The sequence below is a fragment of the Lampetra planeri genome, chromosome 13 (genome assembly GCF_965212315.1).
Source record: "Lampetra planeri chromosome 13, kcLamPlan1.2.h2, whole genome shotgun sequence".
Taxonomy (NCBI): Eukaryota; Metazoa; Chordata; class Hyperoartia; order Petromyzontiformes; family Petromyzontidae; genus Lampetra; species Lampetra planeri.
Window position 1 is genome coordinate 8,098,186 of NC_136119.1, and position 72,089 is coordinate 8,170,274.

General features: G+C 41.2%; 4 protein-coding genes across 10 annotated transcripts in view; 2 read left to right on the plus strand and 2 right to left on the minus strand.

Annotated features, from left to right (window-relative positions):
* The first annotated feature begins 3,416 nt into the window (after window positions 1-3,416).
* Window positions 3,417-16,983, plus strand: LOC144722030 (cartilage intermediate layer protein 1-like). The gene is made up of 10 exons (XM_078600100.1): window positions 3,417-3,931; window positions 4,158-4,244; window positions 4,651-4,920; window positions 6,707-6,880; window positions 7,238-7,411; window positions 8,100-8,171; window positions 9,412-9,729; window positions 11,094-11,202; window positions 12,359-12,513; window positions 12,753-16,983. The coding sequence occupies exons 1-10, from the start codon at window positions 3,667-3,669 to the stop codon at window positions 15,149-15,151; spliced, it is 4,023 nt and encodes a 1,340-aa protein (XP_078456226.1). The 5' UTR covers window positions 3,417-3,666; the 3' UTR covers window positions 15,152-16,983.
* Window positions 16,984-18,255: 1,272 nt separating this feature from the next.
* Window positions 18,256-22,776, minus strand: LOC144722029 (Rieske domain-containing protein-like). 2 transcript variants are annotated; one of them, XM_078600099.1, is made up of 4 exons: window positions 22,628-22,776; window positions 20,684-20,948; window positions 19,831-19,946; window positions 18,256-19,688 (listed from the first exon to the last, which is right to left on the minus strand). In XM_078600099.1, exons 2-4 carry the CDS (start codon window positions 20,904-20,906, stop codon window positions 19,602-19,604), a joined length of 426 nt encoding a protein of 141 aa, XP_078456225.1. In that variant the 5' UTR covers window positions 20,907-20,948; window positions 22,628-22,776; the 3' UTR covers window positions 18,256-19,601. The 2 variants fall into 2 exon arrangements, with proteins under 2 accessions (XP_078456225.1, XP_078456224.1); XM_078600098.1 differs by having other exon boundaries at window positions 20,684-21,178.
* On the plus strand, window positions 22,459-50,931 carry LOC144722028 (uncharacterized protein HI_0077-like). Of its 6 annotated transcripts, none has more exons than XM_078600096.1 (14): window positions 22,685-22,773; window positions 27,246-27,342; window positions 28,039-28,254; window positions 32,774-32,862; window positions 33,576-33,694; window positions 34,376-34,478; window positions 35,602-35,699; window positions 40,434-40,583; window positions 41,843-42,010; window positions 42,350-42,419; window positions 44,118-44,196; window positions 47,403-47,556; window positions 48,281-48,385; window positions 50,175-50,931. In XM_078600096.1, the coding sequence occupies exons 4-14, from the start codon at window positions 32,838-32,840 to the stop codon at window positions 50,205-50,207; spliced, it is 1,104 nt and encodes a 367-aa protein (XP_078456222.1). In that variant the 5' UTR covers window positions 22,685-22,773; window positions 27,246-27,342; window positions 28,039-28,254; window positions 32,774-32,837; the 3' UTR covers window positions 50,208-50,931. The 6 variants fall into 6 exon arrangements, with proteins under 6 accessions (XP_078456219.1, XP_078456222.1, XP_078456223.1 ...); XM_078600095.1 differs by lacking the exon at window positions 22,685-22,773 and adding an exon at window positions 22,811-27,065; XM_078600097.1 differs by lacking the exon at window positions 27,246-27,342.
* Window positions 50,932-67,064: 16,133 nt separating this feature from the next.
* Window positions 67,065-72,089, minus strand: part of LOC144722031 (aminopeptidase Ey-like) — a 13,941-nt gene continuing 8,916 nt past the window's right edge. The window contains exons 14-20 of the mRNA XM_078600101.1: window positions 71,368-71,515; window positions 71,098-71,177; window positions 70,884-70,994; window positions 70,289-70,456; window positions 70,021-70,161; window positions 69,358-69,439; window positions 67,065-68,635 (exon numbers count right to left, since the gene is read on the minus strand). Of these exons, the coding sequence (XP_078456227.1) occupies window positions 68,471-68,635; window positions 69,358-69,439; window positions 70,021-70,161; window positions 70,289-70,456; window positions 70,884-70,994; window positions 71,098-71,177; window positions 71,368-71,515 (895 nt within the window). The 3' untranslated portion in view covers window positions 67,065-68,470. The remainder of the gene's footprint in view (window positions 68,636-69,357; window positions 69,440-70,020; window positions 70,162-70,288; window positions 70,457-70,883; window positions 70,995-71,097; window positions 71,178-71,367; window positions 71,516-72,089) is intronic.

Below are 72,089 nucleotides of genomic sequence, written 5' to 3' on the forward strand. Positions count from 1 at the left end.
AGTCACGTAGAATGGAAATAATTAAATAAGAAACGTCGTGAGAATTATTTTATTATGTTTTAATTTTATTATTTTATTATTTCCATTCTACGTGACTTTACCGAAAGAACCAAGAAGAAGCATAATTTCTCTCTTTCTTTTTAAAACTCCAAACGCGTCCACGTGCCGGGGCGCTTGATCGCATTGCGAGGTATATGCGCGAGTGTCATTATCGTGTTCGCGTCAAATCCGCACCGCGAATTTTTTTTTAAAACCTTTCTTTCCCTTCTAAATTATAGCTCCGATTTAAATGGGACGAAGGGCTTGCATGGATGACAATGCACGAACAATTGTGATTTGACTAAACAAATGCTAAGGGTTGTAATGTAAACATATTCAAGACTACATTGAAGCCATTTAAAAATATATATAAACAACTGTGCATGTATATTATTGGTTCTTTCGGTAAAGTCACGTAGAAGGGAAATACTAAAATAATACCAATATTTTTTGTTTTATATTTGTTTTATTTTAGTATTTCCCTTCTACGTGACTTTACCGAAAGAACAAAGAATATGAATCCTTGCAGTCACGAAAGCTTTAAATGAAAACTGTGCATGTATTTCAGACAATTCAAATGCATGCCTCAGACATGAAAAGATATTCTATAATTAGGAAAAGTGCACCGGATTGCAAGCCGTGTACATGCACGCCATACTTTCAAACGGACCAAGAAACCCTCCCGTTTGGATTCAACAGTGATTAAGAGTAATTTGGGTGGCTCTGAGTGGTCGCATATTATTGTTACACACATGCCCCAGGTCTGGATCTCATTTCCGCATTTGCTATCGCTTTCGTGCGCACAAAAAGAGGGCACATGGCTTGGAATCAAACACGGTCTGTGGGCTGAACCCTCATTTTGTATCCAGTCCAGTATTCAGCAGACAGTGGCTGTGGGCATTATTTCTTCACTGATGGGGTAAAACTTATTATAGCAAAAGCAAATAATGACATAAGCATTTACAGAATGTGTATTTCATTAAATAAACGCATTTTTTTTTTTAATAAATAGTGCAATTGTAAGATTTTCTAGTAATGGAAATAATAGGCAATGCTTTTTTCTGACTTCTCAAGAATGCGAAATACATGACTGACTGCAGCACAAAATAGCAGATTACAATATGACGTTTCAGCCGCAATATTTTCCCTTGTGTGTTCTTTGGTGATGTATTTCCCCCCACTAATATTTTCTCAACGAGAAAACACAAGTGTCATTAATCTCTTTATTAAATCATGAATAATCTACGTCTGTTTTGGCACGGTTGGCTACGTACGGTGCAAAAGAACTTCAACATACCTACATAATCATGCGTGCACATGTATACAGCATCTTCCACTGTTTGGTTTGCCAGGATAATGAACCGCAATTATTAGGATCGTGGTACGAGGTTAAAAGGTCGTTAAATTGCTTTAGATTGTGCCTCAAATTATACACTTCCATGATTCACGGGTGATTCGCTGTAAGTAATCGCGTTTGCTGACCGCGCCTTCCCCCGCTGGTCGACCTGATAAACGCGTGCACTTTTCCATCTGGGTCCGGCCCTGGCCACTTGGTCCATGGGAATTTTTGTTGTTGTTCAAATAAAAAAAAAGCCACCGAATTCCAATCGCGAGCCATCATCGACCAGAGCAAAGCAAAAAAACAAGAAGACGGGTATCAATCTGCGTTCTCTTCGGCGAGCTGTACATCACAGCGGTTGGGGACACCAGTGGGCGGGCTTGACGCTATAGGATTAGAAGGTGTTTACAGGATCTTATAAAACCCGAGCCAAAGCTCCCAGTGAAAGAAATGTAACTGGCCTGACCAAGCTGCAGTTCTGAAATGCAATTGAAGAGCCCCGGGGGACACCGTGGCGTGCGTATAAAAGTGTGGGATTTGCAGTGGGAAGACCAAAGTGGTGAGCACGATCCGACAGAGGGCTACTTGAATTCCGCTGCGGAGCCTGCATGAGACTTCTTCCATTCAGACAGCTGGTCAACCACAACGATAAGCGCGCAACTGTGACAGCTCGCTCTTGTTGGGTGAGTTAACGGAAAGATGTATTTTTGTTTTATTTTGTCTATTCTGCTTTGTTAATATTTAAAGTTGATCCATAACACGGATGTTTATATGATCTACATTAAGATTTTTTGAAAACAAAAACAATCTATTGAAGTCTACTTTAACTTCGGAAGATCTTGAATGACGTGTAATTTTAGATAATAATATAGTTAAATTTCGATTTAAAGCTTTCGTGACTGCAGCGATTCATCTTCTTGGTTATTTCGGTAAAGTCACGTAGAAGGAAAATAATAAAACAATAATAAAGTGAGAATTGTATTTTATTATGTTTTATTTTTATTATTTTATTATTTCCCTTCTACGTGACTTTACCGAAAGAACCAATAAGAATAATATAGTAATATATAATAAATTTCGATTTAAAGCTTTCGTGACTGCAGGGATTCATCTTCTTGGTTCTTTCGGTAAAGTCACGTAGAAGGGAAGTAATAACATAATAAAAATAAAACATAATAAAACAATTCTCACGACAATTCTCACGACGTTTCGGCGAAGAATGAGAACATTATCAAGCTAGGAGCTTATATAGGCTCCTAGCTTGATAATGTTCTCATTCTTCGCCTGAGGACGGCTGCTTGCGTTGTGGCCGAAACGTCGTGAGAATTGTTTTATTATGTTTTATTTTTATTATTTTATTACTTCCCTTCTACGTGACTTTACCGAAAGAACCAAGAAGATAATATATAATACTTAATTAACCCTATTTCTTAATGATAGATTGTTTAAGGAGTACTATCAGTTATTTTGTACGTAAAATAACATTACATGAAAGTTTAATGTTTTATTCCATATTATTTGTTAAAAAATTAATGTAATTTGTATTATAATTAAATTAGGTGAAACCAAAAGTACGTGAATGATCCATGTTAAAAAGTCACCTTGTATAAAGTAAAACATTTTAAAGCAATTTAGAACAAATATTTTAACGTTTTAGAATGTTGCTTACTTACATTATACAAATTTCGATACATATAGTAGTTGCATCCTACAAGTGGTTACTGTATGTGTTTTTCGCTTATAAATGTGCAACTTCAGAGATCTTTTGCGGTCCGAAATGTGCTTCTTGTACTTGAACAGAGCTGTAAAATTTGATGCAAGCTTTGAGCAGCATCTGGCTTCGTGGGCGCACACATGTCATTGATATCGTACGAAAAAAACGAACTCTCTTTCAATGCTTTCAGTGTGCTTACAAATCTGTGCATGCGATACAAATGAAGCGAGGGATACTTTGGGTTAATATTAAATCGAGGTATTCCGCGGGGTGAAGCGGCGGCACGAATGGTTAGCGTAGTGCTCCGTGAACCTGGCAACCTGAGTTCGATTCCCGGCTACAAATGACGTCAGTGTCAGGTGGCATCTGAACCACTCCTGGGTCCTCACTTCACCAAACTGGCACTGACTAGCATGGTTAAGTATGGTCAAATAACATCTGTGAATGACATGGAGTGTCTTCAGCCATCAGTAGATTGACATTACGCATAATATTAACAAAATATACCTTGTTGTAAAAAACAGTGTAATGGCATATAGCCAAATCACCCAATAATGTCTTTACAGATTATACCATGGGAGTGTGTCTTAGTGTTTCACGAATGGATCAACAAATTTCAGACTACAGTCGAACGGGTCCAGCCAAATGCAGCTCTCTCAATGCTGCAACATACCCCTTACTTTTGTGTATGTGCAGGTGGCCAATACAGCTGGGGTGTTACATTCTGCATGAGAGATTGGAAGACATCGGGGTCCACAACGTTGCAACAGGACCTACAAGCATGGGGGTGGTCGGGGCGCTGCTGCTGTCCTGCGCATGCCTCTTGGCCACCGTACTAGGTGGGGAAAGGACGCCACATGGTCAATTATTCCAACGCGGATTTTATTGCGTCATTAACTAAACGCGATTCGCATATTTTCATGATTTTTATTAACGTGTTTACTACGTTTCACTCCGGTTTTCTAACAGGTGTTGTATCTGCTTGTGTATACAATATGTTTGGATGCAATTGCATGCACGTTGTGTAACGGTGCGTGTTGATAAATATGGTCATTGTGCTTTCAGGATCTCGGATGAGTGGTCCCAAGGCTTCTCAGAACCAGGCCATGTTAGTGCAGAGCAAGAACTATCCGAACATGCTGGGGAACCATGGTATGTCCCGGGACCTGATCCCAAGCACTCACGTACAGGCACGATTGTCTCGGGTTGCCACCTTCGAGGTAGAAAACAACCGAACATATCATGAAAAGAAGAATATCTAAAAACAACCGAACATATCATGAAAAGAAGAATATCTAACTATACCTTAAGAGGAGATAAATATATGCCTACATGTAAATGCATGGTCCCGAGTGGTTTATCATTACGCAATTGATAAAAAAAAAAACGTGACTTATAATGTCCCGGGAAGACTTACAGATTTCCCAGTAGAGCTGCCTCAAAAAAATGTAGGATGATCCTGAGACGACCTGGACAGGGTGGCAAGCATACTCGTGCCCCATCAACGCATCATTTGGCAATGGCGAAATTGCTGCGGTGCGCTTGTGTCCCTGTGCAGGCTACAGCGAGTGGACCTCGTGGTTTAACATTGACCACCCGGGTGGGAGCGGCGATCACGAGCGGCTGGAGGCAATCCGGTTCTACTACCGTGCGCGCGTCTGCTCATCTCCACTGGCTATCGAGGCGCGCACCACGGCGTGGGTGCCGGCTGCCAGCACGGGCGAGAGGGTGCACATGAGTCCCCATGAGGGCTTCTGGTGTCTCAACCACGAGCAGCCCGGCCAAGCGAATTGCTCCAATTACCACGTGCGCTTCCGCTGCCCAATCGGTATGGCGCTTCATCACCACCACCACCGCCACCATTATCAACATCATGAACATTAGCGCCACTGTTACATCGGTACCATCATGTTCATTAACAGAGTCGATAGTCACGGTTGGGGCCCAGGGCTGTTGTAGTTTTGGGGGCCCCTCTTTTAATCTTAAACTCCTTCCTTTTACTGTTGGTCCACCAACCATGCCTGATAATGCTCAACGCTCAATTCTGGTTTTTAAATGTGATATGTACAAATTGTAAAGCTAATTAAAAGTAAAAACGAAACTGTGTTAATTTTGGCACATAATTGGCTGTAATCCACCTAGTGCTGCTATGGCTTTCATCACCAAATTACCTCCATAATACAGTTTTTTTGGGTTAGATCACGTAAATATATAAATGTACCGTTAAACCCGCCACCACCCAACACAGCCAATTAGTAAGGTTTCTCACGTAAACAGAACATGCCAATTTGTTACTTGTACCGCACACCGGTGTGTTGGAGAGCGAATCCACAACATTTACAATCTGAGTATGACGTTTCACTAGTTATTACAACTAGCTTCATCAGGCGACAGGCAGATTTGTGTCGGGTGGTGGCGGGTTTAAGGACACATTTTTATATATATACGCGATATAACCCAAAAAACTGTATTATGGATGATATTGGTCGCGAAAGCCGACGTGTTAAACCAAATTACCTATTGGATTTATCACGATGCCACAATCACTGTGTTCCAACCATGATGAAGCTCTATAAATATATTATTGTGGAAACCCTCGAAGTTAGGGCTGCAGCCCTTAAAGTCGCTGCAAAAAGCCAGCCAATGATCACGCAGCGGCGTCACCCTTGAGTGTGCAGGCCATGGACCAGGGCCCATGGGCCCTTTAGCCAGAGGGGCCCAAGCACCGGGCCACGATGAGTGGGTTGCAAATTCGAGATGCGGCCCCATTTACTTCCAAGCACCATTGAACAGTTTGAACAGTTTATTTAGAATTGCCCTGTGAGCTAAGAAGCTCTTGAATCGGGTGCCAACCAAGCTAACGTGACGCAGAGCGAAAACGCCACGTTCCATCTGGTTTATGCCCTGCTCATAATGCACCTCCGATTTCTCACACGTCCGATTATCACGCTTGGCTACGTATGGTGCGAAAGAAGTTCAACATGTATGCATACATATGTAATGACATGGTGACACCTGCTGGCCGGGAATAGGAAGCACGGGTACGGGCATGGTTAAAGTAACCAATCAGAGAAAGAGGTGTATCTGGGGCAAAGGTAACAGGTGGGGTTAGCCGAGATACTCCGGGAACCTGCTCAATGGTTCCACGAGAGGGTGTGGTCGGAGGCAGGGCCTAGCCACGCCTGGGGGATATAAGCGGGAGTGGACCCGGGGCTCGGGGTTTGTGTGTGGATTCTTGGGTCCTGGCTGCGTCGCTGCTCGCCGACATCTCTCTCCGTCGTCCGGCCACATGGAAGATCTCCTGCGGGGTTTCTATCGCCATCATCGTCACGTCGCCAGCCAGCGGCATAGCCGAGTGAGTGCGGTGGGACCACGCTGAGTGATCGGCCGTGTGTGTAGCCAGTAGAGACGTTAATATCTAAAGTGTTGTACTCAGAGTGAGAAGAATAAGTGTTGGCCTGTGTTGTGCCCAGTGTGATAAATAAAAGAAGAAGTACCCTCTACGCGACGTGTCGCGGAAGTCGCTCATTACACATACATGCATCTAGGGCAGGCGCACGCTCGTGTCATTGATGCAGACAATGTCCTTCCTTGACCGTACCGCCACACTCCAGTGGACAAGAAGTGGTCCGACTGGGGCTCCTGGAGCTCGTGCAGTACGAGCTGCGGTCGGGCCGGCTACCAGACGCGCAACCGGCTCTGCGTCTCTACGGGAGCCATCGTTCCACAGAGGACGCAGTGCGAGGGCAAAGGGGTGCAGGGTCGCCTGTGCTCCAAGCCGTGCCCAGGTGCGTGCCGCGCGATCGACGGCGGGTGCTCGCGCTAAGTTGGCTCTGACGTTGCGGAACAATCTTGAGGTTCCAATTTGGTCATATGCTTCCCTGTACGACTTTAAGAGTTTGACGGTAAAAAAAAAAACATGTGCGGTTGAAATATTTCTGAGATGTGTCCCTTTTCTGGGCAGGGGGCAGGATAATTGACCGGAATGCGAAGTGTAAATTGTTGTTGTTGTTACTCGACAAATATGATTCGCATGGCTGGGAAGGCTTTCCCTGGCTTGTGAACGCAGTTGATTTGCTATGCACCGGCAATGGCTCCTGGTTCCCTGAGAATAATCTAACATGAGGTGTGCTGTTGATTTGCAGCCGTTCACGGAAATTGGACAACCTGGACCAAGTGGTCGGTGTGCGGCGTGACGTGCGGGAATGGACAACAGCTGCGTCAGCGATGGTGCTCCAACCCCGCACCCAAGTACGGGGGGCTGGACTGCACGGGGGCCGCCCTGCAAAGCCGCTTGTGTGCCAAACCTACCTGTCCAGGTAATGTGCTACGGCTTGCTCACAAAGTGCCAGACTCTATTAGGAGAACAGAAGAAAGTTTTGCTGGCTGGCTGGCTGGTGATGTCACCGCGCATATTTGGACGATGACGCTGCCCGCATCTCAGAGCGTTGAGCCGGGTTCGAGTTTGCAGACCGTCACGCCTACCCCACACCACCCACCCACCCTCTACGCGGCCATGCGTCTCATTCACATGCACGGGCAGTACGTACTCGTTTTGTAAACGAGAGGTAGAGATTGCTCGCTCATGCCACTGCTGGCGGATGGGCCTCCACTGAAGGGTATTTTGGTCGACTGCCACACTGGCCAGGACGTCTTGGAAGAGGTGGGAGTGTCCACACTTTACCCCACCACACGCCACCTGCTGATCTACTCACTGTGGTTGTGATCATTTATGCTGTCTGGTGGACAGAGGTGGGGGGGAGGGGCGGGTGAAAAAAACAACATACAAAGTTGTTTCAAGTGCCTTGCCAGGAACTTGAACTGGAAACCTCTGAATTGTCCGGTGCGATGACCATTACACAGCATCTCTCCAACCTGTTGTCTTGACTTATATTCAGTGCTTTGTATTGTCCTATATTGATGCGATGATGAATGAAGCTGTGCAAATGAAATTGATGTTTAAGGCGGTTGTTTGTTTTTGCTGTACTTATTCAAAACCTGCCTCAGAAACGGTCACAAGGAGAATGGTGTCTGCTTACAAGCCACCAGCACCCCTGCCAACTCCAGCGAATAAGCCGGGTAAATAAAGTAAATACCTAAATAAACTATCTAAATGAAACACGTATTTATAAGTTAAATATCAAAACAAATTCAAAACATTCATTCGTGAATGTTTGAGCAATACATTGTCTCATTTAAAATGTTGCTGACGCTTTTATTTTCAATACTTTTTTTAACATTTTCAAATTTAGATTGAAAGTGTGAATGTATTAGTACTGTCTGCCTGTCTGTATCTCTTGCCTATCTGTCTCTTAGGGCGGGTACAATAACATTTTAAAAGGTGATGCAATATGAACACAAATTTAGTGTAAAGTTTTGTTATATTTGCAAACTCTTTCCAAAAATGGCAAGATTGATCGAAGGGTTCCCCAAAACGTGGAGCGTGTACATCATCACCAGTAGAGCCACAATTCAAGCTATGATTTGTCATCGCAGCCTACGGAAAATAACTCTAATAGAGCAGATCAAATATCAACGAGATTGTATTGTTAAGTTGGTTTGCTTTTAGGGACGGACCGTATACCTCCGATTAGTACGGTTAGCTACATACTACGTGTATTTTTGACATTTGACTCCTGAACCATTTTGCCGTACGCAAGAATAGAATAAACGCAAGAATAGAATGTGCAGTCACCTTTTTAGTATTACTGTATGTTGAATGTCTTTCGCACCGTACGTGGCCAACTGTGCTCATCAGAGGTGTTGGGGAAGGACAACAAACCAAACACAAAAAGCGGTTCTAAAGAAATGAATTTTCAATATAGATGAATTAAAAGTGCATAGCTTCAGTGGATTCCTAATATTGGAAGGAAGAGCGTTCTAGACGGCCGCAGACGCACATCTGAGAGCGCCGTGACCATCTTTGTTTGATGGTTAGCCGAAAGCTACTGCCAGGATGATCAGAGTTTGCGTGATGGTTTACCTTTAAAATTATAAACAATTTTTTTTTATTTTACTGGGTATTGCCCACTGAGCTATATACACAAATGATAGCTCAACAAAGTGGCTTATCATGTGGAAATTTCTAGCAGCCAAATACACTAAACACATTTTACTAAATGTGGAGAGAAAACCCAAAAGACCCGGAGAAAAATCCACGCGACCACGGGGAGCGAGAGAGAGAGAACACGCAAACTCAAAATATACAGCATGCCTTAGGGTAGGGATCGCACCCACGACCTCCTGCATACCAGGCGAGGGAGTTAACATCTCGCCACCACGGCACCCTTTGCACGCTCTTCTCTCCATGCTGTCGCAGCGTGCAGTCTGGCCTGCACCGTGGGGCACGTGAACGCGGCGTGCGACGCGTGCGTGTGCGACGGTCACCTCCTGGACGGCGCCGTGTTCGGCGCAGCCCGCACCCCGCTCGCCGGGGCTCGGGTCACGCTGCTGGAGGGGCCCTCTCAGAAGTGGCTCGCCGTGTCGGATGCCCACGGATCTTTCCGCGTGCCGGATTTGTGCCCGAGCCGAGGGGCACGCCTGGCGATCGAGCACGACAAGCACGTGCCGACGACGGCGCCAATCCTCTGGGCCAAGGGGCCGTTGACCGTCTTCAGCGTGCAGCTGAAGCGCGCGGGTGAGCTTGCGCGAACCTTTGCGAGTTTGTGACGCCAGTCAACAGCGTGACCTAGGCCAAAGTCGGCAAGGGCACAACGTTAAACGAGCTTTGAGCGAACGTTAAACGCGAAACAGAACAAAGAACAACATGGCCTGCTTTTGTTTTTCGTATGTTCTGTTCTCATTCTCACCCCTTTTGTAGATAAGGAAAAGCTGTCGTGGGTATTCTCCAAATTAGCATATTTTTTTATAAACACCACCACTGTTATATGTTACACCAAAAGTTTTTGACTTAACTATAATAATTTAAAATGGGGTCCTGAGCATTCAGTAGGGAGTCCTCAGTCCCCTCCATCCGCCCCTGCCACTACGGGACAAAAAAATGACAATTTCTCCATTCCCAACAATGACGACAATAACCAAGTTGATGTATTTTAGCCATTTCGTAAAGATGTGCATCGGGGTTTGTGTGTTAGCTTCTACTCATACAACATTGGCTAAACACTGACAAACATAGTGTCAAAGGAGTTAGAATGACTGCAGGATTATCATTAACATCCAGGATGAATTCACTGCAAGGTGAAGGCGACCCCCATGTTGTCGCCATCCTTCGTAGTCTTGACACGTCATAATCCAACTGACTTCTACACATGACCTAATCTCATCTTCGTGGTGATCATACTTCTGGGCATGTCACCTCTACCAGATACTATTCTGTTATCAGTCTTGTCCATCAGCCATCACCCTTTGCTATCTTTTTGCCAAAGCCCACTTCACTTGTCTTAACTGTCAATGATGATGTCTCTCATTTAATTTGCAAGTTTCGAAATCGTTTCCTGGTATATCAACCAGCCCGCGTTCACCAGTCTGGCGAAGTATGGCCATAAAACCACACATCATGGACATTGATTCTTAACCACATTTCCCAATCCCCAGAAACAAGGCCCCGTGGTCGGATTCGATAGGTGAAGGAGCAAGGGGTGCTAAGAATAACTGTGTGTGGAAGACAACCAGTAATGCTGGGTTGAATTATCTTAGACCTCTGTAGACTATATGTTGAATGTGAAAGCGTGTAGGTAATCATAAGAACAAAGCTATTTGTTATCCTGGTATAGAACCTTTAAGTCACTCTGGATTTGATCAGGTAAGGGAATGGAATAATATGTACTATATTAGGAATGTTTATCAAGAGAGGGAAAAGACATATCGAAATAAAAACATTATATAAAATGCCATTCTATGAACTGCAATTTCAACTACATATGACACAGAGCCCTACATTGCATTATTCACGGCATAAGTTGTGCATTTGCTCTCCGACAGTGGTATCCTTACACACATTATATCAGTGCGTATTTTAATGAGGTTTGTTTGCTCTGCCAGAAAAACCACACGTCACCAAACACCCAGAGGGCAGAATGCGCTACGAAGGACAAGGCGTGAGTTTGTGCTGTAAAGCGGAGGGAACGCCAACTCCAGAAAAATACTCGTGGTAAGCAACGTTACTTCGTGCACACATAACACATGCAGTGAAATCGTGACCTCATGAAAGTCTACAATGTCGATCGAAGGAGTACAAATAAGAGGAAGAATACAAAAAATGGAGGTCCGGCCCATACTTCCAATTTCTGAAATGCGCCCTAATCCACCAACCTCAATCGCTTTTTCTGCGCACTCGTGATAACGTAGGTTATATGAGTTGCGCGTTTATAAATGTACTTATTTACAGTACTCTTAGTTTTTTCGGTAAAGTCACGTAGGTAAAAAATTAAAATTAATAAAAATAAAATAATAGAATAATAATCTATTAATTGATTTTTATTCATTTTTATTTCAAATTTTTACCTACGTGACTTTACCGAAAAAACTAAGAGTATGAATCCTTGCAGTCACGAAAGCTTCAAATCTAGAATTATTTACAGTAGTTTTACGACCACGGAAGACTACTTAAGAGATTGGTGCCGGAAAGATGTGCACTGCTTGAGAATAATGGCGCAAAACAGAGGAAAGTGGAAACTAATTACGAAATGTGCGGTGGACACCTACGGTCTATCTGCCCATGGATCGTGATGATGATTTAAAGTATATTTAATTGCATATTCTGTTAATAATTTTTGTTTATGTATTTGGTGCCAACGCCATCAACATTTTTCAAAACTTGAGCCACCGGTATTAAATTAAAAGTGGCAATATAATTAAGCCAATGGCCACCGACAATTTGCAAACAACATTCCAATCTCAAAACCCAATTCATGTTTGTACTTAACCCACACTAAACGAAAAACAACTGGCCATGTCTTCGTGTACATACCAGGTGTACATTACTTATTGTAGGGAAAGCCAAGGAGAGAGCGTGGTTCTTGGAACAATTCACAACATGCCAAGCTGTGCTCGTACTTACAATAGGCTGCAGGCGCTGGAACATGGTAATGGAAACATTGTTGCATGATGCGTGATATCACTGCTGGAAAAAAGCCACATCACTATGTAACAATGTGCTACTTTTGCTGGATAGCGGTGCATGTGGCCGCGTGGTGTGTCTATGCCAGGGTGCCTCCCTCTTTACTCACCATCGTGTCCGAGACGTGAAACACTTCTCTGGGCTGTCATCTTGAAAGTGTGCTTCTCATTTGTAATCTTGCCCCAAGGTATCACAATGACACTCTGCTAGACCAGGAGGTGTATAAACATGGCAACCTCGTGCTGAAAAATCTAAAGCCGTCGCAAGCAGGAGAATACTACTGCAAGGCAACAAACATTGCTGGCTCCATGAAATCTTCACCAGCTACCCTATATGTCGTGGGTAAGGACTGCATACTATGTTATCTAGTTTCAATACATTCATTGCAGTGATTTAAAGGTTATTTTGGGCTCAATGTATGGTTTACTTTGTGCAGTACATTTCCAATTTATTTCAGAGAGTACAATCCAATAAAGGTTTTTATTTTATTTTTACACAGTAACTGCACCTTTGTGTCCACATATTCAATTGCTTTAAGATGTCCCTTTATTAATGTGTCCTACTGTATGTTTTCATTACAGAAAAAGGTAATGCCCCATGTGACCCAAAGCCTGAGACAAACTTGATAAGGCTTCCACACGACTGCTTCCAGAACCACACGAACTCGTTTTTCATCGACGTGGGGAATTGTCCCAAGAAGGTGTGCGTCAAGGAACTCGACTTTGACCTGCGCTGCAAGGACAGTGTCAGCCACTGCTGCGGCATCACCAGGATGGAGAAGCGGGACATCCAGTGCAATGGCTACACGCTGCCCACCATGGTGGCGGCCGAGTGCGGCTGTAAGAAGTGCACGCAGACCAAGATGATTGTGCGCGGGAGGGTCGTGGCTGACGACAACGGGGAGCCGATGAGGTTCGGCCAGATGTTCATCGGCAACATTGCCATCGGGTTCACCGGCTACAAAGGCGACTTCAACCTGCAGGTGCCTCCGGGCACGGAGAGGCTCGTGGTGACCTTTGTGGACAGGTTTGGGAAGTTTGTGAACAGCACCAAGATCCTGCTCTTCAACCACAAGGGAGGAACGGTCTTCCACAACATCAAGTTGCAGAGAAAGAAGCCCGCCATTCCCATCGCTTCCACTGTCACCAACACGATTAGCCTGGGTGAGATGGAGGGGGAAGATCCAATTGGGCAAATAGAAATTCCGCCCAACTCATTCTACAAGTTGAATGGGGAGCTGTACAACGGCACTGTGCAGGCCAGCGTCACTTTCCTGGATCCGCGAAACATCACGACAATGTCGTCTGCTTCGAGCGACTTGAACTTTGTAAATGACAATGGCGATATGTTTCCCTTGCGTACGTATGGCATGTTTTCTGTTGACTTTATGGCGGAAAATTTGCAGGAACCTCTGAACGTCGGACAGGTTAAGGTTTTCCTCGACTCGGCACAAGTTAAAATGCCACAGCATCTAAAATCAATGAAACTGTGGTCTTTAAATCCAGAGACCGGAATCTGGGATGAAGAAAGCAACTTCCTGTATGAAAAATCCAAAAGGCGAAAGAGGGAAGAGCGCACATTTCTCATAGGAAACGTGGAAATTAGAGAACGCCGGTTGTTTAACCTTGATGTACCGGAAAATCGCAGGTGTTACGTTAAGGTGCGTGCTTACAGAAGTGACAGATTCTTTCAGAGTGAGCAGCTTGAGGGTGTAGTGGTCAGCCTGATTAATATGGAGCCGCAGGAAGGGTTTTCCGCAAACCCACGCGCGTGGGGAAGATTTGACAGTGTCATCACGGGTAAAAACGGAGCTTGTTTGCCAGCCTTCTGTGATGAGCTGGTCCCAGATGCTTACACTGCCTACGTGACAGCCAACATTGGGGGAGAAGAACTGGAGGCAGCTCCGTCCAGCCCCAAACTTAATCCCAATGTTATTGGCACGGCTCAGCCATACCTAGGAAAGCTTGAGTACCGACGTACTGACCACGATGACGAAAGGTTCAAGAAGACTGCTTTCAAGATTAATTTAGCAAAACCAAATGCGAACTCCCCAGCAGAAACTGATGGGCCAATCTATCCTTTTAAAAACATCAAACAGTGTGAAGATGCCCCTTACAATGCTAATCATTTCAGATTTTATAGGGTGGAAGATGACAAGTATGAGTTTAATACCGTTGCATTCAACGAAAACGACTTGACAACCTGGAACGAAGATTACCTGTCCTGGTGGCCAAAACCAATGGAATTTCGTGCCTGCTTCATCAAACTGAAAATCAAGAGCTCCGCATCCGTGATGATACGTTCCCGAAACCTTGGGGGCACTCACGTGGAGACAATCGACAAACTCTACGGCATTCGCGACATCCGCAGCGTCCACACCAACCTCAAGGAGAACGTGTCTTCGGCATGCATGGAGTTCAAGTGCAGCGGCATGCTCTTTGATGAGAACCTCATTGATCGCACGCTGGTGGAGATTTCGACGCAAGGCGACTGCCGCCGGGAGAACATAAACGGCATGCTCCAGGAGTACCTGATCAACCACCCACCGCACATAGTCAACAACGAGACGCACGGCTTCAAAATGTACGCGCCTCTGGATCCGTTGGGACACAACTACGGCATTTACACGGTCTCGGATCAGGACCCCAAAACCGCCAAAGAAATCGCCCTCGGCCGATGCTACGAGGGCTCGTCGGACAGCACGTCCCGCGTCATGAAGCCCGACGTGGGAGTGGCGGTGACCTTCGCGTGCCGCGAGAGCAACGTGACGCGACAGAGCCTCTTCCAGCGCCTGCAGACGTCGCCGGCCGAAACCCTCGCCGAGATGGGGCGCGAGATGCGCGGCGGCCTCCCCGGGAGAACCCGGTTGGTGTCCAGCCGAGGTCAGGTCCGCAGTGGCCGGAGGCAGCAGCCGCAACAGGCCAGGGCCCGGCTCGTGAGCACGCGGAGATTCCTGCAGAGAAATCGGTCCGCTCAGTGATCGGAAGGGCATGGTGAACTCTACGACTGAAAGATTGACATGTGGAAAGGGAAAAATAAAGCACCGCCCCCCCCCCCCCCCCATCTTTTTAAACTAAGCCGTCTTGCATTGCACGGGTGGGAAATGTATGGATGGTTTACAGAGATTGGAAGTTATTGACATACGAAGGAAAGATTTTTGGGTTGTTGACGGTCTTACAAATGCATTGAATGTAAAGGCATTTTTGTTTGGAAAGCCGCATGTGCATTTGATTAGCATGAAACTATTAGTGACTATATGAATGAGCATTTTTAAAAAAGTGGCTAAAACATTACAATGTGTGAGAAACATAACATTTTTAATCGAAACTAATTGATTTTGCCAGTGTACAAATAACAATGTGCACATATCGACAAAGCACTATATGATTACACTACTTTCTTTACATGGTCATGTTTAAAATAATTAAATAAATACAACATTTCACATTTCTGCTAACGTATGCTTAAATAACATGAAGAAACTGCAATTTGTTTGGCAGCTTATATTTAAAATTTGCCCGCTAATGCAATATCATTCAAAACATTTAAATGTACAATACTTAAACTGAGAAACCAACTACATGTGTAAGTATACATGAATTGATGTGCACATAACAATCACCATGGTAAAGAGTGCGCAGACCATTGGAGTTATCATTCACTCCAAACTGTCTTTCTCTTGCCACGTTTCTCAACCTTATTGCTCCATCTGCGCAACATCTTCGGTGTCTGCCATTTCGACATCTGCCAATTTCTCATACCAGCTAATGCCCGGACGCTGCTGAGAACCCTCATCCATGCCATCAAATCCAAACTCGACTATTGCAACTCTCTCCTCTTTGGCCTCCACATATCCCCCATCACTAAACCCTAGACGATTCAAAATGCCACTGCCAGACTTCTCAACCGCACCCATGAACAAGACCACGGTAATACAAGCTGCCGTGGGCCCCATTTTCCACCTTCAATATCGTCCATGGATTCACTCTTGGCTCCCTCTGCTTTCTCATTGCGCTCTATCCTCCACCATGCACTTTCTATCTCTAAGTTTTCTCTGCTAAATTCCTTCAGTCAAACTTCGCTCATTGTAAAGTTGCGCAATTTCCTCTGCTGGCTTTTTCGTCTGGGGCTTCCTATCCTAAACTATCAACTGCCTGCTTCTGTTCAATTCCAGCCTCAAGACATTTATTTATTTTCCTCTATGACCAACTGCACTCTCTTCATAAAATTAACACGCTCACTGCTTTTGTACAGTGTCTTAATATGCGGTTGCATTTAGACACTATAAAAATCCAAAGTGTATTGCGGTATTATTTTAGTTTGATATTGAATGATACTGAACTTTTTCAATAATGATAAATATAAAAAATGTCAGGTAATTAGCACTAATATGAACTGTTCAGAAATATATGACTATATATTATTGGTACATTAACATTTTAAATGCATTTATAGGAACATCGTATGAAGAAAAAATCAAGATAATGTTTAGCTTTGGTACATAACGTTTATAGACTTCAATGAAAAGTTCAATTTTACAACACAGACTGTACTTTCAAATTGCATGTCTGAATTCAGTTTACTGACATGAACTAAATGGGTGCTTGTTTTCAAAATTAACTTATTTCCACTTAGTATTGTTTTTTAGATACTAGAGATTAATGATGCACCTAAAATGATGTGCATTAATTAATTTAACCTGAATCGGCTGATGGAGTGTGTATTATCATTTGAACAATGTTACGTTTTTAAAAAGTGGAGAAACTTCTACATACTTGGAGTCTGAAGGTTAATAAAAAAAATATTTACTGATGTTGTTTTATTTTTTTAGATTAGCTGTTTTATGTACATTTTTCTTTTGGTGGTTTATGCAAAAAATAAGCACTTTCTATAAAAGCCCATGCTTGAAAATTCAAAAGAACGCAGTTTACAATGGAAACTTCTACAAAAATAAATACTAAATAGACTAACTGCTTGATAAATGAAGACCAGCTATTGTTGTGTATCTGCTGTGGTATCTTAAAATATTACTATTCACAATATACTGGACTATTTCTAGACATTTAAATAGGGTTAAACTGGCCATTATAGGTGGCCATTTAACACCAATGTCCGGCGTGTGTAATATTTTTTCTATTACTGCAATGCCATAAACATTTGGTTGCTGTGATGATAGTGTATTGTAAATTCAATGATTTGCAATCTAAAAAACAAATTGCACGTTTTTTGGTCCCTTTATTAATGTGTGCTTTAGGCAGGACACATCCCCAGAAACGATTCAAAATGAGCACAATAATTAAAGCTGGATTCCTAGTAAGCCTAATTTTTTGTAACCATGACAATATTGAAATCAAATGTATTTCGTAATACATCAGACTGTTAACACGATCCTAATGTTGGTATGAATACACTGCATATATGCTTAAACCGTCAAATTATTTGATTTGTAATCTTGAATGAGATTTTCCGGGCATTTCAGTTCAGGGCCATCGTATCTTTGAAGGTGCCGGCAGTTATAAAACATATTTAGTATTCTCTCATTGCATAGCTCGAAAAGTATTTTGTGTACTGTGTTTAACATCGCAAACAATGTGTGCAGTAATGAATATTGCATTAGTGTAATGAGTTGATTTGGAAAATGTTGATACTCTACAGCACATGCAATGTAAAACAAAATCATAGGCATGCAATGGAGACTCAAAGCTGTGTACATAAATATATGTACATAAAACTGTATTTACTTTAGTGTACATACATTAATGCTGCATGATTTGACAGTCACGTACTAGGTGTGGCCATTTAAATTCAAACATGTGGAATTATTTTTTTTGCAGATGACGTTCACTCCATTTGCCACAAACAAAACATGGTGAAATGTGGATTGATACGATTTTTAACCCATATGAAATACAGCAGTTTCATCACGAACAACTAAGTGATTCACTAGGTCTGAGCTATGTTTGATTAATATGTATAAAGGCTCAGTGTGGCCAAGGCAACTGTCATCTTGTGAATTATTTTTTCATTTATTTTCATCAACTACTTGAAAAATATAGAACATAAAAATTACATAATAGCAATGCAAACGTTTTCAAACAACTTTATTTTAATATTGTAAGCTTTGTATTAGAGAAACGTTATTAAAATAAAGACAATATATTAATATTCCAGAAATGTGTGAATTTATGACATTTGGCTTCAAAATTTGCAAGCAGCATCTGGGCGATTTTATCTTGAGCCAACGTCTTTCCTGTATTCGCAACAATTTAATTTAAGGTGTGGCAGGTGCACCTTACACTTGATGTGAGCACTTTCAAAATGTACATTGGCACACTTACTTTAACAGGGTTCTTAAGTGTGTTAAATGCATGTGCTTTAATATGATGCGGTTGGATGCCTTCAGTAGTATTGCTGGCATGCTAACATGTGAAGCTGAAGAGAAAATCATATTTAGCGAGTGTTGCTACTGGCAGACAGCCTTGCAGTCAATGCAATTTAAACAAATACCCAGTGCAGAGGAAAGTAATTCTCTCAACAAAAAAATATTAATTAGGATTTTGTAAAGGATCTCATTGTGCCTTTGCAATCAAGATTATGGGTATCATTGTCAGTTTGGCAATATCAATTTTTTTTCATGTTTTATAAGAACATTGCAGAATTATCACGAATTGAGATGCTGTTACTTTTTTTTACAAAAAATATGATTGAGCATTCGTCCAGGTGAGAATCTTACTCTAAGTCCGTGCCATCAGTTCGCAACTTGAAATTCCAATACCCCTTGGAGGGTGGGGTGCAGAGGGACGGTACACAGGCAATGACTGGTCTAATACTAAGCCACGTTGCTCTGTGTGGACCAGCAATTATAAAGCTATATACTTATCTGTTTCATGGAATTTGAAGAAACTTGTGCACTTGGATGTCCTCAGTCTTCCACATGTTGCACGAATGCTCTCTTTTCTTTATTACATATATATGGTACAAAATGGACACTAAAATAATTATTCAATCCCAATAGAAAATCTCTCAGGCCTACCTCCTCTTCTTCATGGTGATAAGTGACTTGCCTTAAACACAGCATAGTATGTTCTTAAATTCAATTAAAATGTAAACGTTAAATCAAGGTTCCTTAATTGTTCAGTTATTAAAAGTTAATCAAACGTCTTAGGTTTTAATTATGAGTATAATGTAATAAGCAATTATTCAGTTATTTAATTAATACTATCATATAGCTGGCAGGGTTGAGTGAACAGTTGATATGTCTTGTAGCGGTACACGGCAAACAAAAGGTTGGGAACTACTGGCCAAGGCTATACTTTCAATATACGTTATACCGCGTTGTTATATTTGCACGGCCAGGTACTTTAAATAGCAGCATGATGTCTTAATGTGGACACTTTTGGAAGTGTGGCTGAGTCTCTTGCTGGTTGATTTCATTTCTTGAATGGGGTGAGTGACAGCTTGGTAGGACACTTGACAAACACAAAACCATCTTCAACTTTCACCTCGTAGACTCTTTGCTAGGTAGAAGAAGAAAAAAAGGGATTGACATTTTAACAAAAAAATGCAACTTGGACAGATAATTTTTTTATAAAGCACTATTGTTCGTAAAACATTGCATATGGTGCAGTGTGTCATCTGCTGGGCCGATATTTTGTTTACCTGTAATCCTGTGTCTGACTTTCCAGTTTTTACATCAAACTGATAGTAGTGCCAAGGACACGTAATCTTCAAATTCCCTCCTATGTCTTCAATGTCACCTTCATTTAGTGGTCCACCTTTATCGAACAAAAAATTACATTTCAACATTTACGAGACCGAAAACATCCGTCAAGGGACACTCTATATCCCCCAACATTATATGAAGACAAATTGTATTTAACCCAAGTGATCACCACGATATATTGACAAATATGCTGAGTATGTGTTGATATTTTTTGTTTGTTGTTTAAATCAAACGTAGTTTGACCTCTATAAACATTAGCCAATTTATACCAGAAGTATCATCCATTTTCAACGGAAGTCACCCCCTTTTGTGCTCCTGGTATTCTCCAAATCTTACCGCACCATTAATATGTTTTTGATATCAATGAATACTAGGCTAAACATGAAATTAAAGACAAATACAATCATGACAATGGGTTACCACGCAAAGCAAAACACTCCCCATGAATACACTCACCTGTCAGCCCCTGATCAGTGCCCCTACCTTATTACAGACCAATTTGGACCTTATTGGTCACCCCGTGCCCCTCATAAATCTCAAAGTTCATCCTACAAAGTCCCATCACCAGGGAGAAACGCCAGCAAAGAGACCAAAAAAATAATGTGTATTATTGACAGAACCTCCGCTGGCACTCAGCAGTTAGCAGCCGTAGAGTTTCGATAAATAAGCGGTGGCTTTCTGCCATCACCACCAACCAAACCAACCACACAGACAGCAGCAGCAGCAGTCACAGCTGCCACGGAGAGTACGAGGCGGCGGTGGTGGCCGCGACACTGAAATGTCAACAACCTTGATGCGGGCAGCATGCGTCCATGGCGTAGAAGACATCCCGTGCGGCGTCGTGAATGATCGCCACGTCCCGCTCGGGTCCCGACGAGGAGAAGAGCCGCTTGCACGGTGTCTTCTCGAGCTCGGCTCTCAGTCCCACCCGCTGCCAGGCGTCCACGGCTGCCGGCTCGTCCCTCCGTTCAGCGGCGTGCTGCTCGTCGTCGTCGGCGGCGGTGTCGCTCATGATTTATGGTTGGGGTGGTTTCCTGGAAGTCCGTCCGGACATCTGCGGGCACCCCCCACACACACACACCCCCGTTGACGACGTTGCAGAGATAAAGAGCGGACAAGGGAAGGAGGCGCTTGTTTGATGTCGCTGATGCGGCAATGACTTTAGATGTGGTGCTGTTTTATTGGTGGGGTGGGTTTTTTTTCTTCTGCCACTGTTGTCACATTTGTTGTAGAAGGCTAGAGACGACCTCGTTGTATCTTTGTCGTTCCACGGTTTGACATGAGCTAGGGAAAGAAGGAAGAAGGGTTGTTAGGGTGGTATGGGGTTGGGGAGTAAACCACATTGGGGTTTCGCAGCGTGTTTAGAGAGTTGTTTATACAGCGCAGTTGTGTGCTGCTGCTGCTGCTAAGTCGCATTCCAATGGGGTCAAGGTGAGGCTTGTTTTTTTCTTCCAAATTTAAAAGAGAAGTTGTTTTCCACAATGCACTTTCTCCTCCTTCATAGTCCCTGACAATTGCTGCCAAATATCAAACCAACAATGAACGGTGTATTGTAAACCCCTTGTAAAGATATAAACCATCTTCATTGTTGACATCATGTGCGGTGCGTTTAAATATGTAAGTGATTGTTGTGCTTTTGATGGGACATAGAGGCAAGGTAAATCGGTATTTAGGTGTCTGTCCGCAACCCATCATCCTTTTTGGGGGTCGATAAAAAAACGAGTACCAATTTATTGTTAAGCCAACAGTGGGTGCCCTCGAGATAATATACGGGATCATAGTCCCCGCCATATGAACGTGGAATGTTTCACCGCTGGTTCAAGGACCATGGATTGACACGCCGACACGTGCACCTCTACATTTGAATGACTAGTACGAGTCCTATATGGTACAGTTACTATTTTATGAGCACAGGTCAAACGCAGAGTACTTATTATTATGACTCAACGCAAGTCAGTGGAGTCATTCTGGTGCAGTGGAAATCGAGTGCAGGTCATGCGCCGTGTTATATTAGCAGGGTTATATAAACAAAAACTAAACCTTTTTTTTACTTTAACAGCTAAGACCCACTGCGATATTTTTTCAGAGGAACCTGGCCATACATTATATCTCAACCAAGTGTGTTTTTTTTTTATTATCACGTGGACATATAACGAATTGGCACGTTCTGTTTACCTGACCTCACTAATTGGCTGTGTCGGGTGGTGGCGGGTTCAACGACACATTTAGATTTACGCAATCTAACCACTCGAACCCCCTCCCCCCCTGTGTTATGGATGATATTAGTCGCGAAAGCCTACGATTAAACAGTCTGTTTACATATTCTTATTATTCTTCTGTTTACAGCCTATTTTGCTGTGCCTTTTTACACCTGATGAAGGGAGCTTGTGTTGCCTCCGAAACGTCGTGATTTAGTATTTATTTCTATAATTTTTTATGTTTTATTTATTTATTTTCACCTACGTTACTTTACCGAAAAAACATAAGAGTAGGGGTGAGGGCTCGTTGCCCTTGAACGTGACGGCACAGTGCGGATATTTACAAACGCGTTTCTGTGTGCGCGGCAACGGCCGCGGCTTCTTCGTGCGCCGCTTGCCGTAGTCCGCCATAAGCGGCCCCGCCACGTGGTGGCCGTCATTGCGATTGATCCGTCGCCTTCACGCACGCACCGACTTTGACGTCGCTGTCGCGCTCACGGCGGCGACGAGAGCAATTTCCCCACACACCGCCTACCTCATTCGCCTGTTGTTCACGCGTAAAGCTCGCCAGATGGAGCGCTTCGAGGAGGGGCTGGTGGCGGCCCTCAAGGACGCGGTGCGCGGCGTGGGCTGGCAGCGCGCGGGGCCCGCGGGGCGACTCGCCGCCCAGCGCTGCACCAAGTGGGTCGCCCCCCCCACTCCCCTGTAACCACCCCCCCCATTCTCCCCACCTCCCACATCCATACAGCCCCCCCATCCACTAGAGGTCGCAACCGGGTACCCGATACCCGGCTACCCGTACCAGGCTGGGTACGGGTAGGCCGTGAGTCACTGGTGAGTCACCGTTTGTCACTCATTTCCTAACGTCTTGTCTCTTCTCACAATTCAAATTCCTAGAATCAACCCACCCGCGCCTGCAACATGGCTTCATCCCAGAGGTCGCAATCGGGTACCCGATACCCGTACCCTACCCGGCGGGGTACGGGTACCCATTTGCGACCCTGCTGCGGCCGGGTACGGGTAAGGAATCAAAACCCGTTTGCGACCTCTGCCATCCACCCATCCATCCACTCACCTCCCCACCCATCCATCCACCCCCGGGGCCAGATGTTTCACTCTGCGATAATTGCGTTTTGATTGTTTGGTGGCGAAACGTTAACACACGCTGAGAAGCCACGTCGTTGAGCTATTGTTTATGGCCAGGTCTCTTCTGAAAAAGAAGACGCTAATTTGCCTGGCAAAATAAATAAAAAAACAGATTTTTTTGTGTTATGTGTAGAACTTCTTTCGCACCATACGTAGCCAACCGTGTTAATCGGAGGTGCAGAGGACGGACAACAAACTAGACACAAATATCAGTTGTAAAGAAACAAGTATTACATTTAAAAGTGCCAAGCTCCAGTGGCTTGCCTTTCCTATCTTTGCACTCCCGTCGTGTTTTTGTATTGTAACTTTTTGGCCCGCCCCGACTGGACATCTGTGGAAAATAGCTTAATAGCTCGTCGGATTCCTCCAGTCCAAATAAAGAGTCTGATTCTGTACAGGAGCTACATGCCAATGTCGAGGGTATGCTGGCCACGATGAGAGAGAGGGCTTCAGCAGTTAAGTCATAGAGTTCCTGCAGTTTTGATTTTCTTCCAACGTTGATGAGCGTAGTGGTTGACTATCTGGTCAATAGTTTTGGTTGCATGGCCGCAATCGCATTAACATGGCTTGTCTTTCACATTCCATTTATAAAGGAGCTGCGCGTATCAGCTCGTGGAATTATATTTAACTTCAAACTCGACACGTGTGTTAATAACTGCTTGAAGAGGAATTTTTTTTTATAGATGCAACGTTTCCGGAAATGGTCCTCAATTGCATAAAATAGCCCTTTGCGCAAAGTGGATAATACGAATTGAAGATTGTTCTTTAATCATTGGGCTCAACGAGAATAGCCTTTTTACAATCGTTTTGGCATGACCAGTTTTTCAATTGCCATGTTAATTATCTCAAGTATTTGGTAATATATAAATCCTTCCATTGTTAAAGAGGATTACTAAGCCAACATTAAAATTATAAAATGTTTCCTGGCACATTTCATCGTGGGAAAATTTGTTCTTATGATCACAGGGTGTTATCCACTTGCCAATGCATTCATTCCTAGGCCCAATTGTCGGTACCAGCTGAGGTAGCATGACTTTTCTGGTCACAATGTCTTTATGTGACCAATAACAGGAATTATGCGATAATTTGAAATGAGTAGTTTATCAAATAATTCAGCCTAGCCATATAAATAAATACACCGAGTCTCAATACTTTTTTCAGGAGAGTCCTGCCAAGTATCCGCAGTAGGGGAAATGCTATGCGTATTCCCAATTGAGAAAGTTGCGGTACATTTTCCAGCATCGGGATGTTTGGCCAACTCCAGTTATGTTGCGTGGTTTTTTTCAGCGATGGAAGTGAAACCCAGGGGAGAACCTACAAACTCCACACAGAAAGGCTTAAACTCGCATGCACACTGGGATTCATTTCAGCTGGAGCTGTCGGGGGATAATTTCCAGAAAATATTCCATGAGAAGCTAAGCAATGTATGAGGATACTGGAGTAACTTTCTGTTTTTTTTACAATTAGTTGTTTAATGTTGTGCATCATTCAGATTCCAATTTTGTGCAATATAAGATTACATTACACCGGTGTGTTGGAGAGAAAATCCACAACATTTGCAATCTGAGTACGATGTTTCGCCAGTAATTACAACGTAATCCCCATTTACGTATGGTGGGTGACCTGTATAGGCATGCATTTAAACAATGTATTATTTGATAATTCGCTTCCAAGCAGCACTAAGCCTGGAGCGATCCGAACGGTTAAAATAATTTTTAATTCTCTCAATTTAGATATATTCTCGAATTAGTCTTGGCTAGTAGTAACGAGTTTTGCATAGAACTTCAACATTATCAAAATAAATTGAGTGCCCTTGTTGGCACGCGTGCTCTGCCACTGCCGACAGTTGTATTTGGGAGTATTTAATATTCCTTTGGTGTTATTTTAGTATCATGCTGATGATTCGTCTTGTCTGCCCAACATAGCATTTGCCACAAGAGCAATTAATCCAGTACACACTTTCTGTTGATAGCTTTGGTAATACATCTTTATTACCAGATATTAGTTATCGTATTTAATGTACCGTGCCAAATCTGACTTGGATCTTTTGTTTTTATATACACTGCTCATGCAGTGACCAACAGTACAACATTTTCCCTGTTAAAACCAGCATGGGGCAAGTAGTCATGTACATTGGTGGCCCTCAACCAGTGGTGAAAGTTCCATATTTACAATTGCTCTTTGTAAAAACAAACTTGCGCCAGGAGCTTGAATCGAACCTGGTTCGGAGGCGAGTGCACTTACAGTTTGGCAATGCAGTGGAGAGACAACGGCCACCTGGCCAGAATCACTGGGAGGATGCTGGCAGCACATGCATAATGGACAGTCTCCCATTCCAGAAGATCTGTTTCTCTAGTAACTTAGTGTCAACAGCTCTATTGGAAATACACGTGCTCAGGATCATTGGCCATTAAGTTCACTCGTCCTCAATCCACTTCACATGAAGCATCATATATTACTGTTACAGCAATCGTGCTGTGACGGTTCCACCTGAAGGACGGACGCTTGTGTTGCCTCCGAAACGTCGTGATTTTTTATTTTACTTTTATTAATTCGGCTTTATTTTCCAGAAAAAGCATCAATTGAAGAAATCATTTTGCTCTTTGAGGAATTCCTTGACCTGTATTGTGGAATGTGAGGAATCTGGAGTGCCTTTTGAAAACACATTCAAATAATACAAAATACTGAAAGGTTCACACAGACTGGTTGGCAAACCTATTTGCTCGACTGTCATCTTCTGGCCATAAATATTCCCGTGGTCCACCAACCCTTGCCTCCAAAGTACTGGTTCACAGGATTACATTACTACTCCTGTCTCGTTGTGCATCTTTGTATTTTAACTTGTGAGGACCATTTTAATTTGCATCTCACTTTCGCTTTATTCATACAGTATTTAAAATGTGTTCCAGACTATTTTACAGATGATTGGTGCTTTACATTTATTTTTTATCTTTACGTCTGATTGGCAGGTAAAATCATCAAGTGTTCCCTAGAGAACCGTGAAGAACTATACCAAATTCACATTTTCGTTAAATTACCCAATTGCATCACACCGCATTTGAGGAAACAGCTCTCGGTTCACACATGGATCACCGAGCACGGCTGCTGCGAGCCTTGACAGCGTTCCCCCTGGAGCAGTTTGTCACTTTCGGGGAGCGTCTCTTTCTTTTCCTTGAGCAACTCTTGGATGTGGAGGAGTTCGATGGGTGGTCCCGCTTGAGGAGGAGAGCTGTGATGCACCAGTACAACCTGCTCCGTGCCCGGTTCCCCATGGTTCCAAGCACCGTGGTGCCCGTGCGGCAGCCCCGCCGCATGTGGATGCGCGTCCGCACCTCCACCTGGTGGGAGCAGACATCTTCCGGCAGCGACGAATGGATGAAGTATTTTCGGGTGAGCAGGTCCATGTTCCACCGCATCGTGGAGATGGTGCGCTCAGAGATGGAGCCGCCAGCTTTACAGGTGCGCAGCCCGGTCCCGTTGGAGAAGAGGGTCGGGATTGCCTTGTACAAGTTGGCGAGCTACAATAAGTACAGGGAGGTGGGGAATATGTTTGCTGTTCACCGAAGCACCGTCCACAAGTACTTGTACAAATTCTGCCGGGTTATGGTGGAGCTCCATTTGCAGAACCAAATTGCTCTGCCGAATGAGCATGAAGGTCGCCGCATTGCTCGGGGCTTCAGGGAAAGATTCTCCATCCCCCAAGTCATGGGGATGATTGGCAGCACGCACATTCCCATCACCCCGCTCCGCGACTGCATACAAGATTACATGAACCGGAAAGAATGGCCTTCGTTAGTGCTGCAAGCTTTGGTGGATGATAAGTTGAGGTGAGATGTTTCGTCCCGCACAAATGAGCAAACCAAATGCCCCACAAATGTTCACCGACTTTTTCTGCTTTTAAGTGTAGTTAATATATGGATTCATGCATATGGTTTATTTTAAAAGTTATATTTGGTACAGCCACATACAAAACTAAACAACAACCTTGTGCATTGTCTTTGGGAAAGGTTTCGGGACATTAGCTGTATTGCTCCAGGTACCACACAAGAAGAGGTGGTGCTGAGACAGTCTACTCTCTACGCCAACTCGCATTTATTGCCAGAGGTACATTTATTCTTCTGATCCTGTTTTAGTCATCTCGAATATTTACGGTTAAAGGTTTGTTTTGTCATCATTTGGTGATGTAAAATTTCAAATAATACAGTTTATGTCCACATTTCTGCACAACCCAGAGTGGAAATGTCATTTGCCTTGAAATAAACTTTAGAGCATTTCCAAAAGAAATGTTTCGTCACATTTTCCAGAAGAAATTTTCAGAAAACCCATGCAGCAGATATTAGTGATTATTTACACTATACTAGAGTATGCAATGGAAATCAACAATCCAGAACCATTGATATTAGCATTAAGATTTGCTTCGATATTTAGACTGCTTACATTGTAATGCAATGTATACCTATTCAATAATTATTAGTCCTTAGTCCACTGCTGGATAAATGCCTTCCCATCCCATATCAGTTGTCGAGGCTGTTTAACCATACTTAACCACGCTGGTCAGGTTGGATTAGTGACATAGGGCAGGCCCAGGAACAGTTCAGATATCACTCGCCACTGATATGGCCGGGAATCGAACTGAAGTCGCCAGTTTTATAATGGAGTGTGACATCCACTGTGCTTCCATTTCACCCCAGATGCCTTTATAATTCTACTCATCAGATGGAGAAATTAAATATTGGATGGAAAATGGTCAAGCAGTCTTCCTAATGGTATATTTTGGTGTGTGCTTGTTGTACTCTCCAGTGTCCAATGGAAATCTCGGGGGTTGAGGTCCCGCTGCAGATTTTGGGTGATGCTGCCACACCTTTGCTGCCATGGCTTGTGAAGGGTTTCTCAGTTGAAAACCCCACCCCAGAGGAAGCCTTCTTCAACAAGCAAATTTCGAACGCACGTTCCGTTGTGGACTGTGCATTTGGGCGTCTCAAAGCTCGTTGGAAAATTCTGTTGAAGAGGATGGAGGTGAATCCTACCTTTGTGCCACACGTTGTTGCCACCTGCTGCCTGCTTCACAACCTGTGCGAGGAGCATCACGAAGTTTTTAGGCAGCAGTGGATGGAAGATGTGGAAGAAGCAGAAGGCGAGCTTCCACAACCAGAGTCTCTGCCAAATAGACCTTCTGCAGATGAGATTACTGACGTGCGTGATGCACTTTGCAGATTCTTGGCAACCAGTCCTGAGTTTACATACAGTCTTCACAGACAATAGCTACATTATGAATCTTGCAGTCTCGCGACTGATTTTACTTGTTTCTTATTTGTGTTGTTTTGAAGGGCATTTCTCAATTTAGCACACTGCTGGATGATGCCTATTGGTGATGAAAGTTATTTCCCAAGGTTATGTGTTACAACGTCGATTAGGATTCATTGACATTGCTAAAAATAACTGCAAGACAGCTGAGTTTTGATAACCATGCTGCCTTTCAAAGGTTGATTCTGTTGGTGGTGTGTAGAACACCAGCCACTTTCATTGTGAGTGGTGTGATTGTGCCGAGTGCAAGGGGCATGCTATATATGGTTCAATCACAAGTCAGGAAATGTGCCCCTTGCCTGCGTACTGAAATGATTAAGATGAAACAAGTGCTTGGTTCAGTTGTTGGTCACCCCTGGTTCAGATGAATAGACAAGGGCGGCAGAGTTTGACAGCATTCCATCCTTAATTTGACCACTGGAATTTAAGATAATTCCCTATTTCAATTGTATGAAGTGCAAGGTGACAATCACTTTGTACAATGTAGGTAGGGTAAAAGTGAGAGTGAATAGTATTCTATTATTGTTGTGATTTATAAATACAGGCTTTTTTATGGATAACATACCAATTTGCAGTTTACAGTTAAAACATTAAAAAAATGTCACCATTTAATTTTAAAGCATGAACATGGTTTAAAAATATATATATTTCTACATATCTGTATTTTATGTTATCAGGAATAAATGCACAGTCTCTTTTACATACTTGGAAAAAAAAATTACAATAAAAGCGAGGAAATCTTTAATAAAACTGACTACAGATTTAGTGTTGCATTTGACACTATACTTTTAAATTGGCATGTGAGCCTTACTGGCAAGGTCTGATCACATCTGCTGCACATGCACACATTCCCACGGGCCTATGCCAGATATATTTTCCATGATTTTCAAGACCAGCAGAGATACCTACTCACTTAATTCCGTTGCACAAATCAAAAAAATGTAAATTTGTATGCAAAAGCTTGATTGCCTTAATTTGTTATCGGCTTAGAATATACAATTTTCCAACAAATATGTTGAGTGTATTTTTTATATGTAGCAGAATAACTTATTTGATTAAAATGTAATGCTATTTCAGATACTTATGGTATAGCAAACGGTGATATAATTTTTTCAGAATTCTTGATTGTTGCAAGGATATTGAAGTAAAGTAAAGTAAAACAATTGATATAGGTAGTGCAGTTGTAAATATTGAGTTTACTGTGTTATTTCAAATAGGTCATGTGAATATTAAGGGAGAACTGTCCATGCATTTTAAACTTTGTAAAGTTATGAAATGTGTTTTTGCAAAGGTACTGTGGATTTTGATTTCTTCATGCCTTAAATCATGCAAGTGTTTTGAAAGATAAACCTTTGCAGTATTTCGTTTTTTTGACTAAATTGTTACATGTAGATTCATTTGAAATTTTAAGTCCTGTATACTGACGAGAGGAATAATGCTGCATCGATTCAGATAGATTCTTAATCTCTTACTAAGTATATAGAAATGTGTGTTTAAAGATTCAATGTTTTAATCGATATTTTTTTTGTTAATGTATCACATGACCCGTCCAGCATTAAGGACAGCTAAATGTACCACAATATAAAGCTTCAATTGATTCTGGAATTTAATCGCAACGATGAATTTGTGACATTTAACACCCCTAACAATGACTGGTTTATTTTTTATTCTACATTACGTCTGTGAATATATGTTTTTGCCATTGTGGTATCAGAATACAATGTCAGGCAGAACATTTACTGTAAAAAAAAATAGAACAAGTCTTTATCGCATGAATAAGTGACTTGTGGAGAATTCATCTTCTTGGTTCTTTCGGTAAAGTCACGTAGAAGGGAAGTAATAAAATAATAAAAATAAAACATAATAAAACAATTATGTTTTATTTTTATTATTTTATTACTTCCCTTCTACGTAGAAGGGAAGTAATAAAATAATAAAAATAAAACATAATAAAACAATTATGTTTTATTTTTATTATTTTATTACTTCCCTTCTACATGACTTTACCGAAAGAACCAAGAAGATGAATTCTCCACAAGTCACTTATTCATGCGATAAAGACTTGTTCTATTTTTTTTTACAGTAAATGTTCTGCCTGACATTGTATTCTGATACCACAATGGCAAAAACATATATTCACAGACGTAATGTAGAATAAAAAATAAACCATAAAACATAATTGTTTTATTATGTTTTCTTTTTATTATTTTATTACTTCCCTTCTACGTGACTTTACCGAAAGAACCAAGAAGATGAATCCCTGCAGTCACGAAAGCTTTAAATCGAAATTGTGGAGAATTGTTGACATGGTCTTGCATTGATCCTTACCAGGCCAACGTGTGCACTTAATCATGTAACCCAAGTGAAAAAAAATCATTGCTACTGTAGTTGTAAAGTTTGTCAACTGATTGGTGCTTTTGATCAACCTGATTGGTGCTTTTTTTCGTGATGGCAGCGACTTAGAAACAGGTGAAGCACATTATACTATGAATCAATGTCGTGTGCATCTGGGCATATTAAGTATTTCATAAAGTTTACAGTTACCTATTCTAATAATGTGTATTGAAAAGTTCATTTTAATAAACACCTTTGTGTACATGTTTCATTCTTAACGTCTGAATTCAGCACTTGCAATAATTTAACATGCATTTAAGTGCACTATCGTACAACATTTCAAAATGTCTATTTAACACGTAGGCTTTCGCGACCAATATCCATAATAGAGGTTTGTTTGGCTTATGATTGTGTAAATATATGTCGTTAAAACCCGCCACCACCCGATAGAGCCAACTTGGAAGGGTTGTCACGTAAACAGAACGTGCCAATTCGTCACTAGTACACTAGTATAGCGCACCGGTGTGTTGGAGAGCCAAGCCACAACATTTACAATCTGAATACGACATTTCGCCAGTGATGAAGCTAGTTGTAATTACTAGCGAAACGTAAATGTTGTGGCTTGGCTCTTCAACGCACCGGTGTGCTATACTAGTGTACTAGTGACGAATTGGCATGTTCTGTTTACGTTACAACCCTTACTAGTTGGCTGTGTCGGGTGGTGGCGGGTTTCAACGACCCAAAAAAACCTCTTTTGGATTTTAAAACGTAATTTTCGTGACTTAAAGCTTTCGTGACTGCAGGAATTCATATTCTGTGTGTCTTTCGGTAAAGTCACGTAGATAGGTTCAAAGAAAATTAAACAAAATAACAAAACTACGACGTTTTGATCGCAACACAAGCGTTCGTCATCAGGAAGAGGGGGTTAGCTTCTAATGATAAACTGTTTATAAAGGTTTGAAATGGGCGTAGCCCAAATGTCAGCAGCCAATGTTAATGTAATTGGTGGGCCTCGACCGCCGACGTTGGTGGGTTTTCCACCAATCATAGGGCTGCCCAGTAAAAAATTGCATGATAATGTAAGATCGTTGAAAGGCCTCCACGAGCGAGGTGGCTTGTGTTAGGGTGAGAAATTTAACCTGTTAATGTAAAATCGGAGAGCCAAAAATAAAAACTAACATCGGGAGGTGGTAGGATGGGAAAATCACAGCCAGTTATGACTTAAACTGGTTAATAACGTCATTCCTATTAGTTGCTCAGTTTGTACCCATCTTCTCGATTGAAATTGTGTCTGTGTCTATATATATGGATGGATTCATGAACGAATCTTTGTTGATAGCCAGTGGGTTTGCAAAGTACCTTCGTCTTAGAGAAATCAATTTCGTGTGAGCCCACCGCATTAAAACAATGATCAGCCACGGCCGAGGTATTGGTCCTACCGTGTTTCAGATCTGCCTCATGCTCACGAACACGGTCCGAGACATGTCGCTTAGTTTCCCCACTGTAACTACTGCCGCAGACACAGCTTAGTTTGTAGACGCCGGTGTATTGCATGTCAGGGATCTTATCCTTCACAAATGGGATCAGATCACGAATTGTATGCACTGTGTTAAATCGAACCCGGATCTTGTGTTTGCTCATGATTTTGGAAATATTTTTGGTGACCCCCGCTATGTATGGCAAGGTGATGGTTTTGATTGGATGTGACATTATACTGCACGCTATTCTGGATTATAATACGAATGTCTGCGTGATATGTGTATACGGTGATGTAAACTGTCAATTTAACTTGTATGTCATTTGTGTAATAATATCTTTTTAGCATTTTATTGTTTTGTACCAAAATAAATGGGCAAGTGTTTCGTTTAACATCTGGAACGTTCTAAATGGATTACAGATTATATTCTGAGGATGGAGAACACATTGTACTGGTCTGCACAGAAGATGGCACATTCTATGCCATGGATTCTGCATGCCCACATGAAGGTACAGTACAGCAATAAAACAGCCCTCATTTTGCGTTATGTTTGAGCACAATTGCTTCAGTGTTTACTCACGTACCAGTGGAGCAATGAAAAACAGAACATTGTATGAACTGGTAGTGTGTGTCCGCGCGCGAGTATAATATAAATATTAATGGGTATTTAGATGGGCATAAAACTATTTCATCTGCATTCATTCAGGGCCATGACTTTACGTAACACGTTCGTGTTTGGCCTTCCGTGGTCTGATGCTTAAGCACACACTGGACTTGTGCAATCCCAGAGGTTTCCAGTTCGATTCGATTTCCCAGCGTGCCAGTTGAAACAATGGACATGGGTTTTATTTTGTGAATCCTCTTCACCTTTGTCCACCCAGCAGTATATTGTAAATTAGTAGACCACAGTCAATTGGCAGGCCACGTGCGGTGGGGTAATGTGTGACTAGTGTGGAACAGGAAGCAAAGGACCCTCTAGAGGAGGTTTTTTTTAACACTCCCTCCAGTGGGTGGCCCTTCTGCCAGCAGTGATGTGAGCAAGCAATTGCAGGGATGCACCGATTTACCATCAGGTAGAATTTGCACGGACTTTACTATCATTTGCATGATACCTTTCATACATTGTACCTGATCCTTGCACAATTCCATGCGTGTATTGTGAGCTGAAGTATCAATTGAAATCAATAGTTACATGACTTCACATTGTATTGATATTCTCTAGGTGGTCCTCTTGAGTTGGGGGATATTGAAGATCTGGGGAGTGGCAAGCTGGCACTTATCTGCCCATGGCACCATTTTGATTTTTGTCTCGATACAGGGGAATCATCTACAGGATTGAAGGTACAATTTCTCTGTGATATTTGTCTTAATAATCCTTTAGCCAAGAAAGTATCACTGTGCATCAATGATGCTTTTTTTTATGAGGGTCCTGGAATGTTTGGTGATTTCATGCGCCTCTTAGTTTGCAACGTGAGTCGACTGGGAGTACTGAATAAACCCCATCCATTATGCAGAGAGTGCACTCAAACTTATGTCGAGATAGATGAGCGGCACACTTTTCTGTGTGGCTATCTACTGGCCACCGTGTTGCTCTGCAAGCTGAGAGGCCCATGGATATGCCTATCAACCCTAGGCTCCAAAGTGTGGAACTTACATCCTTTAAAATATAGACAGCAACACTGATTGGTCACTTTTTTCACGATTGGTAAAAACAAGGGTTATATTAAACAAAGTGCCAATATGTAAAGTATTTGTTTTCTTTATACTGAAATGTATCATTTTAATATAGTATAACCATTAACAACATGCACCAAGTTTAAGAGCTGGGGTAATGGACATTTATGCAGATATAAGATCGTTATTTTAAGCATATATTTATTATTCACAACACAGATGTTTAAGAAAGTCAAATGTTCATTGTTTGTATGACACGTGCGTCAAAAAAGTACTTATACTGTATTAGTTGAAATATTACATTTTACACGGCAACATTAATCCGACGTGTACTATTCTGTTTTTCAGAATCAGGTTTACGAAGTGACTGTTGTTGATGGAAATGTTTACATTAAAACCGAAAACATGTTATCGATTTCTGACACTGGTCAAAGGGAAGATGTATGTAAAGGTATGCACATGCTTGGCATACAAAGCCATATTTAGGTTTAAACCCATTTTAAGAATATGCAATTTAATCTTGTGTTGAGTGTCATTAAACAAATAATAAAATCACTTTCACCGGGAATGCCTCGAGTCTCAAAAGGAGCCTCTATTAGGACATTTTACCAACTCCTTGGTCATGAGTGTTTTGTTTACCCACGCTGAAAATGTAATGTTACTTTTAGAATTGTATCACAATGATAAAATGACAAAATAATGCACAGCCTTGTTGTTAAGCTAGAGGTTCCAGTAAGGAAATGTGCACTGCATATCCATTTTATTGTTTTTATATAAATTGCTGAAAATACACTACACGGTCATATGTTACAATTAGATCCCGTGGTAAAGATGCTCGCAATTTCTGTGACTACAGTCAAACTCTCTGAAGTGAAAAATCCTCATCAAACTATCAATTGTACGTTTGTGACCATCTTGTGGTGGCAATCAGCGTCCATTGTGTACAACATTTGGTTTCTTTGAATTCCTGATGCATGAAAACATTTTACGTAAAGTTAGCTGGTATTCCAACATCCGGCATGCACAAATGGAAACTACAGATGTTACTTTATATTATTGTTGTTTATTTTACTCTGAATACCTTTTACTCTGGAAATATGAGTATGAAGGTATTTACGGTGACTTTCATGTCATTCCTGCTTATGTTATTTACGGGGATGGCATTGCATTTCATTATATTGTATTTGCCATTAATTGAAGAAAGGTACACTGGCGCAGGAGCCAGACGATTGTATAACAAGTTGGAATTGGGAAACCTCTGCACTTGATCTGTCAAATGGTAAATTGTGCCAATCCAGGGCATTCTTTAGTAGTCTAGCTAGTCTGATGGCCCAGTAATTATTTCAAGATGGAATTTACATTTTTTAAATGAAGCCACCCAAGAAGAAACAGTGTTTTATTTAATATTTCCATGATTACTTGTAAAAACTGTAGAATTCTTCAAGCCAGTTTTGAGCTGCAAGCATTGTGGAAATAGTATGGCTGCGCCATGCAAGATGAGACCAGTGGCTGTGGAAATATGAAATGTAATAATTTTGTTGGGCCTTGACCCAGTGTTGTGCATGCCTTTGCAGGTGCGGTGGGATGTGGAGAGGACACGAGCGGGCAGGGTGATGACTCCCTCTGCTACTGGGCTGTCAAAATCCTGTCAACTCCAGATCCAGAGGAAAAGGTTCATGGCCTAAAAAACGACTGCTACCGGTTTTGTAAATGTCTGCCTTCCTCTTAGGGGAATTAATACAATTGGTTTAGCATTAAGAGTTACTGACCGGCATATGGCATTTTTAAAATCATGATTATTAATCCCTCTGTAGTTCTCTAGTGGCAGGTAGCTGAAAGTTGAGACCAGACAGGTGAATTTGGTCTATTTTGACTGGAATATTTATTGCCATATCGTTTGCATGGTGAGGCATTCCCATATATCTCCATTACATCTGTTACAACTACTAGAGGGGAAGCTGCATTCCTGCTATTTTCAAAGCTATGTATCACTCCAGCCTCTTCTACTGCTGCATGCAATTTCCTCTGCACAACTGCGAGTGTCCTTTCAGCAGTTTCTTGACATAAGGGAAGGGAAAAACATTCCTTGGGGCCACGTCTGGAGCGTTGGGAGACCGAGGGAAACCTGGAATGCTAAGTTTCACTCAAGATGTTGTTAGCAGCGATACTCTTGTTTAAATCCTACACTGCTAGACCACGTTGCCAAATAAATGTCATTGCCATTAGTATAATTGATTAACACTTGTCGAATAGCGGATGAGAAAAGCAACCAATTAGCATTGTGGTGTCTACTCATTATGCTTACAGACATTTCTTCTTGATTGATTCCTACCCAGTTCATTGGGTCCTCCTTGGGCAATTGCATGCTTATTCTGAAGCACTGGAGCAATTTGTACACAATGGTGCTGAGAAAATAATTGTTAGAACAGGGTATGGGTTTCAGTGAAAGTTGTGCCAAGTTTTTTAAGAAAACAGTGTTGGCAATTGACTAATACACGATCATTGCAGCCCTTTACTGAGACTAATTCGGAACAATTACTTCAACAGAATTCCACATTTATAAGAGGTATGCATCGCATAGAATAACTAGATCATGTATCTGGAGTGAACTTAATGCAAGCAGGTGCACAAGCAGTGTTTCTTTGCAAAAGCTCAAGTTTGGTAATTTAATTAACATAAAATGAAAATAATCATATGTTACACAGTCGTCTCAATTACTTTTAGAGTTAAAATTTTACTTACACGGCACAACTCCTCTTGCTGTTGTGGAGAATAAGTTTGTTGATCCTGTTATTCATGGGGTTATGCGCAAAATTATTATACTTGAAAAAAAACTCGGATACTAGGATACATTTAAAAAACAACTCGTTCATTGAAACATTACGGCTAATAGGAAGCCGATCCACAATTCAAGACGGGGAGAAAAAACACAGACTTTTGCAGAAAATATAAAGAATAGGGCACAGATAAACAATAGGATATTTTGCAGACCCTCTAGGTCCCATGTATAATCAAAGTCGCAGCAAATAGGGCCGTGAAAAGGATCCAGTATCTTGCAAGTGCTCTACGTTTTGTGGAATTGATTAAATATAAGTAGACATTGCTAGGCTATTGTATTACTGGTCCTTGGGATATGTTTTGGTTTTGTTCCTGAGCTCAAACTGGATGGATTACTAAAATCAATGCCGGCTCTTCTGTTGATATATGAAGAACACAGGTGTAAAAATGAATGGAAAAATCATTGCAATGATGCAATTCGCTGGTGACATAATTCTGACCTCAGCCCCGGGGAACTTGCAGTGCAGTCTACCTTCAATTAACATCATGTATGGTGGACATAATATGAAGATAATTATTATTGTTGTTGATGAAACTAACAATGTACCAATTCCCAAAAGTAACATCTATCTCACAGTATGCTAGATAGAATAGGTGTTTAAAATGTGAAAAGTGTTGATGTCTTGGAGATATATTGCATTTTGGCAAAAGATAATATTTTGAACATCACTCTGAGCATAAAAACCACATGGGTTTAAAAACAATTACTGACACTCAGACTCACTTGTGTTTTCAATTATGCTTGTTTAAAGCTGTGATATGTGAACTATGGCAAATTAGGTCTAATTCTCCTCGAAGGCAATTAATGTCATCATAGATTATTGTTTAACGGACAAAAAGACTGCCACACCACAAGATTGTTTGACACACAATAAACCGAGTATATCGCTTTGGTAGCATACAAGTGGTGATTTTTTACCAAAGACAGATGAGAAATTATGAGTATGTAAATGCTGTGAATGAAAAGAACATTGAAAAACTGAATATATATAATAGTTAATGGTGTTGAAACACAAAGAGAGGCCATTAACATATGATGAAATAAGTTCTGAGTCCATACACTTCAAACACTTTTCATTGGTAAGCACTAAAGGCACATTTGACCCAATTTACGTGTATGTTTTTCGTGATCTGTCTTTTTATCTTTAACTGTGCCGTCACTACCCCATTAATTAATATAATCGAGAGTTGACGACAGTATTTATGAAATATGAATTGAAAATGGATTTTCAATCTCAGCCTCACTATATTTTTTGATTGCTTAAAAAACATACAAAACTCACATTTGTCAATAATACTGCCTTAAAAGGAAATATGTATTGGCAAAATGTCACCAAAGCACGTTGACCTGGACATGAATTCAGTTTTGTAAGAATAAACATTTATTCATTCACGTTTATAAGCTTGTTTTAATATATTGTGGCAGCATTTTAAATCAATTTAACTTTCTCAAACTATCACGAAGAACGTTGGCAGGGAATTTGCAAATTTACTTGTATATCGTTTTTAACTTGGAAAATACCAAAAGGTTAAGCCATAGATGAATTGTTAACATTGGCCATATTCTTCCATCAGCTTGGCTTTGGAAGTCAGGGAAAAAATAATTGTAAGGATTTTCAACTTCTCAAAAATGTGAACTGAAAGCTACCGGGCTTTTTCTCTCTTCCAAGAAAAATATCTTCTAAATGCATGGCAGCAAACGATGAATTTTTGTTTTTATTAAGTTTGAAACTTATTTTCTTTTGGCGGAGCTGAGTTTACTTAACCTGTTGCGAGAGATTTGCAAGTCTGGTGGTCCTGGGAAAGCCGTCAGTGATCCACGACTCAACTTCGCTCATCGCTGTTACTGGATGTTGAGCTAGATCTGCAGCTCAGTGTTGTGGAAAGTGTCGCTGAAATGGTATCGAATATGATTTGGTGGATATATTAGATGTGTACTCTTAGATGATAGAAAGCAGAGTATGGTTTACCTTCTAACGCTGAAAATGGTATATATATAACAATTATAATTAGCAAGCTCTAATTTACCAGCATTCATCCCAAGACGTACATTACTACAACAATTCACCTGCCAGTCGTCTCCTGGCTCCAGATACCTTTGTGAGCTCATACATTGCATTGAACGAAAATCATTCTTAGATAGCAACCTATTTAAACTTGCATTTTACTGGTAGGAACCACCTGGTTCCACCAGCCCACAGGGGATTATTGGGTCCGTCCGTCGTGCATCCAAAAATGGGAGGGGTGGGGCTGGGTGGAGAGGGGAGGGTGGGGAGGGGAGGGTGGGGAGGGGCTGGGTGGGGAGGGTGGGGCTGGGTGGGGAGGGGCTGGTCATCCCGTGGTGCCCTTATAAAACTCAACGTTTAACCTACTCACGCCGGCTTGTATCCGCCCTCACAGTCGGCCATATTTGCGGAATACACCACGCCGCCGTTGACCCTGGCCATTGACCGAGCAACCCAACGTTCCTACCAGCTCCCTCCACAGAAATGTGTTTATGACCGATAGTAATGGTGTATGTGACTTAAACTCCTTTATTCTCAACTGCTAATTTAAAAAATGTACGTGTTTAATTGAGCATCGTATGGACACTAAGAAGTTTCCTCATAGTTTTGAACTCAGTTATTCATTACCTAAATCCATTAGCAAACAATGATAATGTTTTGTTTTATTAAGATGGTATGAAATTTGTACTTCTGGGTATAGTCACAATTCAGGAAATTACCTTGGTAATTTGAGACCAAAAGCTGTAATGTACCTAAAGCGTGTAAGAGCTTAATGAATACAGTCATGCCTTGGTTTTGTCTAGGAAGGGGCTGCCTCGGGTTTCATTCACGGAAAAAAAAGATTGCAGGCCACAAAATAATAATAAAGTAATGTTTTCAGTTACCTTTCTATGGCCACACTTGTTGTTGGGGAATTTCTATGCACATTAATTGATCATTTAAATTGCAGTAAATAATATACAGCTTTTCCTTGCATCCATATGTTTGTTTCTAGTATGACACTGATGAGAATAACCCACAGCAGGCCCCAGCACTCGTGTATGCTATAAAAAAATGTTTTGAAACACAATTTTTTTTATTCATGATGTATCTACTAATTGTTAAATATGAAAAGATACCGTGCGTTTAGATGGTAGAAGAAGAGAAGACTCGATTTTGAGAAAAATTTCGTGAAAAAATCCAAAAAAACTACTTTCAATATGTGCAAACGTAACTTTTGGTTCTCGTATTAAGTCGTTCATAAACCTGACTGTCCCAAAATCCTGCATTAATGACTCATTGCAGATGTGGTCCTGGTTTTTGACTCTTAAGGTGAGGAGTGAAAATAAAGACATCATCGAGACAGCTAGAGGTACTTGGCTTCATGCCAAGTCTCCCAAACTCCAGTCCTCATTGCCACCGCTACTTGGCCCGAAATTAATCTTCACACGTTTACCGAGAAGGAGCGCGAGCACCTGTTGTCCGTTGACAGCAGCTAGACTTGTGAGCGCATGTTTAGCAGTCGATTTTTCGGTGATGACTTTGGTTGCCACCGCTGTGTGTCCGTACCGGGTGTACTGCAGGTGCAGTTAACTTTAGAGGTGCAGCGGAGGTGGGAGGCTGGGGAGCTGGAGGCAGTGGGCTGCTGGATGCCCCCAGATCAGCCACCCCGTGCAGCAGATCTGGCGGTCCTGGAACCCGGACGTATCAAGCGTGGCAAGGGAGGCACTCTGGTATATAGAACAAAATAATCACCGATGAGGACATTGGCTGCAGTTCTGATGCTTGCTTATCATGTGCTTGCCACAAATGTACCACAATACCTTGCTGATCTCGTCAAGAAGCATAAACCATCACGCAAACTCCGGTCATCCTCGCAGCGGCTTTTGGCTGGCCATTGAACAAAGATGGTCACCGCATCGCGCGCTTTCAGATGCGCTTCTGCGGCCGTCTGGAACGCCTCTTCCTTCTGATCATAGGAAGCTAATTTCTTTAGAAATGCTTTTTGTTTAGTTTGTTGTCATTCCCCTGCACCTCCGATTGCCATAATTGGCTACGTACGGTGAAAAAAAAAGTTTTGCATACATATATGATGGAATGTCTCTTTCACAGTGTAGTGGACATTTGGATAAAAATAACATTTAATTGACATTACAAACAAATAGTTGAAATTAAGTTAATTGTGGAGGGCTTGGTTCTTTGGTATATTTCTACTGAACTGCTATGAAGCAAAGCTCTTTTTTATACTTTACTATACAAAGTAATACATCCAGTCAGGATGTCTTGTTATTTGTCATGGAACAGAACCAAATATTCATACAAATGTAATTGCAGACATTAACCTCACGGTAATGTATATAATATACATTTGCTCCCCTTCAACTTGGCCACCTTCATATGTTAATAACGTGTTCCGGTGGCAGGTGGCTGGGTGGCTCGCAGTGCTTCGCTGGCACTGCTGAGATTCTAGGTGTGAATCTGGATGCCCGCCCATGATGTGATGGCATTTTCAAGCGTAGCAAGTTGATGTTCTCAGCCCGGTCACCGTTGACTGCACAAAAAACTGCCAGTAAATTTCATATTGCACTTGATTTTTCTAAATCCTAGATGCAAGAATAACAATTTACACTTTTCCACTTGACAACCTATTGGCAGAGCGTGTGGGAAAGTGCACCCCCTGCTGTATAAAGCATAACAAGTCAACTTGAAGGATATGTTCAGAAGCTCTGAAAGATATATTTAGCTGCCTGTTCTCTGACACAGAAGATGCATTGTCATTCGACATTTCAGATTTGATTATTGCTGATTGCACAGTTGAAAGTAATTTAATAAATGGAGTAATATTTATATATATGTTGAATTTCTCTCGCACCGTACGTAGCCAACCATGCTAATGTGTTCTGATGGAAAGTCAAATGGCTGCTGTATACGGCAATAATGATGTTGAGGATGGTGATCGTGATGCTGACGATTAACATAATTTTGGGTGCAGGGCAGCCGCATTGCTCTCCTGCACTCTCTTGCCAACATTGAGCAGTGGGCCATAGACCTGTCCTGGGACATCATTGCAAGATTCTCAGACGTACGCACCGCTGATGAGACACCTTTGCCTCGTCAGTTCTTCAACGATTTTGTCAAGGTGGCTGGGGACGAGGCCAAAGTAAGGTCACCACATTTAACATACTCTGCTCATAAATTGCACCGTTACATTGGTTTGTAAAATGAAGCCAATTAGATTAATGTTTGGTTTAATAATTACAAACTTCCTCGTTTATATATTTTTAAACACATGACGGATTGTTTTTAAGAATTATTTCTTGGAACCATGTATGAGAAAGTATGTGCCAGTTAATTCTCATTCTTGTAAAATCTGAAATATTGCATTGTCCTTTGCTCCAAAAAAAATGGCACGTGTTCTTTAAAATACGATTGTGTACAACTGTTTATGTCTCAGGAGATAATTATTGTTCGAATGCTCGTTTGTGTCTTCTTTGTTGAGCATTTCAAACTTCTGGAAACCCGAATCAGGGCCCTGGGGAGCCATTTTGGAGCTTTGCCAGTCCACAATGGTAAGTGCGGAAATCCAGTAAACCAACTGTAAATCTGTAAATTTGGCAATATAAAGAATCGTGAGTGCTTATTTTCAGAGGAAATCGAGTGGTGTGCAGAAGTCGTTGGTTGGGAAGGAGTTGCACTCGGCTTAATTTGACAATGCTATGCAAGTGTCACCTTTCACAACTTGCATACCCTGATTTTATGACATTTAGCTGGGTGTCATATTCTTAACTCAGAATAAATATCCAATGCTTTTTTGTACTCATGCATTTATTGTAAACATTTTGGGCCTTTTAAACTGAAACAAAATTACAAGTGCTATGAATGTTGTATTGCGTTGTCTGTTTTCAAATATATTACATTTATAATGAACGCGGTTCTAAAAGTACTTTATAACTACTGTAAAAATAATATCGAGCATTCTATTTTGGTTGGGGTTAAGTGGTTGCTTATTGGTTTGTGCACTAAGCTATGAACCCAGCGACCTGAGTTTGACTCCCAGTCACAGCGAACATAAGTGGAGAGTGATATGTGAATCAGTCCTTGGTCCTCCCTACTTCACCAACCCACACTGACCAATCTTAATTTTGGAGCTTTCGTGACTGCAGGAAGTATTCTTTGGTTCTTTCGGTTAAGTCACGTCTAAAGATAAAATAATAAATTAAATAATAGCATATTACGACGTTTCGATTGCAACACAAGCAATCATCATCAGGCATAACAGAAATAGCAACAAAAATCTAACTAGAAAACTATAGACAGACATACAAGCAGACAGACATCACAAGGACACACAGAGAGAGGACACATATCGGCACAAAGAGAGAGGTCGTTTCTGTGACGGTGCCTTAAATATAGAGAGGGGGGCGGGGGCGGAGAGAGGGAGAGGGCAGAGAAAAAATTAGCATATCAATGAGTGGACGGCAACATGATGCTGCTGCAAGTAAGATGACGACGCGGCACGGCACGCAAGCTTGAAAATCAGGAGAAAGACACACTAAAATTAAATAACCTAGTAAAATATCGAAATGTAATGTAATGTAACACAGAGAGTCGGTCAACACACCAGTTTGGTGAAGTATGGTTAATCAACCCCCCATGACCAGAAGGTGTGGGAAGGCCTACATTCAACAGTGGACAAAGGGCTACACTTTTTTGTTAATCTCATACATGTTATTTTGGGTTCTATATTTTAATGTGTTCATATGGTTTTCTTAAGCTACATTTTTAATATGAACGGAAGTGGGTAGTATATGGATATTTAGTTAAAAGTTCACTCAAGTGCACTGATGGCAGCTTGACAGATTGGATTTCAATGAGGTAGATGTGATGGAGCAACCGTTAATCATCCCGCAGACTTGTGGCGGTACTCCTGCTGTGCTGAATATGAAACAACTGTTGGTGCAGAGCGATTGTAACAGAAAACCTGCTGAGAGAAAAAACAAACGACACAAAGATGGCACAGAAGTTTAGTCTGCTAAGCAAAATAAGTAACACTTGGCTTGTTTAAATAACCTCGTGGCCAGCGTCGTACCGTTGAAATGTTTCTGACGGCACGTGCGCGAGAGCTCAAGTCACTTATTCCCTTGTATTTTTTTTGTCCATCAAACCACAGGGGAAAAAAATGAAATAAAACAGCAAAGGAGGTTGGAGGAGGGCCCCCAGAGGTAGGATGTGTGGAGTTAATAGCACGCGTGTCTTACACACTGCAGGTCTGTGGCAGTCAGCTAGGGAGACATCCCGCGATCTGCGCGCCCGCCTCGCTGTCGTCCACATGGTTCACGAGGCCAGGTCGGTTTTGCGCCATGACAAATTGCGCCATTACTGCTGATTTCCTCCAGCAGGAAGCGTGTTGTCACGCCGCGAGGCCCCTTTTAGCGTGCGAGCAGTCACGTATAAAGGAATCCCTTCATCCGTACGCACCCACAAGTGTTTTCTTTACTCGAACAATGCGTTTGAGAATCACTCGAGAAGGAATAGACACCACATACACAATACCTGATAATATATAAATGTGTTTGATGGTTTCCATATGCTGGGGTGTTACTAATGCGGGCGGTTATAGTTGCACATCCACAATGATATATTTAAACATTTGAGGTAATGTTTAAAATCTCAATTGTAGTTATTGCTGAATATGAAGTTAAAGCGTTTGGCATGATTTATAATTGTATTTGGTGAGATTAAATGTAGTAGCAGTGGTGAATAGCAGAGGTAAATTTCTGAATGTGTTTTATTTTTTGGAGATCCCATCCTCTGTCACTTATCAATACACATGTAGGGTCATTGCAAAACGCTCCTCGAATAAAATTTTATAATTCACTCGCTCATCCCAGCACCAAGCACACAAAGGGACAATTCACAGCTAACCGCCTGAATCTCCGGGTCTCTCGTTCACAAAGGTACACGCACCAATAATTATTAATCATCATCGGGACACATGGTCTGGCATTGCCAATGAGTGACCGCTAATGGTTGATTACCTGATTCGCCCAAGTGGTTGTTCGGTACGCATACCGATACAAATTATTGAGGACAGCCTGACAGAACAAGCCCTGGATGTGTGCATAATTCACAGATAGCATTGCCACCCACGTTAGCATGAGGGGTGAAGAGATGAGGTCATTGGGACCACCTACCACTCATTTGAGTGGGGAGAGCGGGAGGAAGGGTGGAAGGTGATTGGCTGGCAGAGTTGAAAGGGAAATGCAGAACGAAGGTTAAATGAAAATAACGACAGAGGATCAGGGCCCTTGCCAGGCGACTGTCTACACGTGTATTGGTTTGTTCAATAAACACCCAAAAGGAACGACCCCACGTCTGGAATGCCTCTACACATATTATACATATTATAGATGCTTTGTAATGCTCATTATTTATGTTGATGGCATTGTGCCTGTCTGGCTGGAAAACTGATATGCCAAAAAATAATGTGAATTGTTTATTGAAGACAAATACTCTTTCACCATAATGTAAAAAACGTGGTTCAAAATAAATCCAATGACATAATCATGTAATTACATCATTTTTCATTCCATTGAACTTACTTGTCTGTGCACCACATGTCCTTAGAGGTGCAAAAAAACTCACTTGGTTCATTTGCTCAGCCAAACTAAGCAATTCAAGTTATATTTTTTAAATAAATAAATAACATTTTATGTGATATATTGTTAACGCCAAAAATGTAATTATTACATCAATACGTACTTGATGGTTACACCACTTTTCACTTACGGGCTTGTGTGTACAATCTCTCAACAGATTGTTATAATTTCACGGATCACAAAGGTTGTTACACTCTGACATGGTGTATAACAGTCTATACTATGTCGTAATCTATCATGCTTACCTTTGTTAAATGTGTTAAAAGGCAGACTGAAGCTAAAAATACCACTTTTTAAGGATGACATTTTTTTATTTACTGCTTTGTTCCAGTCGGCTTGGCCTTGACTTGTTTTGATATGATGCATTTTTTTAGCTTTTTGGTTTTTTAAACCCTCGCTCAGTGCTGTCGACTGAGCGAGGGTTTGGTGCTTTGCACAAATGTTGTGAAACATATCTATGGGACCTTTTTTTTGCCAGTATCAAAAATAAGTTTTGGAAATAATTTTCAAAGACAATACATATATTATCCGAGCATGTTTTTTTTGCATATTTTGCCACAAGTACATGTGGTTATTGCAGACTCGGTGCATTCATCGTCTGCCCCTTTTTAATAGAGCATTTCCCCGCCTCCCACTCGTCGGTTATCTCCGGTGCTCCATATTCGTCTGACATGCATCCACAATACCTTGCTGATCTCGTCAAGGAGCATAAACCACCATGCGAATGCCAGTCACGCTCGCAGCAGTGGCTCTTGGATAACTATCGAACAAAGATGGTGACTGCATCGCGCGCCATTTCAGATGCTGCTTCTACGGCCGTCTGGAACGCTCCTCCTTCTGATATTAGGAAGCCATTGGAGCTATGCACTTTTAAATATAGATTGAAAACTAATTTATTTAGAACTGCGTTTTGTGTTTAGTTTGTTGTCCTATCCCCGGTGCGAAAGAAGTTCAACATTCATACATGTATAAAAACTCATTAATTTGGCCTTAATATATAGAGGGTTGTAGAACTTGGGTAATTGTTGGTGCTGGCTCACCACCTGTCTGCTGCCTTCCAGCTTGTCTGTGGTTCATTAGCAATTGTCAGATTCAATTTGCATGAACGACTCTATATAAAACTAAAACAAAACATTGTGAACTCATAATTTAAGCTCGCAAAATGCTGGTTCAGTCTGTACGTTTCTCATTTACTTTGAGTTTTATAACATTCTACCACATTTTGTCGTAAATAGTTTTATGTACCAGGAAAGCTGTGTAAGATTATATTTAACGCAACAACTACAACTAAAAATAGCGATTTGGTTCCATACAATAAAATTTCATTTTAAAAGTGAAAGGACACTACAGTATCTCAGATGCCTGCCACCGCTATTATTTGAAAGAAAACTGTTTCTCATCAAAGGAATGCTTTTATGGCGGTTTTCGGTGGAGAATAACAGGCACTCACTTTACATGATACGTATCAGTACCGTTCAAGTTTACAAAATAAAACATGGTTGGCTCACTGGACTTGCAATCCACAGGTCGCCAGTTCGATCTCCCGGCACTGGTCAGGCCGTGTGTAGTTGAGTAATGTGTGGCTGTCGCCCCTCCCCCCCACCATCTCTTCCAGTAAGAGTAGTCAGCATCGGAAGAGTAGATCAAATACTCTCGAAAGCCCCCTCTAATGGAAGCTTTTCCTCCAACAGCGGCATTAGCAAGTAATTGCAGGGCTGCACCTTGGCCGTTACCTATACAATAGACTGACCCCCACTGCAGGAGTTTTGGTCTAATGGTTACCAATGAAATGAAGTGCCACCCCATGACTCATGTTACCACAGAGACACCCACTTGCTTAAGCAGTCAATCGTATCCAATGGAGCCATGCCTTCCACTCTGTGCCTCGTGCAGAGGGCTGGACGTTCACCCACAGACGCGGGCGCGGTTTGCAGCGCAGGGAGACTCGGAGTCGGTGCTCGTTCTGGATACCCTGTACGAGGACGAGGTGACGCATGTCGCCGCTGGCTTGCGGTGGTTCACCTACCTCTGCAAGGCAGCAAGCGAGGTGTGCTGGGCACCTGCACGCACCTCCAATTAATTATCACGGTGGTATATGTACGGTACGAAAGAAGTTCTACGTACATATATATGCAACTTCTATCCGGGCCGCATTTCTAAATTACAGCACGTTGCCCAATAAACTCTTAATTCATTTCAACTAGTGGCGAGCAGTGCATTTTCCACATTTTTAGTGGCTTGGTGGTCCAGATATCAGGGTGTTTTTATTTCATAAGTTTGCACATTCGCTTGATTTCGGCTCCGTCAATAATATTTGTTGAATACACATTTGTGTGCCTTTGCTGTATGCCAAACCCCATATTGGAAAATGTCTTGCCAATGCATTCAGTAAATTAATATCACCCGCATGTTAACTTGGATCTTCATTGTAAAACATTTAAAAAGTCTCTGTGGGACATCATCTGTTTAAATAAACAACACCTCTTTATAACCCGACATTCCATTTGGAAAACTGAGAAATGTATATTCAATTGAAGAATACAAGGTATATGCACCGCTTATCATAACACCATAGTGTAAGGTTCTACACAATGACTTTTTAAAGTCTATAATACTATTCAAACAATAATTAAAAAAAGTGTATTCAAAATACTTAATTTTGATGTTATCAGCATGAATTTAAAATCATTAGTTTCCAATTTCTAATCATGTTTTTTTCCTAAAATTTTCTGATGTGGCTGCCGCTTGTGCCACGCGGACTGCAAATGCAGGGCTGCGTGCCTACATTCCATCAGCTGGTGCGATCGCATTTCCACGGGTACCTCAAGCCTCCGTTTGACACTCAGGGACGGAATACTGCAGGCATGGGCACTGAGGCAAGTGTGAGCATACAATCAAACCGTGCCGGTTAAAGATTGTAACATTGACATCTGATGGTTCGACTTCGTCAGAAATGTCACCGTTGCATCTGCGACCAGTCTGCTAGCGATTAAGAGCTTAGTTCGCGGGAGACGGCTGTAATTTTATGGACACATCGCCCCGTCTTGATGTGCAAACTCCAGCACATTGCGCAACTTCAGTTGGCGGTCGACGTTCGAGGTGGACTGTGACCCTCAAAGGAATGCCGCTGAACCCGTGGTTGCCCCCCCCCCTCCCTATGATCCGTGGATCAAACAAATCACTCGAGACGCCGGCGTATGGCAGCAAGAGCAGTTTACTCGAATGCTGTCGCAATAGGTCACGCGTTTGGTGCAACGGTCCTTCGCTGACTATGCATGATGAACGAAGGAATGAATTGGCATGAATACAGTCTGATAAATGTAGGTAAATTGTCTCGGAATGGTTAATGGTTTCCCACGACAGTTGCACTCGTTTACGCAGTTCATTCTCTGGCTCAGTATCGAGGGATTGCATTCAGAGGAATAATTACATCTTAAGATGTCACGTAATTGATCATGATGATATTCATTGATTTAAAGACAATTCGTACAAATATTATTTTCTAAATGTTGTTTACACGCGAAAACATTGATGCTTTTTTTTATTAATACTGTTTTCACAACAAGCAAATCCAGTTTGTTAGCGCGATATGTTATATGCCCAGCGACCCTTTCACGAATTCCCGGCCACTGAGAACATCAGTGGTGATATTTTAACTGCCCTGCCCCTTCCCTTCAACAACCTGCACTGAGCAGCATGGTGAAGTATGGTCAAACAACCCCCATGACCAGTAACACATGGGGAGGCCTTCATCTAGCAGTGAATTGACAAAGGGCTGTAAATGAGTATTCAAATTTTAAGAGGAAATTGGTAAACAAGCTCTTGACCAACAACTATACTCAATGTATTTATTCGTAAACTAATATGAGAAACTAATATAACTGAGATTATTCATTAAAATATACACAAAGTCCCGTACACATCACAATGTTATTACTTCCTTTGTTTTTGTACGCCCAAGCTTCCAAATCGTTACACAGAGGACGATGAACGATGCCCAAGAGCATCACCATAACAAAATGTGCGAAAGGTTTTGTTTATTGAGGCTGTGGATGCCAAAGCAGCCGTATAGGAGCTGAAGTGCTGTGAAAATTAACCATCTGGAGACAAGTGGTGTTGCCCTGGCTTCTCCCCGTGCTGTGCACATGGTCGTTCGTTGACATCAACTTCCACAGCTATAAATCTAACAACAGAGGGCCTCTGGTGTTGTGAAGGACTTTTGCTGAAGAATACTTGCTCTTTTCGATTTAAAGCTTTCGTGACTGCAGGGATTCATCTTCTTGGTTCTATCGGTAAAGTCACGTCGAAGGGAAGTAACAAAATAATAAAAATAAAACATAATAAAACATAATAAACATAATAAAATAATTATTTTATTATGTTTTATTTGTATTATTGTATTTCTTCCCTTCTACGTGACTTTACCGAAAGAACCAAGAAGATGAATACTTGCTCTGTATACGGTATCATTTTTTAAAAATTATAAACTGATTCGGTTTCTAAAAAACACATTGGTTTTGTAACAATTGGTGTTTATGTAAAACTTTGGACAAGAATTATGTTTATTGATGTGTTTTTATTTGGTATTTCACATTTAGTATATGAGAGACATTGCATACATATATTTATATTGAAGGTCATGTTTTTGTCTGTTTCTTCTTGCAGTGGTATCTCCCTCTGGTGAAACCAGCAAGCTGAGGAGAGCCTCTTCCATATCCATTGTAATTCTGATGCCATCCCAAAATAATATCAATTGCCCAGATGCGAGTGCTTCTCTGACAAAATGCAATCTCATCAACATTTGAATACCATCTGAAAGTAATATATTAAATGAACATCTTGATTTCCCCGTTATATATAGAATGCACAATGTAAACATAAAAAACATTTTATATGAAGAGGCATGAAGGCTGGTGTTTGAGAATCTTTATGCTAAAATGTGTCTATATGTAAAAAGTGCTGGTTTTGGTGTACGCTTATATCAGACTTTTAAATATAAAAGGGATTACAGTATTTGTTTCTTTCTTGTATTTGTATTAAAACAAGAGGCATATAGTTGATATTTACGGTCGCCATTTAACATTAAAACAGTTATGCTTTCTCATTTCTTGTTGACTGGTTGAAAAGTTAAAGCTGAAATAAAAATCTTATGTAATAGGCACAACAAAGATAATTCACGGTTAAAAATACGTGAACTTTTCATGTAAAATGTAAAGGGAAAACACTATTTGATGTGATTGGTCCATATGTTGAACGGTCCTCTCTGCACCATCAATTGTGCTTAATAGCTATATAAATACTTGGAAACGTTTATTTTTGAAGGAATAGGAATACATCAATTTAGTATTTCGTATTTATAGGTTGAAGCTCCCATGTTTTTTTTCCCCTTACATAAATAAACTGCTAGCAGTTTGGCATCGAAGTGCTAAAGGCTTCATTTTGGTTTACGATAGAACTTGCAGAAATCGAACCGGAACACAAGAATTGTATAAACAAGGAACACAGCGTCTTTGTGCTCAAACTGCTTCATTTCAAATGAAACTCTGAATTGATAGTGACCAGAGAGTTGTTAAAGAATGATTTAAAAAAGAATGGTCAGACTTGAGACAGATTTATACCAATAGATATTTTTTATATTTCGTTTTATTTTTGAAGCAGCACGTTCAATGAAAAAAAAATCTATAATATTATGTATTGCCTAGTTTTTACAAACATTGTCAAAATACATACTTTATGTATTGTGTGTGTGCAATACATGTTGATGGTCAAAGCTAGAATACTATAATTAAAATATATTGCCCTGTGTTTAAGAAGAGAAAATTCACGTAAATGTTTTATTCACTGACCATTATTAGTGCTTTCCGTGAAAAGTCAAAAGCTATCCGTGCGAGGGACAGAACTGGAAAATACATCAGAGTTTGCAGTAAACTTGGGTCAATTCTAATTGAAGGAAAATTGCGACCAAAATTATAAAATAAATAGTTGTGCAAGAACAGGTTGAAGTGCTTTTGGATGGAGACTAAACTTAATAATGGACAGCAATATACCAGTGTTACCTAAAGAACATGACTTTGTAACACTGTATATTACCTACTATGACACAGACCATAACAGGGACGTGCGGTCAGGGGAGGCAGAGCCTCACCTGTCATACTCAAATGAAAATAGCTGTTACGAAAAGTACAAAAAAAATATTAAGATTTTTCCGCTGATCTGTGTTATAAATGTCATTTCTGTACGATTCCAATCATTTTTTATAGTAAAAATTGCCAAATTTGCGGAGCTCCGCTGCAAATACAGGAAGAGACGAGAGGTGAGGCAGCGACAAGCTCAGCCTCCCCTCTGATTGCGCAACCCCTCAGTAACTGGATGGAGCGCGGGCAATAAGCGCATGCCTGTTACTATCTCAGTATGTCACCAATGTAATGTTTGTAGACCCCTTCATTACATGTCCTCGCCTTCCATACTGCAGGTAGCTTATTTCACGTATGTGTATAAATATATTTAGGCTCGCTGGTCTTGTCATGAAACTGCAATGAAAAAGCACCAGGGGAGACAGCTATCACATCTGCCTCACTCAGGGGGGGACGTGTCTAACACGCCACCTTCAGTGAGGACACGCCCACTCCGTGAGGCCACGCACCCTCCGTGAGGCCACGCCCCCTCCGTGAGGCCACGCCCCACTCGGTGTATGAATCTGACACTAGCCAGTGCCTCCCCAGCCATTGACCTCACCGCACGTCACTGGACCATAGCCATAGATATTCACAACGACAATTAAACAAAAGCCGAAAAGTGTGCAAACGGGCAGGGAGAGGTGCTGAGTATAAGTGCACTGGGAGACAGAGGGGGACACAAGGTGAGAGACATATTACTTAAGAAGAAGTAAGTGGGCTTGTACAGGACAGGTCGCAGCTAAAGAAGTGAACACAACTTAAGGGTTTGGGACACATTGCTGCAGACGTGACAATATCTGAAATCGCTGCAACCCTCAAAAGCGCCAAGATACCAGTCAGCAACATCAGTAAGAATGAGCGTTTTGAGTTATCTCAATTGAAAAAGAGGGATGATATCGTTATCCTCTCAGCTGACAAGGATAATGCCACGGTCATCATGGACAAAACTACATACAACAACAAAATTCAGGACCTACTTAATGATGGCACCTACACAATAATTTAAAGAGATCCCACAAACAGCCTCGTTCCAAAAACGAACAGTATCATCACTGATTCAGCTTCATTAATTGAACAGACCAAACGGGTTTCCTTAAAACCTTCTGCTGCTAGACCACCCAGATTTTATGGCTTACCAAAAATCCATAAAGAAGATAGACCCCCTCGTCCCATCGTCTCCACCATTGGCTCACCCACCTACAAACTGGCCCGAGATCTGTCTGAGACCTTGCAGCCATTCACTGGTAAGACCACCTCTTCTGTACTTAAAGACATCTCACTGTCCCCAGTTGATTTGTTCGTTAGTTTCAATGTAGTTTCTTTGTTCACCAAAGTTCCTGTGCCCGATACCATTGCAATCATTGAAGCTCTGGTCCAACAAGGATTGAATGCCGATGTACCGGCCCTGGTGAGACACTGCCTCACCAATACACACTTCACCTAGAATGGAACATTCTACAAACAAACTGAAGGCACCCCAATGGGGTATCCCTTATCTCCGGTTGTAACCAATATTTTCATGGAAATTTTTTTGAGATGAATGCCATCCAGGCATCCACTCTATGCTTGTCCTTGTGGAAGAGGTATGTGGATGACACGTTTGTCATCTGGCCACATGGCCGACCGGCTCTGAACCAATTCCTCAACCACATCAATTCCATACACCCAGCCATCAAATTCACCATGGAGGTAGAAAAAGATGGCATGCTACCTTTCTTGGATATCCGAATCAAAAAGAAACCTGATGGCTCAATGAGCCATTCTGTCTACAGAAAAGTAACCCATACTGACGCCTACCTAAAACCTGATTCCAACCACCATCCATCCCAGAAGAATGCTCTCATCAAAACACTACACCACATAGCTCAATGTATCTCCGACCATGAACACCTAAAAAGTGAACTCAAACACGTACACCAAGCTCTCAAGGCGAATGGATACTCTGATTTCACAATCTGCAAAGCCATCGCCCAAACTGTGAGGAAGGAGCCATCTGAGGATCCAATCAAAACCATCACCTTGCCATCCATAGCAGGGGTAACCAAAAATATTTCCAAAATAATGATCAAACACAAGATCCAGGTCCGATTTAACACAGTCCATTAAATTCGTGATCTGATCCCATCTGTGAAGGACAACATTCCTGACATGCAATATCCCGGCGTCTACAAACTAAGCTGTATCTGCGGCAGCAGTTAAATTGGGGAAACTAAGCGACATGTCTTGGACCGTGTTCGTGAGCATAAGGCAGATTTGAAACACGGTAGGACCAATACTTCTGCCGTGGCTGATCATTATTTTAATGCAGCTGGCTGACACGAAATGGATTTCTCTAAGACGATGCTACTTTGCAAGCCTACTGGCTATCAACAAAAAATCGTTCATGAAGCCGTCCATATATACAGACACAGACACAATTTCAACAGAGAAGATGATTATAAGCTCAGCAATCATTGGAAAGATGTCATCAACCACTTTGGGTCATGACTTGATTGGTGTTTTCTTGTCAACCTCTACCGTCAGCAGTGTGGGTGTGAGGATCGAGGTGCAATGCTTTGATTGGTGTAGACCTACTGCCGGTGTCGGGGCTTTCTCCTACATTAACATTAGCTGCCCCGCCCATCTCTAAACCTTTATAAACAGTTTGCCTTCAGAGGCTAACCCCCCTGTTCCTGGTGACGACCGCTTTTATTGCGATCGAAACGTCATGGTTTTATGTTTATCCTTATTTTCACTTCATTTATTATTACTGAAATAACCTCAATAAGTCTACATTATAGACTGCCAGTGCACTCACTAAGGTTAAGAACCAGGCTACAGTCTACATTATAGACTGCCAGTACACTCACCCAGCTTAATAACCATTGCTACAGTCTACATCATAAACTGCCAATACACTCACCAGCTTAAAAACCAGGATAATGTCTACATTACAGACTGCCAATACGCTCACCAGCTTAAAACCAGGATACAGTCTACATTATTGACTGCCCGTACACTCACCAAGCGTAATAATCATTGCTACAGTCCGCATTATAGATTGCCGGTACACTCACTCCGATTAAGAACCAGGCTACAGTCTACATTAGTGTTTTTTTATGATTTGTATTTTATTTTTTATTATTTGTCTTCACGTTTTTAAATTATTATTTTTATATCTACGTGACTTTACTGAAAGAACCAAAGAATAAGAGTGAACACATACCGGGAGGTTGAACTGCACGGTTGATACATCGTGAGATCATGAGAGATGATGCCAGCTTGGAGGAGGTCTTCATCCAACAGTGGATGGATCTTGCCTGGTGATTGTCAAGGGATGATATTTTACTAGCTGACCGTAAATGTATCGTTATATTTCGTTGTGTCTGTGACTATAAGTTTCGTAATTATTTAAATAATAAACGGTAAAAAAAACGCAAGACAAAGACATTTTAGTTTGTAGAAAATATTTTTCGTAATTAATTTATCACGAAATGTAGTGTTGTTATTTCTGCCCTATTTATATTTTGTTTCACATTGGGAGAAATATTTTGCTGGCAAGTTTGAAAATGATTTGTGTATGCGCCATGTGTCTTCTACATAAGCAAAGGCATTTATTCCCTTGGACAAAGATGGAAAGGATTTATTGACCCAAAATGAGGCTCACTTATCACACTGGGTATCCCAGCATGCCGTAACATACTCGAGGGAGTTTGGTTAAATTAATTTCGCAGACAAGTTGTATCAATTTAACACGTAGGCCTTCGCGACCAATATCATCCATAATAGAGGCTTTTTGGGTTAGATCGCATAAATCTGGCTGTCAGCTGATGAAGCTCGTAATTACTGGCGAAACGTACTGAAATTGTAAATGTTGTGGCTTGGTTCTCCAACACACCGCCGTGCTGTACTAGTGACGAATTGGCACGTTCTGTTTACGTAACAACCCTTACTAGTTGGCTATGTCGGGTGGTGGCGGGTTTAACGACACATTTATATATTTACGCGATCTAACCCAAAAAACCTCTTATGGAAGTTGTATCAATGTTGTTTAATGCCACTGGCTTTATTGTGTGTCACTGATGGAGCTTGAAATATAAATTATACATTTTACTGCATGACATATAGGGATATAACCTGTTAACTGTTTCGTACATTGATTTTTTTAATGACAACATGCTGCTCATGATTCCCTTTGTCTTTATTTCACGGTCAGCGCATTTGACATGATAGCGTGAAAGCAGAGGTCCCTTTGTATATTATTAGCTGAATCCACAGCTGTTTGTGATCTAGATACGAACATCTTTATTTGGATTTTACATTAGTAAGGCAAACTTGTTTGGCCTTTTGTTCGGTTTAACGCTATAAATTCATATTTACCAAATAACTTTATTTCCCTATATATATGTGGTTTGGTTGTTTGTGTGACAAGTAGACTCTAAAAAAACCCCTAGCGTTTGACATGTTGTGGTAATGAGGCTCACTTATCACACTGGGTATCCCAGCATGCCGTAACATACTCGAGGGAGTTTGGTTAAATTAATTTCGCAGACAAGTTGTATCAATTTAACACGTAGGCCTTCGCGACCAATATCATCCATAATAGAGGCTTTTTGGGTTAGATCGCATAAATCTGGCTGTCAGCTGATGAAGCTCGTAATTACTGGCGAAACGTACTGAAATTGTAAATGTTGTGGCTTGGTTCTCCAACACACCGCCGTGCTGTACTAGTGACGAATTGGCACGTTCTGTTTACGTAACAACCCTTACTAGTTGGCTATGTCGGGTGGTGGCGGGTTTAACGACACATTTATATATTTACGCGATCTAACCCAAAAAACCTCTTATGGAAGTTGTATCAATGTTGTTTAATGCCACTGGCTTTATTGTGTGTCACTGATGGAGCTTGAAATATAAATTATACATTTTACTGCATGACATATAGGGATATAACCTGTTAACTGTTTCGTACATTGATTTTTTTAATGACAACATGCTGCTCATGATTCCCTTTGTCTTTATTTCACGGTCAGCGCATTTGACATGATAGCGTGAAAGCAGAGGTCCCTTTGTATATTATTAGCTGAATCCACAGCTGTTTGTGATCTAGATACGAACATCTTTATTTGGATTTTACATTAGTAAGGCAAACTTGTTTGGCCTTTTGTTCGGTTTAACGCTATAAATTCATATTTACCAAATAACTTTATTTCCCTATATATATGTGGTTTGGTTGTTTGTGTGACAAGTAGACTCTAAAAAAACCCCTAGCGTTTGACATGTTGTGGTAATAAACCATCTTAAAGGAAATGGAAAAATATATTGCAACTTTAGTTGGTGAATTACTCAAAGAACCATTGTATCATCATACGGAGAATACATTATGGCATTCCGTTAATCCATCTGAACTATAAAACTAAAAAATACTGCAGGTAATGTCATTATAAAGAGGACATTACAAGAATGCTTAGTTCCTGCTGTTTACTTAATTAATTGTATACTTTGCCAAGTATTTGTCTAGTGCTCCTGTTATTAATTATGTCGTGGTTTTTGCCGAAGCAGTGCATTTAGCGTATGCTGGCGGAGCCACTATTCTGGATCATAATTTGCTGGCAATGTTTCTGCTGGCCTTGCAAGAACATGATAGGCAGAGGAAGTAAAGGAGACAGTATGATCAAGTATAAGCTTGGGAAATCATTTTACACCATTGGTATTTTACTTCGGCAAAACGTTAAAATACTTTGAACGAGATTGGGGCATAATTGTCATGAAGGTTATATTTTTTAGCAAAAAGGTATAAGGACAGTATAATTCACATGAAGTAACAATAAGTGAATAAACAACGCTCTCTCCTATGGGTCCTTTGGCATTTCCTCACTCAGTTGCTTAAGTAGCAAGAATTATCTGGGTTCGATTCAAGATTTTGGTACCATGCTGTGTGGAGTTTGTATGTTCTACCCAGTGGTCTGCATGGGTTTCATTCGTGCTATCTCAATTACAGGACCAGCTTGAAAAACAGTCCATGGACTTGGTGTGGTTTTCCTGGGTCAATACGTAAAATTATAAAATATGTACGGAACTTAAATAATAATTATCAATTACCAATTTACTCCAGACCCCTTTTATCTGTGGAGTGATCTACGGATAATAGGATCCCCGATGCTCTTTCCCCGACATTTCTGCGGAATAGAGGAGTCCTGTTAATGCCTTTACGACATTTTTACGAGTTTACAGCGCTGTTAGGGGTACCTTTTGTCATACAGATCTTCATTCAGCTTTCCACCAGTTAGTCTAGATCAGTGTTGATTGTCACCATCACTGACCTTTGCTTTAAGGTAGAAGCAAATCAGTGGTTTTAAAATATTTCACTGAATTACAAAAGTACGTATGATTATTTGTATTATTTAATTATTGTTTTAATAAAATATATATTATTATATATTTAATGTTATCGGTAAAGACATTTATTTTGACTTAAAGCTTTCGTGACTGCAGGAATTCATATTTTTTGGGTATTCTTTCGTAGATAGAAAAAAATATAACAATATCACGACGTTTCGATCGCAACACAACCAATATATAAAAATATTTTTTTCCCTGCCTCAGCAGCTCTCCCGCTATATGTTTCACCTGATGACGATCGCTTGTGTTGCGATCTAAACGTCGTGATATTGTTATTTTTTTCTATCTACGTGGCTTTACCGAAAGACCCAATGAATACACACATTTCTGTTTTATTGCATCACCCATTTCACTTTCCTTTCACATTTGTTTCATTTCTGTGTTCACTGGGAGGCAATTCAGGGCCTCGGTTTACATTTTCCAAAAGCACTTTGAGCCAATCTTAACTGGACTCTGGATCCCAATGATGACCTGGTCCCAAACAATCGCCATATTGAGACATGTCTCTGCGATTCTCGTGTATTTTCGTTGACCATAAAGGGGTAGCTGCCTAGAATGTGCCACATCTCCCTGTGTTACCCCCTCATTACAGCAATAAAGTCAATCTCTCTGCTTTCCTCGTTAACGGGTACACACTCCATCATCGGCAGTGCTCTTGGCACGTGGATGCTGCCGATTCATAAGGTTTTCTCTCCAAATGATGTGGCTATGTGCAAGAGATTGTTAACGAGTTTTGCAAATAAGACATTAAGCACTATCGTGGATTACAAACTGTGTTTTTTTTTATCCAGTTACCTCTAAAAACCAATGGCATTTTATTCACTCACGAGTCCATAGTGTATCTTAAATCCTTTTGACTGCCTGCAGCACTTTTTTAAAGCCTGGTAAACTTTACCTAAGCATGCTTTGTGCGATGGTGTGATTTATGTAAGGTTGTCAAGAGCAATGTCTTGGGTTCACGATGGCATAATTTTCCATTTATTCCTTGCCTGTGTGATTTTACCATTTGCAAATCATAATAGGCACAGCCTGTGTTAGTCACCTGGTTATAGGTAACAAATACAGACAAATTTTGTTCACCATTATTTATCTATCACATTAATGACTATCACTTGTGTTTTTGAACAAATTCTTCAATGTTCTGGAGGAGATTAAAAGTTGATAGTATTCCAAAATCTGAAATGTGTAGGGGTTTTATAATGCCCATATGTTAAACATAAATATTGGTGAACCGGGCACTAGCTATGGGACAATGTGAACGACTGTATCTGCATTATTACAGTCTTGTGAACTATACAGCATATGTTAATTGTGTTAACAATTGCACTGTTATACATATTTTTTATAATAATATATTTTATTTTAATCAAATTGGCAAACACACAACGCAATTTAATTACAGCATGATCTCGCCAGTTTTCATAACTAATTGACTGAACTAAAGACGAGTTATGCATTTCCAAAAAAAACTAAAATAATGGAAATGAAATAACTACTCTGTACATAAACTGGTATTTAAAGTTCTAATACCGCACTTTTCATATATACAGTGTTATAAAACGGAATGCTGTCCTAATATATTGTGTCTTACTTTTTGAATAGTAAAAATGTGGAAGCAATGCTCTCTCCTCACAAATAGTATTTTGTTTTTTTATGTTTATGGATTCCACTAAACTTTAGCCCCAATATTTTTCTTATATTTTGTTGCGACCAATGGATTTCCAGACTGGGATTAATTTGAGCTGGTGATTTGTTTTCACTTTGATCTTTAGAAACACCCATAACATTAGCATACATTTAATGCTTACAAAATTCAAATTTATGTCTGTATTTTTAAGCCATGTATATGGTACGTTGCAATTGGCAGCAATTTTTTTGTATATATATAATTTACTTAGCTGGGAAAGCTTTCTCAACTTTTTTAGGAGTGACCTACTTAGAATATTTGTCACATTTCTCATTCAGAATATGAACTCCTTATTCAATGTAGGCATGCATTGAAAAGAAAAAAGAGACTAGCAGGCACATACTTGAGCAATTGACAATACTGTACGTATGCCGTCAAGGTCAAACTGGGACAGGAAATAGTCCTCGAGAAATAATTTCGAACCCTTCAAACATTGGCTTAACAGTGACAACACCGCATTGCCTCGTGAACGGGAAGGTTACACTGATTGAAATCTATCTTTGCTTATGAGAAACCAACTTCATGAATTTTTCGGTAAAGTCACGTATTAGGGAAATAATAAAAGAATAAAAAAAGAACTTAATAAAATTCTCACGACGTTTCGGCCACAAGAGCTGTCGGAAAGAGAGCGTCCATTAAGACGATGTCTTTCCATTAGGACGCTGTCTTTCCATTAGGACACTGTCTTTCCATTAAGACGCTGTCTTTCCGACAGCTCTGTTCTTCACCTGAAGACGGCTGCTTGTGTTGTGGCAGAAACGTCGTGATAATTTTATTATGTTTTATGTTTATTATTTTATTATTTCCCTTCTACGTGACTTTACCGGAAGATCCAAGAATATGAATCCCTGCAGTCACGAAAGCTTGAAATTCAACTTCATGAAATCAAAGCTTTTGCTTTCTTATAAACTCGTGCTTTAATTTCACCACGCTGAGCTTTAGCTCAGGGAGTTCTTTTTGTGTTGCCCCTGTAGAAGGAGAAATGCCACCTGACCTCCAGTGACAATCGGGTTTTGGGGGTATGCAGGATTAGACCAGTGTTTAAAACCCAGTAGCAGTAGACATCAGGGTGCTAAACTTCCGAAGGGGTTTCAAGTCCCTCTGCTTTGTTTTCACCGTGTGATGTGCGTGTGTAATTACTGTACATGATTTTGGTGCATTTTCTAACAGTCTATTTTAGCTTCAGCCGTGGCTTTGCAGAAAGGCTTAACCGACTGCTTTCTTTCCATTGCAGCTGAACCAATGTGAGGTAATTTTGTGTGCAAACGGAGTGCCTGTGTTACAAATCAGACAGAATAACAGGTGACCTCATACACTTTGATGAAAGGTGGCAGTAGCAGGTTTTACTTTGACACGAATCTGGCTAACACCTTGGCTACTGTGGAGTGAAAGATTACTTAACTTCGCTTGGGAATTAAATGTGAAAATATTGGCATTGCCCTTGATTTGCACAGCTCATCGGGGTTGGAAGGTGCATTTCCGTCAATCAAAAAGGTAAACATTCATCACCGTGGTTTGTTTGCGAAAAATACCGATAGGCCACATTGACACTTCATTTATCTAGCAACTCTACTACTTTGCTTATTTGAGACTATTTTCGATTTTTTTATGACCTTATTTTAGTCTTCAATGTATACATTGTAAACCTACAAATTTTTTCATTGTACAGATTTAAGTTCTATACAAAATTATTACAGTACCGAGTAATTGTCATTGAGTGTAATGTGGCTTCTTAAAATTAGTGTCTGCACATACGCCGTACAAGAACATTATTTCATTCGTGAATAGCAAGAGAGAATGTTTGACTTCGTGCTATACTTTCTAGTCCACATTTCATATGTCTGAAATGTACATTTTATTTGGCGTTGTTTGGGTAGAAGCCACGAGATGCCCCTCAGTAGATCAATGAGCCACCAGCAACACGCGCATCCTTTTGAACTTATCTGCTAGATCTCTATCTCCACCAGGAGAAATTATTGCGTTACTGCAGCTTTAACCGGTGATGGCTATCCAACAGAAAACCTCCCCCTCCCAAAAATCTACAATAATTTCTAAAGATAATCATCAGACGTTGTATTGCCCGCTTTAACAATTCAAGGTCAGCAGCTCCTTAATTTGTTAAATAATGTTTCCTTTGTTGTACCCTTTGCAGAAAGCTTTGACCTTATTCGAGACAGCGATATTTTAACATATACGTACAAGAACTTCAAAACGCAGCTGTTGCTATGGGAACACCGAGGGAGAATATTCGATATACATGACAATTGGGTCTGCCATGGGAACACAACACGTTGCAGGAGTCGCCAGACAGATTGTAAATACTGTATTTCAATGGTTCTTAACCTGGGGTGCACGCACCCGTTGGGGTGCAAGATGCCCTTTCTGGGGGATGCGAGATATGACAGATTTTGTTACAAGGTAAATCATCGAAACACAAATTAAGCACGGGCACATAAGTACAACTACTTTGTTTCATCAAACCCTTTGCATTTATTAACATGATTTTTTTACGATTGACAACCAAAGGGGTGCAAGGCTGCAGTAAAGGTTAAGAACCACTGCTGTATACCAACAATTCACATGGGCCCTCGGCAAACGGTTATACTTGTAGCAGCGGGCAATACGTGGTGGTTCTCAGGGAAAACAATCCGATCAAAACGCTAACGTAAGCATTCGACAATTTTCATTTACGGCTGATGGCAAATAAAATTTCCCCAACTGATGAATACATTCAGAGATAATAGCTTCTACCAATAGATGGCGGTGATAATTTGTCTTTCTAGTGGAGAGAGGAGCCGTTGACATTCACCCAGATGGATCGCAGTGTTTGGTGTATTGGCCACCGCTGCAAATCACACGTATAGGAAATGTTCATGCCATTAAGCACCACGTTTTTCAACTTAGCTGATGGATTGCACCCCCGTCTGGCTTCTTTTTAGAGTACACGGTGTTATGGCCAAGTTTTGTCAAAAGTAAAATACTGTAGTTGTTTTCTTGAATGAGTGCCACTAACCTCGGTCAAGATTTTGAAAGTTTTCCAGGTAAACAACACAGCATGTTCTGCTTATTGAAAGGGATGCGAAAGTGAAAGAAAATCCACGTAGTTGTGTCAGGAAGATATTTAATTTTAGTAGCAGTTGTCACATTATCTTCAGAAAAAATAAGGATAAAATAAGTTTAGTATACATATAATAATGTATCCATAATGGAGGTTTTTGGGTTAGATCGCGTAAATATATGTGTCGTTAAAACCCGCCACCACCCGACGCAGCCAACTAGTAATTTAAATAACAGTGAACAATAATACAAATTATAGTTATAGTTAACCCTAATCTGATGACGCTCTATGAGGATACAGTACTTCAAATAGTATTGTAAGCAATGCTATTTTTAAAAAAATGCACTTGTAATTGTTTGCAGTGGTAAACCATGATTTTTACTTCCAATTGAGTGTCCTCTTTATTCTGGTCCAAAGGAGCAAACCATTATAACACACTCCTGGCTTAAACATTTACTGATTAACATTTGTTTTTCTTACATTTGTTTAGTATATTGAAAACTTTTGGTGAGACAGCCCAACATGTATGCATTATTAAAAGCTGTTTTTATGTATACCTCAATGGCATTGATGTCACGTATATCATTGTGAAACCGACAGCTTTTTTGCATAACACAGCTGAATTCCCGTTCTACAACATAGGCTGGTTTGAAATGCAATTTTAATTCAGGTTAAAGGAGGTAAAATGTTACAAAAAACAACACAAGTATATTGACTGTATTTTGGTTAGAGTTGTGGTTAGCGTATTGCACCGTGAAGCGGGTGACCTGCGTTGCACTGTCGGTCACCGAAAACATCGATCAGTGGCAATGATATCTCTCACTGACAGTATCGTGAAGTATGTGGAGTGATGTTCAATGGATCACTTCGGCGCGTCGCGAACGTTCCGCGCAGTACCACTCAGTGGGCCACTAGGGGCACGGTGCTGGGTGCGAGCAGGAGGAAGTCTGATGAGTCCTACCGACAGTCGGGGATTGCAGCCTCCACCACAGAGGTCGCAACCGGGTACCCGATACCCGTACTCTACCCGATACCCGGCTACCCGTACCCGGCCAGGTACGGGTACGGGTATCCGTTTGCGACCCTGGTGCGGTCGGGTACGGGCACGGGTAGGCCGTGAGTCACTGGTGAGTCACCGTTTGTCACTCATTTCAGGTAGGGTACGGGTACGGGTAGGGAACGGGTAACCGTACCCGGCCGGGTACGGGTACCCGTTTGCGACCCTGGTGCGGCCGGGTACGAGCACGGGTAAGGAATCAAAACCCGTTTGCGACCTCTGCTCCACCAGCGCCGCAGGGAATCACCACAGAGGGGGGCGCTGGATGAGTGCGGTGGGGGGCGGCTGGCGGTAGGGGCCATGTGGGAACGAATCACCCTGGCACCGGGTTAAGCACGTGATGTGGGCCAAAGGTGAACGAGGGGGCACGGGGGGAGTAGCTGAGAATGTCTAGAGACATCATGAGACCTCCTTTGCCAGTATTAAATTATGATAATGGGGGTTTCCCCTTTCTAGCAATAGAACAGGTAGGCCTTGGCAAGGTAAAGTAATTTACCCTTTTTACCAGCCTCAACACCCGATTCGAGAGTATTCTATACGAATAAAGTGCTCTACCTAGCATTTACATGTTATAAACCGTTTTCATGTGTAGTACCCCAGTAAATACCCTGTAATCGGGTAATTTGTATGGGGTAAGGGTAAAAGGTAGGGTAAAGGTAGGTTCGTTGTTTTTACCTTATCTTGCCGCGGTCTAAAAACAGGTATTAAGATGTTAAAACACCAAACTGAAACCTTTTCAAGGAATCATGTCTGCATTAACCACATATACTTGTGGTGAACATGCAAACAAAAAAAACATGCTCTGACAGTATATGCATTGCCTTTAAAACTGATTGGCCCACACCAGAGACACCTTTGTTTATAGCCTAGTCTCAAACAGTGTTAGACCAGAGGACGCCAAAAGGCGAACAGCACAAAGACAATGCACTATCAGGACATTTAGAGCTCGGGGTGAGCAGCTACATCATGATGCACACACTGTCAGAGCATGTTTTTTTTTGTTTGCATGTTCACCACAAGTATATGTGGTTAATGCAGACATGATTCATTGCAAAGGTTTCAGTTTGGTGTTTTAACATATTTTTTATTGCCAGAAAGGGGAAACCCCTATTATCAACGTCTAGAGAGTTCCAGAAAGAGGTGTGGTTAAGTGCGGATCCAGAGAGGGAACAGGTGCGGTGTCGCCTGGAACCGTCGGGAATATTCTGCACGTCTGGCGCGGCCGAGGGTGGAGCCAGGCCGCGCCGAGAGAGATAAAAGGGAAGCCCCGATCACAGATCCGGGCTGTCTGCAGGTGAAGTGGAACCCAAGCGCTATGTCTACGTCTTCGTCCCCGTCTTCGACATCGTGGGTCAGGCAGCACGTGGCTGCTCTGACCCGATTATAGTTATCCCGTATGCAAGAGAAATAGGTGTATTGTGGTCCTATGCATAACAAGTGAGAATAGGTGTATTTAGTCCCGTGTGGGTAATGGTGTTGTGTAAAGTGTATAATAAACGTTGTTGCCTCCTAAATAGTAGTCAAACAACCCCCCCACGAGCGTTTATCCAGCCGTAGATCGACAAGACTTGGCCTGAGGGGCAGCACAACGCAAGGAATGGGGCACCCAGTGTACGGAGGAGACACGTCCGGGGGGAATGCGGAGTCTGGAAGAGCATGTAATGTTTTAACCTTTAGAGCATGTGGTTCATCATGCTCACCGAAAATTACATTGTGGGTCATAAACCAAAAAGCGTGTTATTAGCCTGTACCCAATAAAACACCGTAAAAGATGGTCCTCACTTTGTAGTTCCTATCTTCACAGTTAATGATTGCAGCGTTGCGTGTCACTTAGTAATTCTACACTCAGCTGCTTTGTTACTCTTTAACGAGTAATTGCCAACGAGTTATGAATTTCTGGTATTAAATGGGGTTTAGATGTGTGCAGACAAAAGTAATAGTTGAAAATAAAAGTGCATCGGTTTATAATATTATTTTCAAACATTTGGTGACTGACCTGAAAATGTTCGTCAGTGACCATTCTTAATAGCGCTAGGAAGAAGTGCCATTGCCCAAAACGTTGCCGTTTATTTATTTTTCCTTTATAACCAGTGTTATTGACGAATGTGTTGAGTGTTTGGTAGCATGTGCTTGTCCACTGCTAACGCAGCATCACCAAACAATGAGTTTAACATCACAATGCGCTCCTTCTGAATACTTCCTTGGTCTTTTTTTGGGATTCATAAGCAGCCAAAAGCATCAACAAATGAGTGCAGTGAGTATTCAAAATACATCGCTCAAAACACTGTCAAGATGGGTTACACCTCTGTTGATGAGCCCCAGAAGAGAAAAAGCAGTGACAGAAATTTTAGGAATTTGAGCAAAATGTTCTGGTTAATTCGGAAAAACTAATATATATCTCTCTATGTATGTATGTAAGTGTAGATACATGAACATGAAGGTTATTTATGTAATTTGCTACCAAATGTTAAAAGCCATCAGGGGGAAGACCTCTGGGCTATGTATGTTGAACTTTATTCGCACCATATGCAGCCAATGGGGTTGTGTAAGAAGCACTTCACTTTGTATGTGGAGAGACAGTTACGTGAAAAGAGATGTTGCCTGCTGGATCAGCAGAGATGGGAATCGTGTTAACTCGGGCTCGAGTTCCTTAGCATTGGAGAAACTAAGCAAACGAAGTCAAATGCTGTGCAACTATGACATCAAGTGCAGTTTCGCGCAAATTACTTCGACAGAAATTAAAGTAATCTAAGTCAAATGCAATTGGACACATTACTTCAAAAACGAAGTTGACCTAATATGGATTACAAAGTCTAATTAAAACAATACATTACAAGAAAAGCGCAGATTGGTGGTGTATGAATGGGGTGTACTTTTGCATTGTCACACATGTTGGGGTACAGCCATTTGTTAATCCATTGCTGGATGAGGGCCTTCCCATACTGGACGGGTCGCGGGGGATATATGCCCATACATCACTCGACTACTCAGATGTTGGGGGCATAGACATGCGGTACAACAGTGTAATTTGACGCTCTCTCCTCTGCTTACCACCACGTAGCTGCCCCACAGCAGCCTATAACACCCTGCTGTGCATGGAGATCACCCATCCAATCAATGCCCAGGCTCAACCCAGCTAGCTTAGCTTCCGAGATCGGACAACAGGCACATTGCAAGTGATTTGGTCCGAGGCCCGTTTGTTCAACGTAGAGTTTTATTCATTCCCTGACAGTGCTCACGGTGTCCAAGCAAAACATTATTGGACTAAACAGAGTAACTAAGGTCGTAATCCGTTAAATAGTCATGGCTTCCTTTAAAGTGTCACTTCAGTGTACGTGGTGTAAACACTTAACTGCCAATAAAGTCACTTTGATGAGTAACGTAAGATTAACTATTATGAGAGTATAGTGAATTGTTAATTATCTTAACGACCATATATTTGTTTCATCTTGGCTTCAGTGCCATGGCAAAGGGATTACAGTCTTGCTTTACATTTATAAGACATGGTTACCAAGTAAAAATTTAGAAAACAAAACAATATTTACTCTTTGGTTCTTTCGGTAAAGTCACGTAGAAAGAAATTAAATTAAATAATAGAATACGACGTTTCGATTGCAACACAAGCAGTCGTCATCAGGTATGAATTAAATTTGAGAGACAAAACACAGACACGGAGACACACAGACAGACACTCAAGTCTATGTTGTGTGCCTCTCTCTGTCTGTCTGTGTTGTCTCTCTCTGCTTGTGTGTCTGTCTGTGTGTCTACGTGTCTGTGTTTTGTCTCTCTCTCATAGCCTTGAGATACAAGGATCCCTCTGCATGAGCTTATTTGATCGCTTCATCTCCACAGTGGGCATCTTCTCGGGCATGCTATTTTCTCCTTTTAGTCCCCACTAACCATTATCATCCCTTATAGTGAATGTGCCCTGAGTAATATAATGACGGGATCATGCCAATAACTCTGGAGATCCTGGTTCTTTAAAAAAAAAACTTCCTTCCAGGTGCTTATCTTGAATGAAAAATTGTGTGTAGTCTAAATTGAGTGAGACAATACGACCGAGGCTGATGGATAACCCCAAATGTGAAAATGGAGAGCCTCCTCAGACATGTTGAACATTGCCTAAGTGACAACACCAGCTCTTGGCTGCAGCTTTGCGGTAACAAGCTACACGTGAATGCTTTTATGAACTTGTTTTTTTTTTAAACTGTAAATGCGACTTTACTCTGCGGAGGTTTTCTATGAAATCATCAAGACAAAAATTTGCTTCTTACGAAATGTTTTACATAACACATCAATGGGTAAAAAAAACACGTAGAAGATTACTGCAGTAGCTTTCGGTGTATCAAAAATGTCTGTCAAAAGCAATCGATACAATCTAGTTAAGTATAGTCAAGAGACACAATTGAGCCCTTCCATATCTATGTCACCATCGATGCTTACGTCATACATTTCACACGAGACATTTCAACACGGGGTGACTAAAGTAATATACAGTATTAAAGTAGACAGATGAAAGCGAAAATTATTCAAGCGGATACAACTGAAATTTTCTCAGTGTCATAGTGAGCGATTTAAGTAATATGTGGCTCGTTTCTAGAACTAATAGTAGATAACATTTTGGTTGACTTTGGACTCGAACCAGCTGTTGATTCTTTCTTCATTTTGGGCCCTCCACTGGATGTTGGTCTTGGTCCTCTCAATGGCCTGTTCCATGGTGGCCGCAGCTGAACCCAGGTTGGGATGTGTCACCTTAAATTGCAGGAGCTGATGATACAAAGTATAAAATGCCTTTTGAATTTCATGTAAATCAATGCATTCCTTCATTCATCCATGTGCTCGGGAATCATAATTCGGCTGTAAAGTTCTGCCTAGCAAAACAATATTCACAATAAAATACAATAATCTAAATAATACATATGATTGTGGCTTTTTTTCCATTGCAGCAATTGTTTGCTGCCTGTGTGTGTATGTGGGCTTACACTTGGATATCACAGCTAACATCAGTGTTTAATGATTTCTGAACCAGTCTTGGGCATGCCCTTCACCAACACACTCTGACAAGCATGGTGAAGTATGGGCAACCAACCCCCATGACCAACACGGTTTGTGGGGAGCTATTACATCAAGCAGTAACTTGACGAGAGGGCTGTGAATAATTACGATGAAACCGTGACTTGACATAGCGTCATGAAAGCGCATGCAGATTTATGGTACAACAAAAAAAAAACCTTGCATGTTAAATATATATATATTAGACAATAAACTTTCCAAGCGCATAGTTTGTCAGTACTCTACATTCCACGAGTAAATGAACAGAGCCGACTAACAACCATCAGCACCACTCCGCTCTTGCGGTCCCAAATAAGGGCTTCAAAACATTGAACTTTGGATCGAGAAAGGGTCGTGGACCTTTCCATGAGTCAAACAGACCAGGGCAGACCACAGATGTTTATTGCTAAAGTAAAGCTGGAACCATATCCACTTGCCTCGTCGAGGTCGGCCTGCGTGCTGAAATGCCTCGTGACGCCCGTAATTAAGTTTGAGAAAGAAAAGAACCCAGAGCCATATCTGTAAAACATCATGGGTCGACAATTAGGAGACAAAGGCTGCAGTAATCCGGATTCATAAAACAACACACGCTATGCAAGCATCAAAGCACGAAGAAGACATCTTAAGACTTTGTACAGACTCATAAACAAGCTAACTTACAAAAGGGTGAAACAAAGTATGAACATGTATGCGCACAACACAGAAAGTATATGCAAATGAATAATTACTGGATATCTTTTAACAGTAAACAGAGGCAATGTAGTTTAACATTCAAGCATTATATAAAAGTAGGTCTTGAGGTTTTGAAGGTGTGCGAGACTCCGCAGTATAGAAAGGGAAATGTTCTAGGAAACTTCAGCAGAAAAGGAGAATTAATAACCTAATGCCAACACATTTTCCCAAGTTTGTACAGGTAAACACATCCTGCATCTATGTTAATTACAAATACTGGAATCTGTACACAATTAAACGTAATATTGTGAGTCTAAGATATTAGTACAATCTCAATACTGAGAATCGTGTCATCATTTTGTGACGTAATTTGTAAGTACACTTTAAGCGTGCAGTAAATATGAATTAAAACATGTGTGGGTACTTACTGGTTGAAAATGAAGTCCCATTTCTCTTTGACGAAACTCCACGCCAGAGGCTGCCCAATGACATTCCGGGCCACCGACGTAATGACACTTGTGGCATCCTGCTTCCTGATAAAGGTTGAATCTAAAGCATACTCCAGGAGCCTGTCAATCCACATGCCCCCCCCCCCATCCACAACAATAATTTGTGAGAGTGAACATTCACGTAGCATAAGTAGAGGTGAACATCTGCAAGGGGTTGTGGCGAAGTGAGGCCAAGCAAGGGCTTTACCGTCTGAGGATCCAGGGCTCGGTGCTGCAGGCCAATGCTGATCTCAGCTTCTCCTTTTCCACAGGGAAGGTAGTCTCTTGGAAAAGCTTGAATGCGAAGTCCCATTCCAAAATACTACCAGCTGCCAGGGCTTGGCAGTAAACCACCGTGCGAAGGTTCGGATGAATTCTTAAAACACAACGGGGTTTTTAAATAAATAAGCATTAGTATTAGATTACTGAACTGCCCAGGCAATGATACAGTTGTGCAGAATCAGAATATTTATTTATCCTGGAGAAATCCGATGAGCTATGAAGCTCTTTTCACAAATGCTTAATCTTCCCCAACCATCCAAATGTACACCCCCAACATTATCGACCGTGATGTTTTCATCGTGTGTTAATTTGTGTTCTTGCAGGTGTGAAAATAAAGTAAATAAAATGAGATTGCCTTGCGAAAACTTCAATATACCCGTATTGCGTGTCCTCGTTTTTTTATGAAAAACCCTGTTGTTCTATAACGAGTTATCGGTATTCGCTCAATTGAGGGACAAAGAGTCTTTTATCATGACAGTAAATTTACCCGTGACACTTAATACAATTCTACGTGCACTTACACATTGCTTGATTTATTTTCCATCCACTTCTGGAATATTGTCAAGGCACTTTCTAGACATTCTCGCTTGCCGTACCCACAAGCCGTGTTTACAGCGTACACCTGCATATACCTGGAACACATCAGAGAATTCTTGTTAATCTCACCATTGACATGTTGTGCTGAAGCAAAATGTTGCGCAATTCAAACTCACGAGATATATTTACAATACTCACTGGTCCATGTGGCCATTGGGAACAAAACTGAGGTTTTTGTGTATCTGATAAACATTTTCTATTTGCTTTAACATGTATTTCTGTAAAGAGAAGACAACATATGACGCAACAAATCATCGTTGGAGACACTTTGACGGAAGCGCTATCACATCGTGACACGTCCCTTCCCTTATTTCTTTATTTACACATTTCACACAATTCAATTTAACATCAAAAGAGGATTAGTATTGAATGATGCGTGATCAATAGGTGCGCCTGTTTTTTTCTTGCCTGGATACTCCCGTAGTATTTGGAGGTGGAGAACATCTCGTTGATGTATCCGAGGTTGTTGAGGGCTGTTCTCCAGGGAACATACTTATCTTCCTTTTCCAAATACACAGTGGTCTCCAATGCTTTCTCAATAGCCACCATTGCAGCTCTGATTTAGACAACGAATGTCATTTTAGTCTTTCGTCTGAAGTGCTCTTATACAGCTATGCAAGCATTACAGTCAATGAAAGTCATGATATTCGGCTGTCTTTTTTGTTCAATCGTATGATCTTTCAGCACTGCGGTTAGTGTGTAAGATTTTAGGTTTTATCCAATCACAGTGCTTAAGTAAATAATAAGAAACTTTCAGAGTTTTATTTATTAACGTTTTTAAAATACAAATTGTACATTTAATATTCACGTTACATTTTCACGTGTTTTCAGCTTAAGCAAGGAACACAATTCAGTGCAAAACAGTAAACCTTGTATCAACCAAGTCGTGTCTGTTATCAGTTTCTTATATGTTTGCAATGACAAAGACTTGCCAAGCTCGGCTGAATCTCTCCCAGACTCACTACCCACTGCTGCCAGAAACACCCATTACACTGCACATTATTGCTCATGGGGTAGTCATTTTAGTTTAATGTTCACTACCAAAAATGTTGGTCAGTAGCAGTGCCGGATTATCCTAGTAGCATAGGTAGCATATGTTACAGGCTCCGCACTTTCAAGGGCCCCACACT

Excerpts from the sequence above, each read along its gene's own strand:
- LOC144722030 (XM_078600100.1), top strand. The coding sequence starts at position 3,667 with ATGGGAGTGTGTCTTAGTGTTTCACGAATGGATCAACAAATTTCAGAC. Across the intron at positions 6,881-7,237 it reads GTGCTCCAAGCCGTGCCCAG|CCGTTCACGGAAATTGGACA; the intron begins GTGCGTGCCGCG and ends GTTGATTTGCAG. Across the intron at positions 8,172-9,411 it reads AACTCCAGCGAATAAGCCGG|CGTGCAGTCTGGCCTGCACC; the intron begins GTAAATAAAGTA and ends ATGCTGTCGCAG.
- LOC144722029 (XM_078600099.1), bottom strand. The coding sequence starts at position 20,906 with ATGAGCGACACCGCCGCCGACGACGACGAGCAGCACGCCGCTGAACGG. Across the intron at positions 19,947-20,683 it reads CGCATGCTGCCCGCATCAAG|GTGGACCACTAAATGAAGGT; the intron begins GTTGTTGACATT and ends TGTTCGATAAAG. Across the intron at positions 19,689-19,830 it reads AGTCAGACACAGGATTACAG|CAAAGAGTCTACGAGGTGAA; the intron begins GTAAACAAAATA and ends TCTTCTACCTAG.
- LOC144722028 (XM_078600092.1), top strand. The coding sequence starts at position 26,323 with ATGGATCACCGAGCACGGCTGCTGCGAGCCTTGACAGCGTTCCCCCTG. Across the intron at positions 27,066-27,245 it reads TTGGTGGATGATAAGTTGAG|GTTTCGGGACATTAGCTGTA; the intron begins GTGAGATGTTTC and ends TCTTTGGGAAAG. Across the intron at positions 27,343-28,038 it reads ACTCGCATTTATTGCCAGAG|TGTCCAATGGAAATCTCGGG; the intron begins GTACATTTATTC and ends TGTACTCTCCAG.